Consider the following 72,089-nt stretch of genomic DNA (forward strand, 5'->3'; position numbering starts at 1 on the left):
GATTTGTCTGCCATCTCTAATGAGAATTTGGCAGCCTGTACCTTAAAGATTCCCAGTTTCTCCATTACAGAGAGAGGCATTAAGTTTATGCCTGACCCCAGGTCACACAGAGCCTTCTCAAAGGTCGTGGTGCCTATGGTACAGGGAATTAAGAATTTACCAGGATCCTGTTTCTTTTGAGGTAATGTCTGCCTAACCAAGTCATTCAGTTCATTGGTGAGCAAGGGGGGGTTCATCCACCCAAGTCTCATTACAAAATAACTTGGCATTCAACTTCATGATTGCTCCAAAGTACTTAGCAACTTGCTCTTCTGTAATATCTTCATCCTCTTCAGAGGAGGAATAGTCATCAGAGCTCATGAATGGCAGAAGTAGGTTCAATGGAATCTCTATGGTCTATAGATGAGCCTCAGATTCCTTAGGTTCCTCAAATGGGAACTCCTTTTTGTCCAGAGGACGTCCCATGAGGTCTTACTCACTGGGATTCACGTCCTTCTCCTCCTCTCTAGGTTCGGCCACACCAAGTAAGGTTATGGCCTTGCACTCTCTTTTTGGATTCTCTTCTGTATTGCTTGGGAGAGTAATAGGAGGAGTTTCAGTGACTCTTTTACTCAGCTGGCCCATTTGTGCCTCCAAATTTCTAATAGAGGACCTTGTTTCATTCATGAAACTTAGAGTGGCCTTAGATAGATCAGAGACTATATTTACTAAGCTAGATGGGTTCTGTTCAGGATTCTCTGTCTGTTGTTGAGAGGATGATGGAAAAAGCTTGCTATTACTAAACTTGTTTCTTCCACCATTATTAAAGCCTTGTTGAGGCTTTTGTTGATCCTTCCATGAGAAATTTGGATGATTTCTCCATGAGGGATTATAGGTGTTTCCATAGGCTTCACCCATGTAATTCACCTCTGCCATTGCAGGGTTTCAGGATCATAAGCTTCTTCTTCAGAAGATGCTTCTTTAGTACTGTTGGATGCATTTTGCAAACCATTCAGACTCTGAGAAATCATATTGACTTGTTGAGTCAATATTTTGTTCTGAGCCAGTATGGCATTCAGAGCATCAATTTCAAGAACTCCTTTCCTCTGAGGTGTCCCATTATTCACAGGATTCCTTTAAGAGGTGTACATGAACTGGTTATTTGCAACCATTTCAATGAGTTCATGAGCTTCTGTAGGTGTTTTCTTCAGGTGAATAGATCCACTTGCAGAATGGTCCAATGACATCTTCGATAATTCAGACAGACCATCATAGAATATATCCAGGATGGTCCATTCTGAGAGCATGTCAGAAGGACACTTTTTGGTCAGTTGCTTATATCTTTCCCAAGCTTCATAGAGGGATTCACCTTCTTTTTGTCTGAAGGTTTGAACATCCACTCTAAGCTTGCTCAGCTTTTGAGGAGGAAAGAACTTGGCTAAGAAAGCCGTGACTAGCTTATCCCAAGAGTTCAGGCTATCTTTAGGTTGAAAGTCCAACCATACTCTAGCTCTGTCTCTGATAGCAAAAGGGAAAAGTATAAGTTTATAGACCTCGGGATCAACTCCATTGGTCTTAACAGTATCACAGATCTGCAAGAATTCAGTTAAGAACTGAAAATGATCTTCTGATGGAAGTCCATTAAACTTGTAATTCTGTTGTATCAAAGAAACTAATTGAGCTTTTAGCTCAAAACTGTTTGCTCCAATGGCAGGGATTGAGATGCTTCTTCCAAGTAAGTTGGAGTTTGGTGCAGTAAAGTCACCAAGCATCTTCCTTGCACCTCCACCATTGTTATTGGGTTCGGCCATCTCTACTTCTTTTTCGAAAATTTTAGTAAAGTCCTCTTCAGAGTGTTGTGTTTTAGCTTCTCTTAGCTTCCTCTTCAGAGTCCTTTCAGATTCTGGATCAGCTTCAACAAGAATGTTCTTATCCTTGCTTCTGCTCATGTGAAAAAGAAGAGAACAGAAAAGAAGAGAAATCATCTATGTTACAGTATAAAGATTCCTTTATGTGAGTAGAAAAAGATAAAAATAGGAGAAGGAGAAGAGAAGATTTCGAACACAGAGAGGAAGAGAGGGTTCGAATTATGAGTAGAAGAGAAGTGTTAGTAAAGAATAAATAAATAGAAAGAGATGAGAGAGGAGGAGTTTTCGAAATTGTTTTTGAAAAATGGTTAGTGATTTTCGAAAATTAAGAGAAGAAATAAAATTAAAATTAAAATTTGAAACAATTAGTTAATTAAAAGAATTTTGAAAAAGAGGAAGGTGATTTTCAAAAATTAGAGAGAGAAAAGTAGTTAGGTGGTTTTGAAAAAGATAAGAAACAAACAAAAAGTCAATTAGTTAGTTGAAAAAGATTTGAAAATCAATTTTGAAAAGATAAGAAGTTAGAAAGGATTTTTGAAATCAAAATTAAAAGAAAGATATGATTGAAAAAGATATGATTGAAATTTATTTTGAAAAAGATTTGAAAAAGAAATTTAAAAAGATTTGATTTTGAAAATTGAAGTTGATGACTTGACTAACAAGAAACTAAAAGATATGATTCTAGAATTTAAAGATTGATTCTTTCTTAACAAGAAAGTAACAACTTGAAATTTTTGAATCAATCACATTAATTGTTAGTAAAGTTTTTGAAAATTTGAAATAAAATTAAGAAAAAGATTTTGAAATTTTTTTTTAAAAAAAATTTCGAAAATACTAAAATAATAAAAATAAAAAAGGAAAAAGATTTTATTTTTGAAAAAGATTTTGAAAAGATAAATTTTTGAAATTGAAATCTTGACTTGACTAACAAGAAATAACTTATTTTAAAAAAAATTTGACTAAGTCAACCCAAAGATTTCGAATTTTATGAGTGAAATAAGGAAAGGATATTTTTTTGATTTTTTGAATTTTTAATGATGAGAGAGAAAAACACAAATATGACCCAAAACATGAAAATTTTGGATCAAAACAAATGATGCATGCAAGAACACTATGAATGTCAAGATGAACACCAAGAACACTTTGAAGATCATGATGAACATCAAGACCTTATTTTTGAAAACTTTTCAAGCAAAGAAAACATGCAAGACACCAAACTTAGAAATTTTTAATATTTAGACACTAAGAATTCAAAAATGCATATGAAAAACAACAAAAGACACAAAACAAGAAAATATGAAGATCAAACAAAGAAAATTCTCAAGAACAACTTGAAGATCATGAAGAACACATGCATGAATTTTCGAAAATATTTTTGAAAAAAATAGAAATATACAATTGACACCAAACTTAAAACTTGACTTTAAACTCAAACAAGAAACACAAAAGATTTTTGATTTTATGATTTTATTATTTTTTTTGTAATTTTTTTCGAAAAATTTTTTTTTGGAAAAACAAAAAAGAAGAAAAATTTTGAAAGATTTTTGAAAACTTTTTGAAAATAAAATAAGAAGAAAATTACCTAATCTGAGCAACAAGATGAACCGTCAGTTGTCCAAACTCGAACAATCCCCGGCAACGGCGCCAAAAACTTGGTGCACGAAATTGTGATCTCAATGACGCCAACAACTTGGTACGCACAATTGTAACCTCAACTCTTTTTCACAACTTCGCACAACTAACTAGCAAGTGCACTGGGTCGTCTAAGTAATAGACCTTACGTGAGTAAGGGTCGATCCCACGGAGATTGTCGGCTTGAAGCAAGCTTTAGTCATCTTGTAAATCTCAGTCAGGTGGATTCAAATGGTTATGGAGTTTTAATAATTTAAAAGATAAATAAAACGTAAAATAAAGATAGAGATACTTATGTAATTCATTGGTGGGAATTTCAGATAAGTGTATGGTGATGCCTCATTCCTTTTGAATCTCTGCTTTCTTACTGCCTTCTTCCAATCCTTCATACTCCTTTCTATGGCAAGTTGTATGTTAGGTGTCACCGTTGTCAATGGCTACTTCCCATCCTCTCAGTGAAAATGGTCCTCTATGGTTTCTGTATGGCTAATCAACTGTCGGATTGTTCGTCTCGGATGAAAAATACCATGCACAGATATCGTATGGCTAATCAGCTGTTGGTTATCGATCGTGTAGGAATAGGATTTACTATCTTTTTGTGTCTATCACCACGCCCTACAGTCGCGAGTTTGAAGCTCGTCACATTCATCCCATCCCAGATCCTACTCGGAATATCACAGACAAGGTTTAGACTTTCCGGATCTCAGGAATGCTGCCAATTGATTCTAGCTTATACCACGAAGATTGATAAACCACTATTTTATGGTTTATCTTGTGCTTAATTGAGTGGATTTTATCAATCTTTCATACACTTATTCATACTAATTGCATGAGTTTACGTTTTCCTTCCTGATTTTGTGCTATGATTGAAAACATGCTTCTTTTGCTTTTATTTTCTTTTATTTAAATTTTCTCTTATTATCATTCGATGCCTTGATATGTGTGTTAAGTGATTCAGGGATTACAGGGAAAGAATGACTTAGAGGATGGAAAGGAAGCATGCAAAAGTGGAAGGAATACAAGAAGTTAAAGAAATTGCTAAGTTGTGTAGCCTGACCTCTTCGCACTCAAATAATCATAACTTGAGCTACAGAGATCCAAATGACACGGTTCTAGTTGCGTTGGAAAGCTAACGTCCGAGGCTTCGATTTGATATATAATTTGTCATAGTGGCCATACAGCTAGGCGATGCGAACGCGTGCTTCACGCGAACGCATCGCAGTGACGAAATTCAGCGAGGCAGATTTCGTAACTAGCGAATCTTGGGCTATTTTCGGCCCAGTTTCAAGCTCAGAAAACACGGATTAAAGGCTGCAAAGTGGAGGAATAAAGAGAGATGACTCATATTTCACTTTTCATAATTTAGATGTAGTTTTAGAGAGAGAGAGAGAGGCTCTCTCCTCTCTTTTAGGATTTAGGATTAGGATTCCTCTTAAAGGATTTAGGATTTCTTATTATTTCAACTTACAATTTCTTCTGAGTTCCAGGTTTAATGTTCTTTTTATTTATTCTCCCAATTTAATTTATGAACTTTTCCATGTTAGAATTGATATCTTCATTTAATATAATTTGAGGTATTTCAGAGTTATGATTGCTTTCTTTTATTTATGATATAAATAATTTAGATTTTTCCCTTTTGGCTTTGGTTGAGTCATTGGAGACACTTGAGTTATTAAACTCATTGTGATTGAAAATTGGAATTCTTCAAGAATTAATTCGAGTTCCAATAACTCTAGCCTTTCCCAAGGAAAGACTAGGACCTGAGGAATCAAAATTAATTCATCCACTTGACTTACCTTCATAGTTAGAGGTTGACTTAGTGGGACAAAAATCCAATTCTCATCACAATTGATAAGGATAACTGGGATAGGACTTCCAGTTCTCATACCTTGCCAAGAGCTTTACTAGTTATTATTTTAACGACTTGTTATTTTACATTACTTGTTCAACCTTTTTGAAAACCCCAAAATATACATTTGCATAACCAATAATAAGAACACCTCCCTGCAATTCCTTGAGAAGACGACCCGAGGTTTAAATACTTTGGTTATCAATTTCAAAGGGGTTTGTTACTTGTGACAACCAAAATTTTTGTAAGAAAGGAATTCTTGTCGGTCTAGAAGCTATACCTACAATGGGAGTTTATTTGTGAAAATTCTAGATCACGCGAGAGTTTCGTTCTTCAAAGACTCTAATCTCGGATTCAGATACCCCATTGTCAGAGGGGAGTCGATGTGAATCGTTGATTAGAAACCTAAGAGATATACATTCAAACTTGTTTTCATGTAGAACGAAAGTGGTTGTCATTCACGCGTTCATAAGTGAGAATGGTGATGGGTGTCACATAATCATCACATTCATCATGTTCTTGTGTGTGAATGAATATCTTAGAATATGAATAAGCATGAATTGAATAGAAGAACAAATAGTACTTTGCATTAATACTCGAGGAACAGCAGAGCTCCACACCTTAATCTATGGTGTGTAGAAACTCCACCGTTGAAAATACATAAGTAAAAATAGGGTAGGCATGGCCGTGAGGCCAGCCCCCAATGTCTAAGGACTAACAATGATCAAAGATGTTCCAAAAGGTCGTCCAAAGATCCATAATACAATAGTAAAAAGTTCTATTTATACTAAACTAGTTACTAGAGTTACAAAAATAAGTAAATGATGCAGAAATCCACTTCTGGGCCCACTTGGTGTGTGCTTGGGCTGAGTATTGAAGCTTTCATGCGTAGAGGTCTTCCTTGGAGTTAAACGCCAGTTTGTAACTTGTTTCTGGCATTTGACTCTAGCTTACAACTTGTTTCTGGCGTTTAACGCCAGAATAGGGCAGAAAGCTGGCGTTGAACGCCAGTTTGCGTCATCTAAACTCGGGTAAAGTATAAACTATTATATATTGCTGGAAAGCCTGGATGTCTACTTTCCAACGAAATTGAGAGTGTACCATTTGGACTTCTGTAGCTCCAAAAATTCTATTTCGAGTGCAGGGAGGTCAGAATCCAACAGCGTCTACAGTCCTTCTTCAGCCTCTGAATCAGATTTTTACATAGGTGCCTCAATTTCAGCCAGAAAATATCTGAAATCACAGAAAAACACACAAACTCATAGTAAAGTCCAGAAATATGAATTTTGCTTAAAAACTAATAAAAATATACTAAAAAGTGAATAAAACATACTAAAAACTATATAAAAATAATGCCAAAAAGCGTATAAATTATCCGCTCATCAGCCCTCCTGTGGCAAGAATTCATTTAGATTCTTTTAATCTTTACTCTTTTCTCTCTTGTGGCAGAGATTTCTTTAATATTCTTCTTTCCTCTTCTTTTCGTTATTCTTCTTTTCTTTAATCTTTTAATTTTTTTTTATCATAACTCAACTTCACATTCTTTCCTCGCCTTTCCCTAAGTGTCTTATGAAAAAGAATTATATAGTACTTTAATTAAGTCTGCGTTCTCTAAAACTTTTAAGATCACTCTGTTTACTCTTTTTTGACTTATAATAATATTAATAATATATCTACTAATTAATATTCGTAATAAAATATTAACAATAATATAAATATAATAATTTAAATGGTAAATAAATAATATTTATATTTTTCTTAAAAACTTAGCTTATAAAACCTTATTTTTAAACTTCTATTAATTACTTTTTAAATCACGAACTTTTTAATATTCTATTTTTAACCTTAATATATTATAAAATTATATTTGAACTCTCACTTATTTTGAAATTTATAAAAATAACCCTGAACTTTTATAAAATATACATTTTACCCCTAAACTTTACTTATTTCTCAAAATACCCAAAAATATATATAATTACAAATTGTACCTCGATTTTTATATACAAATACAATGTTACCCTTCAAAAATAAAGTTTAAATATTAATCTTCCTCTTATAACAAAACCAAAACCCTTAGCCCTTGCCTTTCAAAATATTACTTTTATTTTAGTCTATTTTTGAGTTTTTCGGTTGTCATTTTTTATATACAAATACAATGTTCCTCATGGCCAAACCAACAAATCACAAGCAACAACAATAATTCAACATAAACTCATTCAAACACAAACAATAATCAACCAAATTAATATTTACTTAGCAAATTCATATTTAATTATTATAAAATTACTAAACCCTACCTCTGTAGGAAATCAAAATACTCAAAGCTTTGAAGAAGCTTTTTGACCGAGGTGCTGAAGAAGAAAACGTTAGAAATCGTCTGTGCCTCCTAGAATTTCAATTGGCCGAACTTAAGGGAAAAAGGAGCTATGTTACCATCAACTTCTACCAAACAAAAATAACGTCAACTTGAAGAAAAAGTAGATACGAACACTTTTATCTGATTAGATTTTTTATTGGAGTTATGGATCTCAAGAAATCGAACGCCGAAAATTTATGTTTCCATGGAAATCCCTCATTTATGGCTTCCTCTTTTTTTCTTTCTTTCTTGGTTCTGTCATGCATGTGGAAATAATGATTAGTGATCCTAATTAAATGACATCGATGATGTGTCAAGAGGTGGGGTTTGGTGTCACAGTTTGGAGTTGCTGAGTCAGCGATTCAAGTGATAAATATCTTAAATAAATAATTATGAAAGCTGGATATATTAAAACACAAGTAATAATATATATGAGTTATTAATATAAATGACATTAGCAACATAACAATAAAAGATATACAGTGAAGCATTAGCAAAACTACGTTTACCGAGAAGTACTGATATTTACTCGTATCGGTAGATATCGAATTCGATAATAATATTATTAACTAAATTTTTTTTAAATTAAAAATATCAAACTTAAATTAAATTATATTTATATTTTTAAAATTATGGGTGTCATTACATCATTCAACAATGAAGTTATGTTAAAATACCTCAACAAAATGGTAGAGTAGAAAGAAGATATCAACATATTTTAAATGTTGCAAGAGCTCTCATGTTTCAATTTAATTTACCTCGTTCTTATGTTGTCAATCATGATGTTTACCTAATAAATCGGGTTCCATCATCTATTTTAGAATTTAAAACTCCTTTTAAAGTCTTGTATAATAAATTACTTGATTACAATAATGATTTAAAAGTCTTTGGATGCTTATGTTTTTGTTTCTACTCTTATCAACACCCGTTCAAAATTTGATCCACAAGTATACAAAGCAATTTTTTTTGTTACCTGTAAGACTTCGAATGTTTAGAAATTGAATTATGAGTTAATTGATATTTATAATATTTATATTTGATTTTATTTACAAAAAAATTATCATATAAAAAGATAATTAAACCCAAGTTATGAGGTTTTGAGTTTTAAATCAATTAGCACTCATATAATTTTTTTAGTAATTGGATATTTTTTATTTATAATTTAAAGTTTTAGCAATTAAAAAATAATAAGAATTTTATATGTTTTAATTTGAATATTTAGATTTTGAATTTTATTTTACGAATAATGGAAAATTTATTTAATTACCTCTAATTTTAAAATTTAAGTATTTATTTGAAAATAATTTGTAAGTCGACGAATAAGTAGTATTTTCATAGATAATTAATGTTGGATTAAAATTGGTTTTCAATTATTACATTACCTCTATTTTTATTAATATTTTTGAACTACCCAAAACCCTAATTCCCAAATCAACTCACACTAACCCTAAGGGTGGGTGTGGTTGGAGGAATTATAAATAATTCCTAGGAATTTTAAGATGAAAATATCATATTTCCATGTTTGGTTCAAAGTTTGAAAAGCTATTCCTAAGCAAGTTTGATTCCAGAGAATTAGAATACCATCATTTTAATTCCTACGTTCCCTTGGGTTTCTTTGATTCCCATGGGAATAGAATCTTTGTAACAAAATAATACTTGAACCACACACACCCTAATTTTATTACACTCACTCACCTCACTATCACTCACACTCAGCACTGCCACCCTTACCCCCTCACCGCTCTCACTAACGGACACACACACACACACACCGAAAGATAGCGAGCGAGCCAGAAGGAAAAAAGAGAGAAAGGAGAGGAAGAGGATGGTGCCGGCGAGGAGCCTTGCCGTTGCTGTCGATACTGACGAAGAGGAGAGAGAGAGAGACGTTGAGAGAGAGACGCCGTCGAGCCAAAATGCGCGAGAGAAGGAGCTGCCACTGCGAAAAACACAATGGAAGAGAGGACGCCTGGGCCATCACCAGAGGGAGCCGTTGAACCTTCCATCGCCATAGCTGCTGAGGAGATCGAGGAGAGAGAGATCGATGGACAGAGCTATCCCATGCCACTGAGCCGCCATCGAGCTGCGCGTTGCTGGGAAAGCTATTTCTTGCTTGCGCTGATGCTAGTGGTTGCCTCTACTTACGATATAAGCACTTTGTCAGAGCTCTGTCACCATTTTGCTCTTTGGAAGTCGTCATCAGAGTTGTCGCTGCTCCATCCTTTGGTTTTTTTTCGTATTATGATTTTTCTTGTGCCAAAATGATGGGTGGAAAACGATCCAACACAAAACTCACCGGCAAGTATACCGGGTCGCATCAAGTAGTAATAACTCACTTAGAGTGAGGTCGATCCCACATGGATTGATGGATCAAGCAACTTTAGTGGGTGATTAGTTTAGTCAAGCTAACATTGAGTGGATTGTGTGAAGAGTGACCGACAGAAAGTAAATTGCAAGAATTAAAGGTGCAGAAGCTAAATTGGAAGAGTAAATCAGATCATGAACAAAAATGTAAAATGCAGAACAATTGTAGAAGAGTTAAATTGCAAGAAATGTAAAATGGAAGCAATGAGAACAGAAAGCAATGGGAACCAAAGATCAAAATCAAGCTCAATGTAAATTAAATTGTAAACTTGCAGCAAAAGGAAATCGCAGAAGAGAACATTCAGAAACATCAAACTTCATAAACCAAATTGATAATTGCAGAAAAAGTAAAAGTGTTTCAAAGAGAATTCTCTATTCTACCCTACTCCTAATGCTCCCTAGTGGAGCCAGCCTCCTATGCTCTCTATTAGAGCCAACCTCCTTAGTGAAATGAAACCAATACCTTTATATAGGCTTTTACAAAATGAAAACGAAATTGAAAGCAAATTAAATTTCAAAATGAAAAATCCTAATCTAACTGATCCTTGTGCCTTTGAGTGATGTCAATTTGGCTTTGCTTGCTTTGGAGTGGAATTGGGTTGAAGATGGATTCGGATGGCCTTGGTCTTGAGAAGAAATCCGCTTGCAATTTGGACCTTGGGGTTTTACGTTTGTGTCAACGTTTGAGGCAAACGTTGACTCAAACGTCTTCGTGTGTGGCATTATGCAGAAGGCCATTTGCTGTCATCCACGTTTGAGTTCACGTTTGAGGTCAAACGTGAGCTCAAACGTGGCTCCTCCCAGGTAAGTTTTTGGCCAACGTTTGACCTCACGTTTGAGGCAAACGTTGGCTCAAACGTTGAGCCTCTAATGCAACAAACAGGGGTGCTCTTCCAAGGTATTTAGGCACCAACGTTTGACCTCACGTTTGAGGCAAACGTTGGTGCAAACGTTGCCTTCCCTTGAGTGGTGTTCAAGCACCAGCGTTTGACCTCACGTTTAAGGCAAACGCTGGCGCAAACGTCGGCCCTTCCCTGAGTGATCTTCCTTGCTTGTGAATGCCCATGAATGCTAATGCTCAGTCATTTATTCATTGGTCAATTAATAATCATGTATGCATTCATTAATTAATGCCAATGCATTACGTAGCATTCATTCTTCAATGATCAAATGCTTTATACATGCATTAAGTTTAATTAGCAATGCCAATTAATGAACGTAATGCCATGATTCTTGAATGCATGCATACATTATATTATTACATTTAATTAGTAATGCCAATTACTTAACATAGTATTCATTTAGTTTATTCATTTGGCATTATTAATTAAATGTTTCATGCAACATTTCATTCATTCGGCCATTTATACTTAAATGCATGCATAAGCATTAATGTATGTGTATGAGGCCAAGGTTTCATGGTCATGGGTCACGCTTTTAAAAGCGTGGCCTAAGACTTCAAAGTGTGCTCCAACTTTAAAGTGTGCCCAAAATTTCTCTTTTTTTTCTTTTTAGCTTAATTTGTGCTATTTTGCTTCTTTTTCTTCTTATTTCCTACAAAATTTACAAAATCAAAAGATCAAGGAAATACATAATTTAAGCATAAAAGAATGCAATATTTAAGCACAAATCATCAATTACTTGTATGAAAAAGCGTAGAAAAACATGACATGGTGACATGTCATCACAAAACTCTTACCATTGTTATTCTGTTATAAGTTGTTGAGGATTTTGAGATTCCAAATATCTTAAGGTTGAGCTACGATTCTTGCATGTTGTGTTTAATGGTTGTTGCTGCTGCAGGGATGGTCAGATTTGATGGTGCTGCTGTAAAATAAGAATAAAGGAGAGTTTGTCGCGTAGTAAAGTCTCGATCGGGGTAAGAATTTTTTTCTTAAACCATTTCAATATGAAAGTTATTTTTTGTGATTATATGTGTATTATGGATTGAACAGAGTTATTTTGGATGAATGTGATTGTTTTCCTGATTGATTTATTGATTGATTGAGAAGAATAGAAATATTGATTTTTAATTGATTATGTTTAGTTGGTTGTTATTTAAGTAGTTGCTTGATAACTTTGTATTAGTTGTTGAAATGAAATATGATGAGTAATTGATGAATAGAATTGGGTTTTGTGCTTGGTTTGGGGTTATTATGATGATGGTTGGATTGTGGCTGTTTTTTTTTTATTTTGAGTGCTTGCTATAAAATTTGATTATATTGATAAAATTACTTTGGTTACTAAATTGAATGGATTGAGAACCTTGTTGATTTGATCATTATTGAGAAAAAGATTACTGAATTGTTGTGATTGATGGAACACTTGAAGGGTGGTAACATCTGAGTTTTAGGAGAGGTGCTGCAAAAAATTTTATATGTTTGGACTAAATTGAATAATAAGAGAAATGAGGTTAGTTGTTGCTGCCCTAAAGTCTAGAGACTTTTCTATGGAATTTAATTTAATAAATCTTGATTTAAAGTAATTTAAGAGATTAATTTAAGAATAAATAATTATGATATTTCAGTTAAGATTGTAATTTGTAAACAAGATGATTTTTTGAGTCGTTTGAAAGAGGTTTAAACTTAAAATAGTTTTGAAGCTAAGTTAGTTTGGAGATTTTGGTTAAGTGAAAAATAAGTTTTATGAAAGAGAACTAGTTTTAAGTGAAGTTGCTTTGGATGTTTTGGAAAATGTTACAATATAGAAGATTTTGGTTAAATTCGACAGGCCATATCTTGGCCCTTGGATCTCAAAAATATGTGAAATTTAATTTGAATGAAACCTGGGTTTGTCTAGTTTATGACTTTGAAGAAGGAATGAAAAATAATTTTTATAGCAAAAGTTATGAAGGTTTGAAAACTGCGCTTTAAAACTGAAATTTCAGAATTTTGCAGCACACTAGAGTTTTTGTTGGTGTGTACATGCACACCTAAACAGGGACATTAGTGAAGCTTGTGCATATGCACACCAAGGAAAAATTACAAGCTATGTGTAGGCACAAGGTGATGAGTACTTACTCCTTGACAAATTAGCTTTGATCTATGTGTGCGAATAGAGGTGTGCATACGCACACGTCTTGTTTTCTTAAAAGAACTCTATTTTTGACTGTTTAACTTTTTCGCCAAACTTGTAACCCCCTGTAAAACACATCTAATGTCTAAGCTTTGAAATGAGTGTGGGTTCAATGAATTAAGTTTCTAAATAGTATGTGAACCTGATTGTGAATTTTAGATTAAATGAGAAACGAAGGTGATTCTTGGGATGATGTGAAGTAAATATATCTTGTTATTGAAAGTAAATGGGCCAAGTATGATTTTAAATTATGATATTTATAGATTGCTTGGCAAGGATTGTGGCATAGTCTTGCTTGCTCAGTGCGTTGTGGATTCGTAGGGATGGTGGTTTTATCCTGCCTATTGTGAGGACGGTGGTGTTATTCTATTCATGGTTTGAAGATGATTATCCTTGTGATAAATATGAATATAAAGACTTATGGGGTAGATTTTTATTATGATTATGTTTAAGCTTGACTATGCTTATAAGTGTGATTGATTGTGATTATTATTGAAATGTGATGTGAATTGGCAAGGATGGTGATTTATCCCGCTTGCGTATTGATTCAGTTTTATCCTGAGTAAGGACAGTGGTTAATTTCACTTGTTCGTGGTTTTCTCTCGGACGAAAGGTGAGTCGACACTTTCTGTAAGACCCACATTCTGAAAAATCTAAATATAAATAAGTTATAATTTATTTTATTAATTGGAGTTCTTTATTTTTAGAAATTATTTTTTTTAAAAGTAATGAAATTAATTTTATAACTATTTGAATTCAATTAAATTCAGATTCTTATATATATTTTTATTATGATGAAATATTTTATATAATTAAAAGTATAATTTTAGTAATTTATAAATAATAAAATTATATATATTTTAATTTAAGTAATTGATATTTTTAATTAAAAACAAAGTTTAGTTAATAACATTATTATCGAGCTAGATATCCACCGATATGAGTAAATATCGGTACTTTTCGGTGAACTTAGCTTTGCTAATGCTACACCGTATATCTTTTATTGTTATGTTGCTAATGTCATTTATATTAGTAACTCATATATATTATTACTTGTGTTTTAATATATCTAGTTTTCATAGTTATTTGTTTAAGATATTTGTAATTTGAATCACTGACACAACAGCCTTATTAAGTGACACCTAACCCACCTGCATGTCATTTAATCACCTTAATCATCATTAATTATTCTTTTTCCTTCATGCATGACCGAAAAATCCCTTGTGAAAAAGGAAGAGAGAAACTGTGAGAGAAAAAGAAAGAGAATTCCATGGCACGTAAACTTTCGACGTTCATTTTCTTGAGATTCGTAACTCGAATAAAAAATTTAATCCGATGAAAGTGTTCGTATCTTCCTAATCTTCATGTTGACGTCACTTTTGTTTGGGAGAAATTGATGGTGGAGCCGCTGTCCCTCCATGCAAAGTTCGGCCGAGGAAGCCCCGGAGGTAGAATAGTCGATTTTGACATTTTCTTCTTCAATTTTTTGTTCAAAAACCTTCTTGAAGCTTCGGTTGTTGTGATTTTATACGGAGATAGAGTTTGGTAATTTTATAATAATTGAATTTGAATTTGATAAGTGAATGTTCGTTTAATTGATTATTGATTGAACTTAACTGAATTTATGTTGAATTTTTTGTGATATATTGATATTTAGGATTAGTTTGGGGTTCGATCATTTTAAGTGCAGCCAAGAACTGAATTTTTTTTATAAATTCGGTACTGGAATGTTGTTGGTAATCTAGTGGAATTAGTGAGATTTGATGATGACATTGAGATTTAATAAGAAATGAATTGATGACATGCTTTGAGATATGGAAAGGGTTTGATTTTGGAAGTGGTTGAATTTTTAATTTGTTTGATTTTATAAATGTTTTATTATTAGAAATGGTTTTGATTTATTGGAAATGATTTGAAAGAGTTTGAGAAATGGTTTGGATGGGACTCGAAAAGAGTGGCAAAGTCTGTGTTTTAAGAGAGATGCTGCCAAACTTTTGTCATAAGATTTAAGACTTTGTTTGAAATGTTATTTAGAAAAATATTGGATTTGAGAAATTGTATTATTTTATTTTTGATTTATTAAGAAAATAATTATGTTTCAAGTTTAATTCATTTAAGAAAAGTACATGTTTTGAGTTTGATTTATTTAGAAAAGAATTATTTTACGACTTTAAATTATTTAAGAAAAGTATTAAGTTTTAAGGTTGATTTAGATTTGAAAGGGCTTATGTTTTGAATTTGATTTAATAATTTCATTCGGAGGAGTTTTAGTAAACTTTAAAAGTAATTGAATTTTAATTGAATGATTTTTTTGCGACGTCTTGGAAAAAGTTAAAGAATTAGATTTAAGGATAAAACTCGGATTGGTTTTGGTTTGAAATTGGTTCGAAACTTCTGAATTGTATGATTTGGTTTTGATTTGATTTAGAAACTTTATTTGATTGAATTCAATTTAAGAAAACAATGATCGTTAAGGATTTCTAATGAACTTAAGAGGATGAGATTGGTTGTCGCTCTCCTAAAGTCTAGAAGCCTTGTTGAGGTGTTTAACTAATAAATAGTTTTTCTTTGTCTTTTGAAAGAAGAATTGGTTTAAGTGAAATTGTTTTAAAGGTTTTGTAGAATGTCACAAAGAGGTGGTTTTGGTTTTAAAAGAAAAAGAGAAGATAAATCGGCACGTGTGATTATGAGAATGATTGAAAGGTCACGAGAGGGTGACGAAAAGTAAATAGTTATAGTGCCGAAGTGAAAATGTTAAGCCATGAGATTTGTATGTAAATGATTGTGTGGGAACGCCCGTAAATATGGAATGGCTTCCAGGAGAAAGGGTGATGTAAGAATTATTGTTGTCTAGAATTTCTCAATAGAAAAAGAGAACTTCGTTATAAGAATAGTTCCAAACTAACTAATAACTCTCAAATCAAAGTTTTAATTTGTTTATCATAAGTACAAACCCAACAAAATCGAGAGTATTTAAACCTCGGGTCATCTCTCAAGGAATTGCAATGAAGTGTTCAACTATTGGCTATGAAGGAACAAGGGGGTTTGATTTGGTGATTGACAAGAAAAGTAAATAACAAGAAAATAAATAAGTATGCAAGGAATTAAATGAAAGGTAACTAAAGTAACAAAAATAGAAATTAAATGGCAAAAAGAACTCTTGGCTAAGGCTTGTAAATTGAGATCACCATCCTTGTCTACAAACCATATATTGACAATTATGAGGGACCGACCCATCAAGTCTACTTCTATGCTTGAAGTAAGTCAAATAAGCTTGATCAACATCAACCCATAAGTCCCAACATAGCTACTAATTGACTTAGTAGTAGGCTAGTGTTAATGGGTATCAAATTGACCACTAAGGGTTCTCAAATCACCAATTCAATTAGACCCAATGACTCAAGGTCATCCAATTCCCTTAGCCTAGGTCAAGAGTATAGAAAACTACTCTATAACTAGGGAAAATATTTTATCAAACACCTAGAGTGAAATAAAAGTAAACATCACAAAATGTAAGAATTAATGAAACCCATAACTAACACAAATAAGAAACCAACAATAGCAATTAAGATAAACATAAAAAAGACATAGAAACATAAGATTGCATTGAAAGAAAATAAAAATCCAACAAGGGTTCATGAAAGTAAAAAATAGCAACATAAAGAAATCAACAAGAAAAACTAAGAAGATTAAGACAATAGAACAATAAAATATAAAGAGAGTTGAACTAAAAACAATAATTAAAACTTGGATCTAAGAAAATTTGACCTAAACTACCTTAAATTCTAGAGAGAAGGGAGAGCTTCTCTCTCTAGAATTCTAACCTAAAACATGATGAAAAACTAAAACTATGACTACTTCCTCCCCCTTCCCCCCTCCATTTCCTTGCAATCCTTGGGTTCAAAAGCATCAGAAATGAGTTGGATTCGGGCCTCCTTGAGCTCAGAAATCACCCCCAGCATAATGCCTTTAATGAGGTCATGTGCCGCTTGTCACACGTACGAATGGGTCACGCGTATGCGTCACTGGTAACTTTCTATTTCACGCGTGCGCGTGGGTGATGCGTGCGCGTAGCTGGCGAATCTCCTCCTCACGCGTATACGTGGATGACGCATGCGCCTGGCCTTGAGTCCTCTAAATGCTCATTTTCCATGAATTCTTCTTCTTGCATGCTTTTCTCTTCACTCCTTTGATCCATTCCTTGCCTTTTAACCCTAAAATCACCAACAAACACATCAAGACACCGAGTGGAATCAAAGTGGATTAAATTTAACCAATTTAACGCCTAAAAAGCATGTTTTTACTTTTAAGCACAAATTAGGAGAAATTCACAAAACTATGCTATTTCATTGAAGAAATGTGGGAAAATTGATAAAATCCCCTGAATTCAATACAAGATAAACCATAAAATTGAGGTTTATCAAAGGGTCACAAGCTTCAGTTGGAGAATCAGCACCTGTAAGTACTTGCAGAGGTCTTGTTCGACATGCTTCAGTTGGAGAATCAGCGCCTGCAAGAAGTATAAACTTGCAAAGGTTATGTCACTGGAATGCCTTATCCAAATTGCAAGTTGGATTGCGTTGGGTGCGAGTCAAAACCGACAAATGAGCTCATTACCTGCGCTAGGAATAGGCATGCATCATCCCTGTTTGTATATTTTGCATTTGGTTTGGTTTTGTGAATTGTTTTTGATTACTTGAGTGTGTTTGTATTTTTCATTGCTTGTTAATTTGAACTTCTATGACTAGTTATTATTCTGGGTGCTCGTGCTGGACTGTGAAATAAATTGAGCTATGATAATCCCAACTTAATGAATTATCCTGACTCTACTAAGAACTCTCCAATTCTTATCCCCTATTTCAATCCCTTTCAGCTACAAGTGCGAAGTTTTAGTGTGGAGCTACAGGAGCATAGAAGATTATGTTAATGAGTTAAGTTGTTAGATTTTGTTTTTCCCTCCTCATTTATTGTTTTTAGTTTTTAGAGGGGCAGAATTTGTTTTTGAAAATCGTGGAATAAATCTATGTATTAATGCTATTTGAATATATATACCTTTATGGTTTAGTGATTTAAAATAAAGGATTTTCATTTTCTTAATTAAGTTTTCAATTTGTATTCGCAAAGGCTCAATACTAAATAAATATAGTATAAAATTAAAGGAATAGAGGTAAGTAATTCCTAGGATTTTAGAATGATCATGAGATGCTAAAAGTTAGGGTGTTACACTTTCCGTTGAACTGAAACAGCATTCTCCATTGCCATGGCACGGTTTATACCTCCAGGAGAAGGTGAGATGGCACTCTCAGTTGAGATAATAGTACTATGATTTGATACCCCTTAGGATGCGTACCGAGAGACTGATCTGGGAGATGCTAGCTGGATTTTGTGTCGGGTTTGGCAGATAACAAACACTTGAGCTCATGACCCTAGGATAGGCATGCATCATACTGTATTTGTTTGAAATTACTTGGTTTTCCTAATTGACATACTGTTAACTGCTAATTGTATTACTTGTCATAATTATTCTCTATGTGTGAATGTTTGACGATCTGTGTGATTGTGACTCGTTGGTTCGGATTATGGTAGCTTGAGTGTTGGTTGATTATGTTTTAGGACGGAGGCCGAGATTGAAAAAATTATTGGTAAGTTTGGTTAGACCATTTTGGTATGTAGTGAAATGTTATGGGATATTATATTTGGTTGAAATTTTTATAAATAAAAATATGAATTTAGATTTTGTATAATTAATTGTTGATGTTCGAAAAGATTCATAAGACAAGCGATGATCATTGTAATTGAAACCCTTTCTTTTCCTTATATGTATCCTCTTTTGACAATTCTAAAACTCCTATGGTGAGACCATGTGGTTAGGTTCTCACCTCCTACAGCCTTATATTTTTTAGGAAATAGACGAGGAAGCTTATGAAAATTTTGCTAAGTTTTTAGCAATGCTATATCTGTTTTAGATATCTTAGTTATTCTTTTCTCTTGCCATTATTATTATATTTTTTTAAAGAGGTATATGAGTCGTGATTGTAATGATATGTATATATGTAATATTTGTAAATTACTTTTATGACGAATCTTTGTATTTATATATATACGTGTGAAGTGTTGTGATCGATTTGTATGTGCGTATGTATGTAAGTTTGTAAAAAGTAAAGAAAAAGTATTTCCGGTTTTTCAAAGAAAACTCTGTGTTTTTTAGCTAAAGGCTCCTACTATGTAAAGATATATGAAAGGTTGTCGTAATATCCTTAATATCAAAGTGGCGCAACAAGAAGCGTGACATTCTGGTAGTAAGGATGTTACACTACCCAAATAGTTTGAAAGGATATATTATCTATACTTTACTTGATAAAAAGACTTTGGTATCCAGGAGTGTTCTTTTTCATGAATTAACCCTCCCATTAGTTACAAAAAGCTCAAATCCTCTTCATCCTACCCCACTTATTTTTTACCCAAATTTTGACTCCTCACCTATTAGACAACACACACCACCCTATTCCCAAATTTTCATCCCAATGTCCTTTTTTCAGAAACCCGTAATTCAATTCATCCTTCATTAGCACCTTCAACTCCTTCTTGTAACATTGACCCCCACACCATAACAATCCAATCACATACATCTTTTCCTCCTAATCCCAAATCCACTATACTTACCCCCTCTAACCAAGGTATCCTCCCTTCCTCCCCTGATTTGCATATTTTTTCTCCTTCCCCTCCACTGCCACCTCGTCAGAGCCAACGAACAACTAAGCCACCCATTTACCTCTTCGATTACCTGTGCAACACTTCTCTTACTTCCCAAACCTCTCCATTTTAAATGCCAGGATATCAAATTTCTTCTAGTTTTTTGCTCTCTTTTTTGTCTCTTTCTCAAAGATTATATGTCTCATCCTTGCATTCTAAGCATGAACCAAAGATGTTTTGTGAAGCCAATGGAGTTTCTTATTAGCGTCTAGCCATGCTGAAGGAACTTGCCATGTTGAAGTCAAACTGGACCTGTCTTCTTGTAGATTGTCTATAGCAAGTGTGTAAGAACTGGAATAACCGTTTTAATAAAATAATAATTTTTTTAGCTACCCATAATAGGTTTGAAAATATGAAAATGTTATTTAAAATGAAAATGTGAAATTTGAATTCAATGAATTTTTCTGAGTGGGAAAATATATCTTTTGCAAAAAAATTTTATAAAAATGCATACCGGTGCTTAAGCCAACAGTACCGGCTCTAAACTGTCCGGTACCACATATTGAGAAAAAGAAGATTCTTGAAAAGTGAAATTATTATTTTAGAAAGACAAAAATAATTTAAAATTTAAAAACGGACACTAATCTTAAGGATTTTGGCCCAGAGTGGGCAAAACGGACCAAAAATACTAACGGATTAGACCGAATCCAAATTAGGCCCAAGCCCAACTTATAAACACACATTGAATGAGAATTTCAGCTCATTCACTCACCAAAGAGGGTGAGGGCACGCTGAAATGAGAAAGGGGGGACAGGGGAGGAGAGCTCCATGTCACTATTCATTTCCTCCTTCAAAATTCCATAACTTTTGATCCGGAGTTCTGATTGATGAGCCGTTTGCGGCCACGCAAAACTCTTGTTGAGCCCGTCGTTTTTAGCAAACTTTTGTTGGTAAGAGACTCTTTTACTAGCTCCAGTTTTTAGCCCTAGCCTGAAACTCAAAAATGGCTTTGGATTTTTGAGTTTCTTTGTGTTTTTGTTGTTTAGATGTAATCCAACTTGGGTGAGTAGGGGATTTTACTCCAAAACTCGTTAGACAAGGTAAGATATCACTAAATCCTTGTGTTTAGTTGTATGTCATAAACCCTAGCTTTGATTCTTGTTGTTTTTCATATTATAGAGTGTTCTTTGTGTTGTTTGGTCACTACAAGAAAATAAGTTTTTGCCACGCTTTTAAAGCGTGCCAAAAAGTGCAAAAAAGCGTGCCGATAGCTTTTCACCATGCTTTTTGAGCTACCGGCACGCTTTTGAAAGGGTCACATTTGCGACCGTACCGGTTGATCTATCGCCACGCTTTTCTCGATCTATCAGCACGCTTTACATTTTGCTACGCTTTTATCTATTGGCACGCTTAAAAGCGTGGCTATATGTATAACCTTGAAGCCATGCTTTTAAAGCGTGCCAAAAAATAGACATACAGCCACGCTTTTAAAGCGTGGCAAAAAATGGATATACAGCCATGCTTTTAAAGCGTACTAAAAAGTGAAAACCTGTCGTTACACTTCCAAAGCGTGGCATAATCCTTTTCAAATAAAAAAAAGAAAAAATAGAAAATAAAATGGAAATATTAATAAATTAATCTTTAAAATAAAATAAGATACTAAAAAATTAATCTTTCGTTGATTTATATGGATTATGTACATAATAAAATATGAATGTAACATTAAAAAAAAATAAATTCAACTTCCAAAATAAACATTTAAAAAAATTACAATTTTATATTAGAAAAAATCTAATCTAATTTACTTCTTCTGGAAACACTAGGCAATATTTCTAATTCACTTCTTCCTGTATATGTGGCCTTAATGGCTGCATTATTCCATAACTCCTCAATTAATGGCACATATTGGCATCAAGTTTGCCCAATACCATAGTCTTCAGCAACTAATCAGAGAATGCTTTCAGCCTTGTACCAATGGAATACGTCGTCTTCTCATTAGAGTTTGGTCCAGACCCTATTACAAGGCATAAGCAAAATCTTTTAATACAAATGGCAAGCTAAATGAATATGCATACCTCTTATTGTCTTATACAGTAATCACTATCCAAATAATAAGGGGGTTTTGTGTTAATTTTGGAAGGAATTATCAATCATGTAACACCTTAAACAAACATCTAAGCATGCTGCTAACAATTTAGATTTTAGACTCACAAGTACAAGGTGCACGGTTGATAGACGGTTGAATGCTAGGCCATGTATTTTTTGGTGCTGAGCCAAACTTTGGCAGGAGAGGTGTATAGAAAGGATAAAAATGGTCTCATACCTGTGTTACCAGGAGTAGAAGACCGCCCTTTCTTTAAACGCCCCAAACATTCGTCTTTAAAATGCTCGCGACCCTCCAGGAGTATGCCAAGACATCTGACAAGGGGACACTCTTGTACAGAATCTTGGCCTGTCATAATTATTTAAAATTCCATGAATTTTTTGACTTACAATGCATTCTTTGTCGCTACTGAATTAATTATTAAGGACTATATTAAGATTATAAAATAACAAATCACTTGCTTGAAAATGGCATTAGTTCAGATTAAATTATGAAATAACAAATCACTTGCTTGAAAACAGTACTGGTTCAGGATCCACTACAACCAACCTAATTAAATTTTGTTCTAGCCTAATAAATAAAATAAAAGAGTAAGAAGCAAAAATTGACAGAGCAGAATGAAATAAGAGACAAATAACCATAATTCTCTCACTTCTACTGTATTTGCTTTTGGAAGAAGCAAGTTCTTACATACTTTTTCAAAATAAATAAACAGAAAAAATAACTTATTTGTGTTTCTATCTTTCTTTAAAAAAGCACAAGCAAAACAAGTCAAATATTTTTTATTTAGAAAAAGGGGGACTTGTTTGGTAATGATTTGACATATTTACAAGCATGTTATAAATTAAAAAAATGATTAATAATAATGAATAAATTAATGAAAAATACACTATTTAAATGAAAATTTTGACCTTAATATATAAAATTAGGTGATAACTCAGGTGCAGTTAACTTCATGTGGAGTTGATAGTTGAAAATCGTTAAATAATTTGACAAATTTGACTAAATTGTCATCTAACGACTCTCAACTATCAACTTCACCTTCACATGAATTTAACTGCAAATAAGTTTCTGCCGTAATTAAGCATAGTCAGAAGAGAACTTACATGGAAACAACACGTGAGTTCTTGCATGTGATTCCTTCCAAGAACCACTACAAGAATCTGAACCAACCCAACTGGGAATATTGATTTGCAAAGAATCCTTTAGAGAATTTAAGGCCTCAACTGCAATGAAAATTTAAATTTGTTTCATTGATTCATTCATTGAAATAAATACCTTAGATCTTAATATATACAAAGATAATCAAACTTAAGAATAGTCTTGAATAATGTATATATGGATCAAGAGAACTTACCATCATCATTGGAAGCTGTTTGTGAAAGTGCTACAAACAAGAAGCAATTGAGCAAAAGCACCAAATGGTAACTTCAATTTGCTATCCATCTTCCATTGCAATTTGCAATAATCCACTCACCACCTCAACCAGTTATATAGCAAAGTTGATGATAAATATCAAATAATAAATTGGACTGGTTTTTTGTTCTTTTTTTAATTTTTCCTAGACAAAGTCAACATGAAAATTTGGTAAAGAAACCCATTTTCCTTCTAGACAAAAACTGATCTAAAATAGAAAATGCAAGTGGACAAAATGGAAAAAAAAATTACATTAAACATGAACGCAGATATGATGTTGGCAAGAGAATGAAAACCCCATTTCACCAATTATTTCAAATTGGCCTTCATCATTCTCGCTCTAGCTTCCATTCGGCGGTTTCCTATACAGCAGCTGGATGTGGACAACGCCTTTTTGCACAGCAATTTGTCTGAAGTTGTATATATGGAACTCCCTCCTGGTCCCTCCTCTGGCTGATCTAATTAGTGCTTCTGGCTTCTCAAGTCTCTGTATGGTTTACGACAATCAAGTCGTATATGGTATGAGAAGCTTTCTATTCTACTTATTTCTTGTAGCTATCAACAACCGTTTTTACTATAGTTTGTTCAATAATGTTAAGGGCAGTGAAGTTTGCATCTTGTTGATTTATGTTGACGATATTGTAATTACTGGTAGTTCAGTTTCTGAAATGGTAGCAATCAAGAAAATTCCGAATGATCATTGTAAAATTAAGGATTTGGGTATTTTGAAATATTTTTTGGATATTGAAGTGGCTCATTCCAGTTCAGGAATTTTCTTGTCACAACATAAATACTGTTTAGACATGTTATATGATTGTAGACTTTCGGGAGCCAAGCCTATTGGGATTCTTACGGATAGTACTACTAAGCTTTCACAAGATGATAGTTCCTTGTTGCAAGATCTTTTTATTTATTGACATTTGGTTGGGTGACTCATCTGTTTAACCACCGGCCAGATATTACTTACACTACCCAACAATAAGGCATCCCTCTATATTCTTCAATATCTCAAGAACAGCCCGGGGAGGGGACTTTTCTTTTTTAGGCGTTCAATAGTTCAGATTTCTGGTTTTAGCGATTTCGATTGTGCTGGGTGTCCGGATATGGTCGTTCTTTAATTCGCTACTGCTTTTTTTTTTCAGGGAGAGTCCCTTATTTCCTAGAAAACAAAGAAATAGACCACTGTTGTACGCTCATCAACTAAAGCATAGTAACATGCTCATGTTAATACCACTTGCGAACTCTTATGGATATTGAATTTGCTGGGTTTTGTTCATGTTTCTTATGATAGACCTCCTGTTTTGTTTTACGATCATTAGAGTGCTCTTCATAAAGATGTCAATCCAGTTTTTCACGAGCACACAAAATATTTGGAGATTGATTGTCATCTGGTGCGTCAAAAATCTCAGGCTAGGGTAATGAAGTTGTTGCCTATCCCTTCTTCTAGTCAACTTGCAGATATCTTTGCCAAGCCACTTCCAACTAAACCTTTTTACGCCAACTTATCCAAACTAGGGATTCTTAACGTATACCATCTTCCACCTTGCGAGGGCATATTAAACCAACCACCATCAACCCAACATAGCAATAACACACAAGAGAATCAGGCCCAAATACAAAATTCAGATTAAGTAACTTTTTTTCTCTGTTATTTTTCTTTTACTCATGCTTTTTCTCTTTTGTTCTAGAATGTGGTGACTCGCTTTTTTTGTTAGGATAAAATTATTTTAGTTTTTAGATTTGATAGTTGTTATATAGATTTGCCAAGTTGTATGTTTTTCTTCTTGTATATATACAACTTCTGTAATTATTGATCAATAATAAAATAGTAATACACATTTTATTCATTGCTAAGTTGTATGTTTTTCTACTTGTATATATATAACTTCTGTAATTATTGATCAATAATAAAATAGTAATACACATTCTATTCATCTTTATGCTTCTCTACCTAATTCTTGTCAATAATTATATGTCAAAAATGATAAGCATTAGTCCTATAAAGTTATAGAGAAGTTTAAATAATTATATTAGAATAGCAGGTGATAAAAGTGATAGCATACACATTGTAAGACCCCGAATTTTTAAAAATTAAATAAATTATTTATGATTTATGATATTTATTTAGGATTATATTTTCAGAGTTTTTTATATTAATTGGGTATTTTCTTATTTATGATTTAAAACTTTAGTAATTGAATAATAATAAAGATTTTATATGCTTGAATTTGAATAATTACATTTTGAACATTATTTTATGATTTAAAAGAAAATTGATTTGATTATCTCTCTAATTCTTGAATTAGAGCATTTATTTAAAAATAATTTGTAAGTGTATGAATAATAGTAGTTTGTTTAAAGATAATTTTGTTGGAATAAAATTAGTTTTCAATTATTATAGTATCCCTAATTTTTATTAGAATTACCAAACTACCCAAAAATCTCCAAATTTAAAATCCTAACCTTAACCCTAAATCTAATACACACACTCACTTTCACTTTTCTTCTTTGCTGCCACTCTCAAGCTACACGCACGGCTGATAAAGGAAAAGCAGAAAGAAAGAAAAGGGAAAAGAGAGAAGAGAACTACAGGCAGAGGAAGAAGGAAGGAGGGAGAGACACGCCCAGCCACTGTGCCACATTGCCACTGCCACGCCTTGTCGCCGTCCAGCCCGTTCCGGCGTTGAGCCAAGTTCCATTGCCATCCATGGAGCTACGAGGATGTGTTGCCGTCGTTGAAGAGAGAAGGTCGCGTGGAGAAGGGAGGAGTCACTGGGTGCCGCCGCGCCTAGCCTTCGTCGCCACTAGAGCTTCGTCGCTACTACCGTTGGTTCACCATGGTCATGGTGAGGAGCTTGGATAGGGGGAGAGAGAGAGAGAGAGAGAGAGAGAGAGAGAGAGAGAGAGAGAGAGAGAACAAGAGAGAACAAGTGCGTGGAAGAGGAAAAGCTGCGTCTCGTTGCTGTCGTCGTGTTCCGTCACCGGTGCAGATGTTCCTACCGTCGTCACTACCGTCTGGGTGATCACCAGCAATAGTCATTGCTACTGGAACTGGCCGGAGTCAACCATTGGAGCTATGATTGCTCAGTTCTTGGTTCTTTCTTGGTATAGTAAGTCATTTTGCTCCGAGAATTCCTCTTTGTCGCTATTATGTTATATGAGTTAATAGTCAAAATAGTCCCTGAAAGATACTCCAATCTCCATTTTAGTCCCTGAAAGATGAAATTAATCAAAAGCGTCCCCGAAAGATACCGACGTTGATGGCGTTCATCCTTCTGTCATATCAGTTGTTGAGGTGTGTAACGTTTGCTGAGTTGGAACATTAAGTTACAGTGTGGCACAGACCAAAACGGCGTAGCATCAATCTTCCACTCCTAAAACCATGAGACGACATCATTTGTGGTCCAGAGTGGGATCTTCAAATGTTTCTCCCCATCACCTCCTCTCATAACAACCCTCTTCAACTTTCGCTCCAAAATCCCTCGTCTCCTCTCTACTCTATGACTCTCTGCCCTCAGACACTTGCCTATGATCAGGACCTCCTTGTTTACTTGACGACCTTTGTGCGCATCGACATTCGTGGAAGAGTTGGCGCTACTAGAATGGAAAGTTGGAGGAGCTTGCAAAGAACTTACGCGGTTGGAGGAAGGAATAGTAACTGCCATAGGTAAAAATTTAATTTTTTTGTCAATTTTCGTTGATTTTACAGTGTTGGTGTGTGTCGCTTTATGTTGATGTAGTTCTGAGAACCATTTAGTTAGACTAGGGTTTGGAGTTGACGTTGCTAGACAAGATACGATATTAGGAAGAATATGTTTTCTGTGAAGTTGTTTGACGGGTTTCATGGTTATTATGCTGTGGGTTATTTTGGTTTTGGTCTTAGTCGAGGGTTTGTGATGATTATGAGCATGTTATTTGTTGTGTTTTTACATGCAGTTATTACTCTGAGTTTGTTTCATATTTTGTTGTTGATTATCGTTATTTGATTTTTGCTTTTGTAGATGGAGGGTCCTCCTATGGCATTTGTATTTCACTATGGTGGGAAGTTTAAGAAGGATGAGGGTGAAAATTTGTACTATGAGCCCGATCACACAGAGGTGTTAATAGGAGTTGACAGTGACACACTTGATGTGTTCTTTGTGAAGGGTTACTTTAAGGAATTGGGATATGCTGAGGCTAGGGAATGTTGGTGGAAATCTCCTAGAATTCCCCTTGAATTTGGGTTGAGGAGGCTGGCCACAGATGATGATTTGATTGCAATGGTCAAGAATTGTAGGAGGAACTTCAATTTAATCAACCAAGAAGAGGAGAAGAGACAAGGGTGAACAGCCAACTGGGTCAAGCACCAAGATGAAGAGGAAGTACAATCCAATCAGGTGCATGTGTTGTGGTGAAGTTGGACACAACAAGAGAGGTTGTGCAAAGAAGAAAAAAGTAGATGCTGAGGAACAAGGTAGGCAAATACAACTGCAGCTTGCACTTGTTAAAGAGCCTGCTCCCCCTACAGATGAAACAAACACCAACAATGATGTTCAATCCCTTTCTCTACCTCCTCCAGTAGTCCAGCCATAACCTAATGTGACAATCAGCCAACCAAAAGGCCCCCTACCAATACAAGATACCCAACCTCCTGTTGAAGACCTTCAAGTTAATTACTTATTGCTTTATCTTTAACACCACTTGTATTTATTTAGTTAAAAAATAATAGTTCTACAACTAGCCTATGCAGAATGCAAAGAGAGGAAGGCCACCTAAATTGCATGTCATTAAACGCAAGGCAAGATTGAATGCCTCCACCAAATCACCTGTGGCCATATCTGCTGAAACACTGAAAGGAACAAGTTTTGCAACTGCTAAGTAGATGCAAAGCTTCATGACATTTGTGCCAACTCCAGGCTTCAAGCATCCAAGAAAGAAAGATTAAGAACTAATTAGGAAATGTGTTTTGTATGTCGTTGTTATTAGCTTTTGGAAACAAGGTTGTGTAAACTGGTTGTGTTGTCAGGATATTTTAGTTAGACCTATTATGTTTTGTTTTCTTTAGGTGAACAATGCTATGGAACCTTTGTTTTGAATTGCTCTATTAAGTTGTGGATCCTTGATTACCCATGTGGTATATCTACTAAGACAATATAATATGATTATGATGTTTGTTATGGATTATAACAATGATTATGTCTATTCTGATGTATGCAGCTTTTTGGTGAATTTATATTTAGGTACAAACATCACCATATTGTATTTTCAATGAAACCTATCATGCTCAAAGGACAAGTTTATGTTGACTTAAACACAATTAAGCTAGAACACCTAATTTCATTCATAAGTCACATCATCATTACATATCAACTAATTCAATCTCAAAGCTCTAACAACACCCCTAAAAGCACAACAACATAACACTCCATCTGTAGCTATACTTAGAGATACATGTGATCAAAAGTGATGCACAAATGACAGTAGCCACAATCATTGCAACTGAGATTTACATTATTAGCATCTTTACTGCTCTAACTTCATCCTCCAAACTACTTAATCTCCATGACACATTCAATCTCCATTCATTATAGTCACCACCAACCTTTGCATCAGTTTCTGCCCCTGCTGCATACCCATTATCATCAACCCATTTAAAGAAGTTGCAGTGGCTTCCCTTCTGAATATTTTCAAAAAAAATATCAATTTCAAGTGCCCAACAAAATAGACATAGAAAATGGGAAACAAAATTAATTTATCCTAACTCACTAGGTATCTTGCACAAGTGTGGAACAACCTATCTGAATTCTCTCTTGTACCAGATTTTTTGATCATTGTCTTCAACACGCAAAAGCATGTCTGGTCCTCGATCTTCCTCTTCCATCGCATACAAGAGTTGGAACCATGTCTACCAAGAGACTGAGATGGCAAGCCACCACTGCAACTTCCATTTATCATGACAACGACTAAACAAACATTCAGGGTCAACTACTACGAGAATCACACACATTTATGCTTCGACTAGGGTTAGGTTAGGGCTGTAATATTAGGACTAATTTGAGCTAAATAAACAAATTTATCTGCTCAGCATTAACGTCAGCTATGCTGGATTGTGCCATGCTGAAACTTAACGTTCTAGCTCATCAAACGTTACACACCTCAGTAACTGAGATGACGAAAGGACAAACTCCATCAACGTCGGTATCTTTCGGGGACACTTTTGATTAATTTTATCTTTCAAGGACTAAAATGGAGATCGGGGTATCTTTCAAGGACGATTTTGACTATTAACTCTATGTTATATATTATTGAGGATTTTTCGATGTTAATGTTTTAGAGTTGAGTGACTGAGGTTGCATGCTGTGTTCGTTGCTGTCACAGCATTATGGTGGAGTTTCTATGGACGTTGCGGCTACCGATGTTGTGAACAAAGAGGATAAAATAGAGTTTGTTGTATAGTTGAGTCGCGATTGAGGTAGGAACTTTTTCTTAAAACTCATTTTATCTCCAAAAATTGTTGCAAGTCAATGTTAATGCAAAACATGTATTTTTGTGATTTCGTAAGTCTTACGGATTGAAATGAGTTGCCTTGAATGATTGAAATTGGATGCTTGATTGGTTTATTGATCGATTGACAATGTTTAGTTGGGTTTTGTACTTGGTTTGAAGTTGTTATGATGATGGTTGAATTGTGGTTGTTTCCGATTATTGAGTTGGCATTGTAGCGAATGAAAGCTTGATTTGAAAATCTGGTTTGTATGTCTTATTGAGGAATGGTTTGGTTTTGAATCCGTTGGAAAGGATTGAGAAATGATTTGATATTGGCATTGGTTTGATTTTAGAAATGATTTGAGATTTGGAAATGATTTACTATTGGCATTGGTTTGAATTTAGAAATGGTTGAGAAGAGTCTGAGAAATGGTTTGGTTGGGACGCGAGAAGGGTGAAAAAATCCGAGTTTTAGGAGAGATGCTACCAACATTTTTATGAGAATTTGGAAGTTTTATTTCGGTTAATTTGATTGAAGAATTTTTTGATTTGATTTTGATTTAACTAAAGAAAAGAGTATGATTTGGGTGTTTTAGTGAACTTTGAAGTGATTATTAAAGAATAAATGGTTATGTTTTGGAATTGCAAACACGATAATTTTTTAGTCCTTTAAAAGAGACATAAACTTAAACAGGTTTTGAAGTTAGTTTGGGACTTTTAGTTGAGCGAAAATGAGGATTTAACTTGCTTTTCAAAAGAATGACTTTGGTTTGGCTAATCACAAAAAGGATTATGTTTTCGGGTATTCGATTGAATGGAAATGAGTTTTACTAATTTGATATGAATTGAAGAGTTATGATTTAAGGTTTTTAATCAATTTAAAAAAATGAGATTGGTTGTCACTCTTCTAAAGTTTAGAAACTGTCCTAGAATTTAACTTAATAAATCTTGATTTAAGGTAATTTGATCTAATATTATAACTTATTTTGGTTTGGGTTGATTTAAGAAAATCATTATGTTTTGGGTCCTTGGGGGAAAAGCTTTGAAAGTTTTTAGTGGTTTTCGAAAGCAATTGAATTCAAATGTTGAAACTTAAGATGGGTTATTAAAGTTAATTTGAGACTTTCGATTTGGTTAATTTGAGAAACGGGTTCATGATTTACTTATTTAGTTTTGAGTAACAATGAAAAGAGATTCATTTGTTTAGTTAAAAATTCAAAAAGTTAATTAATAATTAATCTAAGGGTTTTGAGAATAGGCAAGTTGAGATTGAGGATTCTCTCTCTTGCTGCGGTAGACAAGTTAAGGTTGAGGATTTCCTCTTTTGTTGCAGTGAACAAGCTTGAGGTTGAGGATTTTCTCTCTTATCGCATCCCGGAGTTGGATAGAAGGTTGAGAATTTTCTTCGATTCAATTCTGTATTAGTAATTCGATTTTTGGTTATGATTAAGATTATATTTGATTGAAATATGATTATAAAGAATTGTGGACCTGATTATGATCTAGGTAATGTTTGATTATGTTTGATGGAACTGTGATTTGGATTGATGTGGTGAGGATGGTGGCTTTGTCCCGCTCACGAATAAGCAAGTTGAGATTGAGGATTCTCTCTCTTGCTACGATAGACAAGTTGAAGTTGAGGATTCCCTCTCTTGTTGCAGTGGGCAAGCAGGGTTGAGGATTTTCTCTCTTGTTACATCGAGGAATTGAATGGAGAAGGTTGAGGATTTCCTTTTATTCAATTTCTGGTTGTGGTATGAATGAGTTAGGTTGATGATTCTCTATCGTTACATCACAGTCTCTCTTTGATTGGAAGGTTGAGGATTCCCTTCGTGCTGAGAGACGATATCCGGGTTAGCTACCGGATGTGTCTGGTTTTTAGCAATATAACCGACACGTGAGCTCACGGCCAGTAGGACATACATGCATCATACTGCATTTGTTTGCTATTGTTTGGGCGTGCTTAAGTGTTTTGATTTTTCTATTTGATGAATTCTGTCTAACTGTTAATTGTGGTACTTGCTATAACTCTTCTCTGATTATGTTTACCTTGTATTGTTTGTGTGTGTGATTGATTCTGTTTTGAGACCAAGTGGTGATTTGTTTATATGTTGGGTTGGAGGTCATGACTTGATTTTGTATTGGATTGGAGACCGTACTTGATTATGTTGAGATATTTTTAGAGTTTTCAAATTCTTATAGTTAAAGAAGAGAACTTTGAATTTTGGATAATTAATTGTTGTGGTTTTGAAAAAGTTCATAAGACAAACAATGACTTTGCTTTTGAAATTCATTCTTCTTTTTATTAGTATCCTCTTATGACAATTCTTAAATCCCCTACTGAAAAATCTGCAAGGACGATATTTTCAACCCCCTACAAACTTCTCTTTTTAAGACAGACGAGGAAGCTATGTGAAGTTTTGCTGATTTCATTGTGCTGTTTTGTTTGGATATATTGGTCATAATTTCTCCCCTTTCCTTTATCATGATATTTTTGTAAGAGGGATAATATTTGTATGAATTCTATGTATATAATATTTGTAAATTACTTGTGTAAAAAATTTTGTATATATGTATATTCATATTTGTCTAAAGTAAAAGAGAGCTTTCGGTTTTTAAAAGAAAATAGCAATACAATTTCAAGTTAAAGGCATCTATTTTATTGTTAACTATATTGAAATCATCATAATATCTTCGCTATCAAAACGATGCAGTCGAAAGTGTGACATTCTTATAGTAAAGATGTTACACATATGGCGCAAAATTCCAAGGGATTGGAATGAATGGAATTCTCTTCCATTCTTTGAAATTGATTTTTCTTCAACATTGCTTGAGGATAACGGTGTTCTCTCACTAAATGTACATCAATTAATAAGGTTTTGCATACAAAATACAAAAGAGAATGATAAGTCAAAAATTGAAGTTCAGGTTGTGTCTTGTGGGAGGAAGCAAAAAGATCACATGGCCCTACATTTCTACAATTTGAGTTTAGTAATGTCGATCTTTGGAGGAGCATATGTATATGCCTCGTAGTTGATTTGTTGGCCCAATGTACTCAATTTTGTGAAAGTGGTAATCAGATCAACCTGAAAAATTACAGGAAAAAAATTAAGTAGCAGGTAATTTTTCAAATTAAACAGCACCTTAGAAAGAATCCAAAAGATAAAAAGAAGTCAGGAATGCGTATTGAACTGTTGATTATAATTTGGTCACCATACCAATAATGATTGTCACAACTCATAAAGGCTAATACTTCAATTAGGGATGGCAATATTCCTCATTGCGTCAAGTTCTCCGCGGGAAAGCCCTGAATGGGGCCTCCAAGATGGTGATTAATATCCGGGGAGGGGAGGGAAGGGGGCAAAGTATCTTGAGGCAAGTTTGGTAATCCGAGCAGGGATTTCCACCCCGCTCTCCAAGATTTTCGAAATATATAAAATATCAAATCTGTTAAACATCTAAGTATTATTGCCATCCAAATCCAACCAATTAGATTTAACACCAACAAAAATTACTATCACTAAAAAGAGCGTGATTATACGCTCACACGTCATTCTTCCAACCAAGTCATTTACGTTCGTGTGCGAGGTTTTACGTTATCACCGTCTTCTTCTTTTTTCCGAACCTCCTCCTTCTCCTCCTCCTTCTTCGCATGTTTTTTCCTTATCGTCATTCTTTTGCTACTACTGTTGTTGCTATGGTTTTTTCTTTTCCTCCTCTCTTTGGTAATTTTGTAGCATTATGTGTTTTTTTTCTTTGTTTTATTTTTTTATTGGTTTTATTCCTCCCAAGAGAGTGAAGTAACAAGAATTATAACAAAATAAAATAAGAAGATGAAAAAGGAAAAAATAAAAAAGAAGAAACAATAGAAGGTGAGGAAGAAGAGTTTTGAATTGTGCAGAACAACGAGTCGAAATGCATATTAATTCACTTAGAAATGAACCGAAATTATATAATGATTGTGACACAAACTCAGTTCGAAAACATAATGATCAGAAGTGTACCTTATTGACATCCAGAATGAACCGAAAACTAAATTTCGAATGAACCGAAATTACTTAATGATGACAATACACAAACAAATTCGTTTCAAAACAAGCACAGAACAAGTGCACCTTATTTAAATCTAGAATGAAACGAAATTACTTAATGGTTGCGTTCGAAAACAAGCACACAAACAAAATTGAATGATCAGAAGTGCACCTTATTTACATCCAGAATGACACGAAAATTAAATTTTAAATGAACCAAAAATTACTTAATTATGACAATACATAAACAAACTCGTTTTAAAACAAGCACAGACCAAGTGCACCTTATTTAAATCCAGAATGAAACGAAATTAGTTAATGGTTGCATTCGAAAACAAGCACACAAACAAAATTAAATTATTAGAAGTGTACCTTATTTACATCCAAAATGAAGCAAAAATTAAATTTCGAATGAACCAAAATTACATAATGATGATGATCACAAACAAACTCGTTTCAAAACAAGTATAGACTAAGTCAATTTTGAACAAAAACACATCTAAATCAATTTTGGATTAAACAATATCATCAATATGACAAAAAATTCGATGATAACGATAACAATAATGATAATAACGACGATAATGAAAGAGAAAAATAATGAAAAAAAAGAAGACGACGACGACGATGTAGCATTAGGGGTGAAGAACGTGTGTGCGTGAATTTGAAGAAGCAGCAACAGCACAAGGGGAGAAGAAAGCATGAAAAAGAAGCGTGTAAATCAAAAAGGCTTGGTTTGGGTGAGCTTGTAAGAAAATATTTTTTTTCTGAGTTATTTTTTTTTAAAAGATGTTATGAAAAAGTAAAAGTAATTTTATGTTTAGGTATCTCATGCAAAAAGATTTTTTATGTATCAATTATGTTTGGCTATAACAATATAAAAGTATTTTTTTGTTTATTTATTACATGAAAAAAATCTTTTTTTAAAAGAAAAATATCTTTTAAAAAAAGATGTAAATTACATCTTCTCAAAAAAGATATTTTTTATTTTTCTAGTGCTTTTACTTTTAATACTAAAAATTTGTCAAACACATTAAAAAATAAAAAAAAAAACTTTTTTATTAAAAAAATAATCTTTTTTTTAAAATAATAACGCCCAAACATATACTTAGTTAAATCACTTGGATGTAGAAATTTATTGATAAAATATCTAACTTGTCCTTAAAGAATAATTCTTAATTTAGATATTTTGTATAAATATAAATCTAATTAAATTGAATGTTGCATCAGTATATTGTATTTTAAGAGTAATAATATTTTAGAAAAAATAAAAAATTAGCCTAAACAATTTAAAATTATTTTATTTAGTATTCATTAATTATCGTTAGAATAATTATGTAATTTTAGATATGACTTTATATATATTTAAAATTATAGATGTTATGATATATAAGATAATTTTACTGGAATTTTGTAAGGACGGTGGGGAGACGGGAAATGGAACCGCCGGGATTTTATTTTGGGGGCGCGGGGGAGGAGGAATTCGGAATTCGGGGAAGGCACCCCATCCCCCTGACATCCCTAACTTCGATAGGATAATTGAGACAATTCAGGTTATCTCTGTTGCATGTCTGCTGCTTTTATGACACATAAATATACTTACCTCATAATCAGTCTGCGAGACTGTTTCGCGGCTCCGTTGGTATTTATCAACCCATGGAGCAACGTCTTTATCGGAGGCCAATTTGGCCTCTGTCGCAGCCTGATCAGGGCCTAAGAATGCAGACAGAACAGCCAGCTGACCAAACAAGAAGAAATAGGTTAGTAACATCAACTTCCTTCATTATTTTTCATTTTTATCATAGTAAACTTTCATAATCTTCACATTCAAGTCCGATGAGTTAGGGGATATGATACAGAAGACCCCTTACTTTATAAGTATATAATAAATCTCCTATGAGTTATATGTTATATAACACTAGATACACCTATATTTTATAATTTAAGTATGAGAAATCAAAGGGTATTGCCTGTGTATCATTTCTATCCATGCATCCCATCTATGGCATGTTTTCTTCAATATTTCAGTAATCAAATATGTGAAATACCTGGCGAGGACCAAGGCCTACAGCAGAAAACTTGTCTTTCATTTCCTGAACACTTGCTTTCTCCCATAAGGGAACTCTCCCCTCTGGATCCGGCTCTTGAGCATCTTCCCTACCAAATTGCTTGTCGAACAGTCCCCACTGGGATCAAAAAAATAAAAAATATGCATTATTTGATCAAAGTATGAACATGTAATAGAACTCTATTAAAGTAAACAGAAGCAACAAAACAGCCAACAGAACAAGAGCACTGAGAGTGCTCACCACAGCCTAGATCCCAATCCTTTCTTGAAACTGAAAAAATGACAAGAGTGTATTCCTATAACGGTAACTCAATTCTTGTTATTTACAGCTGCAACCCCCCTATTTAATTGGCCTTCCTAGACTTTCAAAAGTGCAAAAGCATAATAGGCCAAACTGAGAGTATTTAACAGCAAGGCTCACAGAGCAAGAGGATGGGATAGTTGCAAACACGAGCCCAAAGACTAGTTCTTTCTTTACTTAATTTCATGCATATATAGGAGACAAGTTGGAGTAAAATGCACTCATAGTTACACCTCAATCCCTTCAATTCCTCTAAAATCAGATTCTCAAACATACTCTTAGCAATGTGTGATGAAGATATTGATGGACATCAAAATGAATATTTGTAATATCTCAAAAGCCATACCTGCCCATTTGATCCATATGCAGTGTACAGTAAATTCCCTTTCTCCTCATTTCCACCACATTTTCGAATCGCAGCAGCTATAAATGTAGACTTAACAGCACTTTGTGCTACAAAAGAAAAATAGTGACATTGAGTTGGGGGAATTCGAACATATCTCAGCAAGCTCTATGCAACTTAATTTCGAATGAATTTATAGGAATGATCAATAGGTATAAGTGTAACATGTATGGTATATAACTATTAACTGTTACGGTTCAACTTTGTGGTATAAGAAAGTATAACCTGCATAGTGGATTAGATCTGCATATGATATGGGTCCAGCTTTTGAATATGAATCTATCTCCTTTTTTGCTTCCTCTATTAAACTCAAGGCACCAGATAGTCTCGTATTTTCAGGTCTACTTATTTCTGAGCTTCAGGAAGATGAGAAAAAGGATAGAAAATTATAGTTATCAAATGGAAGTGTCAAAATGATTTCATTTCTGAAGATTGAAGAACCAACTACATAACCAGAAAATCTAAGATATAGTAAACATAAAGAAATAAGAAGGAATAACTTTTTGAGCTTTAAGAGTTGTTATTACCTTGTCACATTAGAGATAGAGAGAGGAGGGCCTAAAAATGTAGAAATTTTTTATGTAGAACTAACCCCATTTCAATGTACCTTATTTATCTGATACCTTTTTGTAGAGAATATGAAGTATCTACTTTGGTAATATTTAACATCACTGTGCTTAAAGAACTAAGCTTCATCAGTTATAGGGAACAGTTCCATGAATGCTAATTCCAAAGAAAAAGAATTACCTGAATCGTATAGAGCCATTCGGGCCACCCGATTTCGTTGCCTACAAACTTAAGCAGACACCAATCAGCACTTATCGTAATGGTAGACAAACTATCTCTATATGTGAGTGATTGTGTATACGATTTATTCTTTTGTTTTTTTTCTTTCACCTTATCATAGGTCACAGCATCATTTAAAGCCAGTGTTAGCAAGGATGGAACTAGATCAGGATTTCCCTGAAAAATAACCAAATGTCGAATTAAGTTGAATCCACCACGGAATTCTATTTTCTAGTTAAACTATAAACTCCTAAGGAGTATGACATTTGTAAATTCTAAATGAAGACAGGTTTTACAGTTATAAGATGTAAGTAAGCACAACTTAATATACCTTTATGGCTGTAAAAAGCGTTCCCTTAATCTTCGCTGCAAGAATAGAATGTTAGAAACTAAACAAGGGAAAACCAGTTGGCCTTTGACAGATTAACAATGGCATGAAAATGTAGACCTGGAGGACCTTACACTGGAATTCAGAACGCTGTCTGCGCTGTATCAAATCAGCGGCATTAGCAGTTCCAACAAGGGATCCAGAGCTTCCTATCAATTCCTACAACAGATACAACTCATTATCACATTAATCTAACGCAGTAAGTGTATATGTTAGTTAATATTAGAGTAAATATTTATATTCATCACTCGTAGTCGTACACAATGTCAATATATATGCAGAGCCATTTGATTCCATGTGGGTACAAGATGCTGTTTATACAGGTGTTAGGACTAATTTGATAGGGAAAAGAGAAAAAAAAATGAAAACAAAACAAAACAAAACAAAAATGAAAGAAAAGAAAAATGCAAAAAAAAAAAAAAAAAAAAGAAATAATGGACTAATTTAACTTCTCTGAATTTTTGTATGAATAGAACTTACCAAGCCAATAGTCATCCCAAGGGATTTAAGAATGTCTCTTCTTTTCAAACTGAAATGTCCTTCGTCAATAACATGATAACTGGCTTTGATTTTATTATAACCACAAATTGTTACCTAATATGAGCACATTGAACAACGGCTATGATGATAAGTAAGAGCTAATAAAATAAATATGTTGTGTCACAAACAATGCAACAACATCACAGCATTGTTCAAATTGGCAAACAAGAATTGCAGGCACACTGTGTAGAATGTAGAAAAAAAATAAAAGAATGAAGTATATTGAAGAGCAAAACTTACTAAACGAGGGTGGTGTCTGATGGTGGTGGTGGTGGTAGGTGATGAATCATGAGCAAGTGGAAGAAGAGAAGGAAGAGTTGAAAGGAAAGAGACACCCATTCTTGCAACTAAGTTTCAATTAACGAGAGAGAGAGAGAGAGAGAGAGAGAGAGAGTTATGTGGAGTGTGCCGAATGCCAAGTCATCGGATAATTGCATTATCCAGAGAAATCTTTTGCTATTTGCCTATTGGGTTCTCTTAATCTGACCCAATCCTAATCCTTCACCGTTCTATCCGACCCGCTTATCACATTTTTTTTTTCATTTTGGTCGATGCTTCTCTCAATTTTTTTATTTTGTCTTTAACGCCTTCTTTAAGACCAAAACAAATGACCCAACCAACTACCACTTTTTCTTAGTCTTACAAACAAGAACTTTTACGTAAAAAATACAAAATAAAATAAAATAAAACTACCATTTTTTCACTTCTTCGAGCCATAACATTATGTAAAATTAGAAGTGCACATGACTCGGTTTATCCGACGATCCGGTTCGGATCCGAATACTTTAGGACTAATTTAGTTGAATTTTATCGTATTTAGAATTGGATAGGGGTATCAAAAATAAACCTTGTCATTATTTAAGGTTGGATTCGGGTCAAGATAAACCTAGATTCACCCGACCTATGTGTACTCTAGAAAGACTAAAAAAGGTATATATATTTTAAATTAATTCTAATATTATGTTATATTAATTATAAGCTTATTGTTTTGCTTTTAATCACATTTGTTGAATTAGGAAATAGATCAAAGAAACATGAAATTAGAATTTATGGACAAATTCAAATTCAAGTATGGTTATCAACTTCTTTGTAACAAGTATTTTTTTTCCTCTTTATAATTGAGTGCATAATAATTTTTTGACATCAAATTTATCAAGACTCGGACTTCACCAGGTTTTAGTATGGCCCGAAAGTAGTGTGATTTCACCAGTCTAAAAACCGGATAAGGGTCTCAAAAATAGCTTCTCCTCTTTTCGATCCCGATGCACCGTATGATTTTTCACTGTCGTGGTTACATCCTAATTCTATCCACCATCATTTTGATCACATGTTTGGAGGTCCCGTTCCAACACATCAGGATAGTCAGGTAGTGCTTGAGCCTGACTCTGTCCTCGATGACTACATCCCTGAGCCTCCTCGAGTAGGATTGGATATGTTGATAGAGTCGCATTCTGCTTGCTCCTCTGACCCTTTCACCATAGAGCCTATCGGAACTTTCGCCACGGCGTTTGGTCTGCCCTCAACAGTTGAGCAGATTTCTCCTAGTAGTATAGTTTTTGCAGGCGACAGTGGTGATGGTAGTCCCAGAGTACACCAAAGGTCATCGTTATTTCTGACGACGAGGACATTGAGGAGATTGAGATTGTGGATCTAACTTCTGAGGACGATGATGATCCCGAGATGGATACAGAGATCGTGGACTTCTAACAGCGATTAGGTAGCGACATCAGCATCTTCTTTTGGCAGCGCTCCGGTTTAGTGTTTCTTTTGTTTTAGACTCTCATTTTTGTTTTTCAAGAGATCATGTTAGAAGACTAGACTAGTCTGGACGTCAGATTAGGGGCTTCCTATATGGGCCAGATCCCAGAGATGTTTTGAGTTGTATATACGTACATGTTGAATTTGGAAAACTAACCCAAGTGATGAACAAACATTTATTATTACCAATTGTTTCTTTAATGTATTTGGTTTAGTGTGCAAGCAAATAAATAAAATACTTGGCCCAAAAATGAAAATCATCAAGACCACAATCTTTGGTCCAATTAGAACCAAGCCAAGCTCTATCACATGTCCATAAACCGAATATGAGGAAATAAGATAATGAGTCCAAAATCTTTCAAGCCTCATACGGTTACCTACTCCCACTTTTAGATACTTGAACCCCAAATTTATTCCAATTAATTTTCTTGAAACTTTCTCCGATAGCCAAAAGTATTCTCTTCTCTCTCCTCTCTCTTTTCACTTCTGTCACGTCACTTAGCAAGAAAGAAAGAAAGAAAAGAAAAGTGCAGAAGCTATGGAGTATTGTAGGACAAAAAGCATGTTGCCAAAACAAAGCAAGAAGAATGAACTACAATCGAGTAATGAGTTACATTCGGTCAAAGCTCATCAAAAAGCATCTTTCCTCATTTGTGCTACACCAAGAAACCTAGAAGAAATCAACAAAGTCTCAAGCACAAATCAAGCAACAATGGAGAAATCAAAGTCAAAGCTGAAAAACAGAAGATCAACGCTCAAAAACAAAACTTGGAGCCAAAGCAAAGCTCCAGGGTCAAGATTGAAGAAACTTGAAGAAAAAGGATGAGAGAGAATGGGTGAGTTGCATGCAACAGATTTGGTTTTTCTCTCACCTCTATGATGAAGCCGCTACAAGACTCTAATGATAGAGAAGAAGATAGCGTTAGGGTTGAACGTGATTCAACCTTAGAAGCTTCAGTCTTCTATAATAAGGGTGAACGACCAAGAGTTGAAGGCAAAGAGAGTAAGTAAAAGGCACAGAATTCAATTCTCATAGCTACCCAAGTTGATTGAGTTCTTCTCCTTCATGTTGTTCATTTAGTATTTTTCTTTTTCTCAGTTTAGTTTGTCTGAGTCTCATTGAAAAAGGCAAACACAGTAAGGTTTGTAAGAAAAAGCCAATGAGAGATAAAAGGCAGTGAGATAAACTATGAGAAAAAGTCATAAGATGTCTCAGAGGTTCTTTGTACATCTTTCTGTGTGGTAACATGATCCTGTAGGGATTCCCTGGCAAGTTGAGTTAGCACTTTGCTGTTGAAAGCTAGATTGAGATCTAGTCAAGTTTAGATTGGGTAGATCCTAGAGAAAACATTGGTTATGTAATGTGTTGAAAAGTTAGTGAAATTTCATCATAATTGTAATGGAGACTGGATGTAGGCTACATTGTACTAAGTAGCTGAACCAGAATATATCTGGGTGTTACTCCTTCTTCTTTACTCAACTTCTATTTCTGTTAACCAGGAGATAAAATAAAAATGTCTCTCAACGCGTTACGAGACAAAAGTAAAAATATCTCCTAAGTTTCTTTGGTAAAGCAAAATGTAATATTCAGCAGAAAAGAAGTTAAGATTCAACCCCCCTTCTCTTAGCCACTGATAACCATCAGTATATAACCGTAAAGGAGGAAGGTTTTTCATAAAAGTCAAATTCTGTTAACCTGATTACAGGCTTGATATTATTAATAACAGTGTCAGTGTAGTTTCAAGTTGGTAACACTCGATGTTTCGGTATGAGCATGCCATACTGGAAATTGGGTCGTAACACAGACCATCGACAGAGGAGGAAAACTTCAGCAAAGAAGTAGCAACTCAAATTCAATGAGAAGTTAGGTCATTAGAGAGAAGTGCTGGAGAGATATAAGAAGCAAAGAGAACAATAACGACTAGCACAACGAACGACAGCGACTGCGGCTAGCACAGCAAGCGACGATGACAAGAAAGGGATTTGAGAAAAATAGTTGGGATCTTAGAGATTGAGAAGGCAACCACCAAGCATGGAGAAATCAGGGATTGCATGATCACATGATACTCATCCACCACTTACGGGATGGATCGAGTGACCCAAATACTGACTCAGTCTCGGTCGAGTTATTTAGCTAAATCAATTTTTTTGGTCTATGGCTTTGATTGGCCACTTTTAACTGGATCAGAAATTAAGAAATATTATTTGACTCTAACTCAAACGGGGTCATGTGCATTCCTAATGATGATAATAAAAGAAAAAAAATTAAAAAAAAAGAATCAGACAAAATAAGAAAAAAAATTATTTAATCGCTTAATATTTTTAGAGATAAAATTGTACCACTTTCTACTAATATCAATATTCATAGGGCTTCATTTAAATTGTCCAACTGTATAATAGACCGTCAAACTATTTAGTGTCATTAAACTAACTAGACAAATAAAATCTACACATGTAAATATTATTTTAGATTTACATTTTAGACTTTCCCTAAATTACTGGATTCTCTCCGCATATCGTCTATTTAGATGGTAAGTCTTATCCATATTCAGAATATATTTTGTTGTATATTTTATTAAGGCACTTGTACTTTGATAAATGATTATAGGGGATTATTAACATCATACACTAGTACACAACTGTTGCTGTAATGCCAAAGCTATACTTGTACCTGACTATCTATGTTTCATATTTAATCAAAATTTGTTATTGTTAGAGACAATTTTATCCTTAAAAAAGGTGGAACTCCCTGTTAATACACCTAGCATGCCTTGTTATCTTCTTATTTTTTATTAAAACATGATTTTTTATTGCATTGTCCCTATAATTTTACTGAATTTCAATTAAATTCTTATATATATATTTTAACTGTATCCCTATACCATATTAAATTTTATAACTAAATTCTTATCGTGACAAAAACAGTAAAATTAACAGAATATTTTAATATTCAAGAAAGTGTTAGGTATATTCATTTTGTTTAACGGAATATTTCGTTAATTCCAACATTTTTGTCACGACAGAAATTTAATTACAAAATCTAATATAATATAAAGACTTAATAAAAAAAAATATAAAGACCTAACTAAAAATTCAATAAAATTATAAAAACTCAGAATAATTAAACCTTAAAACATTCCCTAAGTCATCAATTACTTGTTTTTTAATTCCACTACACTTTCTACCCTATAAAAATTAGTATGGAGCACCACCACTCATTGCTGGTAAGGATGGAAGTAGAACAATAGCCACATGCCAGGATTAAGAGTTAAAACAAATAGATATTATACATTTTCTTGTCTCCAAAGAAATGATAAATGAAAGAGAAAAAAAAAAAAAGAAAGAAACTCTAGCACTAAGCCCTTCTCAAAAAAGAACTACAACTCTAAAGAACAAAAGAAACAGCTTGTTCTTTCGTTTAACAATTTCTGATCTCTAGTGTGATGAAAGAATCAGAGCCATCTCTGAAAACTCTACCTCAAAATAAATAACAAATCTATTCATCCCAAAGCCACATCCCAGTGTCATCTCATCCCAATCCATAGTTTTGCACGTTAAAAACAAAATATGGATTATTCTATTTTCGGCCTTCCGGTTTTGTTCCTCTCCTTTATTTTCTTTTCAAATTAAGAATGTGACAGGGATACGTATATATACACTCTGCCGCTGCTCCTTCAACACCTTCCAGCTATACACAAGATGTTGTTGTGGTCACACTTTGGCAAAAGGATTATTTCCTGGAAGAAAGATTCAGCGGTATCTCATCTATCTAACAACGTGAGAGGCAGTGTTTGGATGCAGCGGCCCGGTTCGGCATAAACAATCAGGTAATGAATTAGAGTAAAATGCTTCTTCTGACCGAAACCTATCCATGCCCTTTGTACCAGATATTGGCCCTTTCCTCTTCCTTGGGGATCCAAGCCTGTGCAAAACACACAAAATAACAGATGAAAACCTCAAATAAATAGTAAGCCTTGTGATCAGAACATCACCAAACTTGGTAGATAAGAAAACATTATTCTTGTCAAAAGTTGAAAGGAGGAAGATAATGCTAAAACCTTCGTGTTATGGAAGACAACTTCTTTTGTTAGACTAGTAAGGGTAAAGGTAATTTACACCGATCTCCCTTGAGATTCAGCAATATTACACACAACACCACTTCTTTTCATATAACATTGACCTCCCCGTCTTCTCCAAAATACAAGGGTCAAGGGGAAACAAAATAATCAACTATCAGAGTAAAAGACCCGTTAAAGATAAATTTCTGCATATTTAACACAAAAGATTACTTAATATGTGCAATAAACGCTTTCCAGTCACATACCGCCTTCTGTGGAGATCAATTATCTTGTTTGACAAACTTTTCCCCTCGGTCATTGTTCCCTGAGCCAGTTTATCAAAAAGACGAACAAGGGCTTTCCTAATTGAACAAATAGAGAACATTAAGAACATTGGAGAATTCATTGGAAAAATTTATAAATATAAACAAATATAAGTTGACCTGCTGCATAAGAAAGCACCAGCCATACCTGTCTGGTAATATTGATCTTCCACGTCCAAGAAATCGACGATGACCTTCAACAGCCTTTGCCATGTTTCCATAATAAGATGGTATAAACACATCACTTTCGATAGATACAATATAGTCAAGAGCAGCCATTTGAGATGCATGATTAGAAAAGGGTTCCAGCTCCTCAATGGATGCCAACTTTTCCTGAAAACAGTCAAAGCTTTGTTAATCAGAATGATCCAATGCTTCTGACTGGGTTGCTACTACCACAGAACGTTCAGGAGCATAGGCAAACCAATGTTTTTCGGGAGCATAGGCAAACCAATCTTTTTCTTTCCTTTTTCTTTTGGCTAGTTGAGTAGTTGAACATTAATATAATATGCACTGTCTTTTAACTGATTGTTCTTGTGTGCATATAAGGAAGATTAGCCACCCAAGATGACGAAGAAAAATAACATTTATTATTGTCTTTAATAATGGAGGTTTCAGTTGACAGCAATTTCTGCCATAACAGAAAAGGCATGACAATTTAGCCTTTATAATTCATTTTGATCCAGTGCTCCTTACAGTAGCATTATCAACTGTGTTGTAGACTACCGTAGAAATTGTTTCCTCAACAATTTAGACTTTTCATTCCTGGTATCGTGTAGTGACAGATCTTACCCCAGATCAAATAGAGAACTTCTATTGAATCAACACGACAATTATGTTATTTAATTGAAATATGAGCTTAACAAAGCACAAAATGTCAAACAAAAATTCTCCCTATTGTTTAGGGAAGGTTTTTTATAGATACATTTCAACCTTTAGACACTGATAATAACATTGGGAGAACCACCTCACAAAAGCTAGTTATTTGAATGGAGAGCCCAGGGCATTATCAACCCCTCATCAAAATCCCATACCTTCAAGGTAAGCCTCAAGTCTGCAATTGGATCCCAAGACATTGTTTCCTTTATTTTAAAGAAGAAAAACTGTAATGGGTTACAATGAACAAGGCATTACAAAAGCATAAAGCCTCAATTTATTACTCTATCTTTTGTTTTTATTTTTATGGACTCGATTTATTGCTCTATCAAATTCACTATCAATTTACATGTTAAAAGTTTCCAGTCAGTCTTGATAAGGTGCCAAAAATAGTTATTTCTTCAGCAGACTTAGTTCACTAATTTTTTTTCTTGTAACATATCAAACTTAGAGAGAGAGAGAGAGAGAAAGAGAGAGAGAGAGAGTACTGAACACCACCAACTTTCGTAACACATGATTGCAATGCTTTACCTTGCTCATTAGCAATGGATAGCGGGAACGCAGTTCAGCCATATGGGACTCACCCCCGTATATCCCTCCAGATGCAATATATATCGGTGTCTTTGATGGGTATCCGAGAGCAGTAAGAAAAATTCCAACTTCCTTTGGAGTTAAGGGGCAAAATCCTTTCAACCTTTGTTCTACGGGATCAATTTCCTTTATTTTCCAATATGAAGTGTTCTCTCTACAAGTTTTACAAGCAATAATTATTGTCCAATGTGTACATGAAGAGAGCATAGATTCAATCGATCATTTGATAGCAACCATGTTCATATACCTGATTATCCGTAGCTCTTCAGCCTCATCTTGAGATAAATCATGTGTGCATCCACTAAATGCAAGCATATCCTTCTCATAACGTAAATGCAGTGCAACATAAGGACCAAATAACCTCATCCTTTCCACCAACAACTACAAGAAGCCAAGAATTACAGCAAAAACAAATAAATCAATAAAATGCACCAGTCATGTACTAAGTATAAGATACACAAGAAAAAGGCCAATAATGGGTAAATCTTATATACTTTTCCCATTTGTTCAATGCGAGGTGAAAATCGGAGAGCTTCATAACAAGCACGGCAGCGAAGCTTCTGAATGTCTGCAGGTAGGTTGTTGTTTGCTAAACGTGAATCAGATTTTGCTGCTCTAATAACCTTCAAATGTTATCAACAATCAATAATATAAGATTATTGCACAATATATAAATTAAATAAAAAAAATGGAAGAGTGACACCATAGTTTAACAGTATATGATAACAGATTTTCAACATACATACTTGGTATTCTTCCCACAAGGTAGCAATCTCATTCTCATAATAATCCATACCAGACCAGCTTATGAAGTACTTCACAATTCTGGTTTCATTAACCAGTTCTTGGGGAAGCTTCTTAATTATCTTCACATCATTAGCTAGAGAACGTATAAAATGCTCTTCATCAAAAACATCAGAGAAATTGCTGAAAAAACAAAAAGAACAAAGAAAAATAAGTTCCTAAAATTGAATTCACATAACATCCGACACAGAAAAGAAGCTATGACAGAAAAGATACAAACCAAAGACAGGATACAAAATTACCTAGTGTCTTGCCAAAATGATCTTTTATCAAGTTCAGGAACTACAAGAGTGGCATTTATTATACGAGCTACAGCTACCATATCACATATCTGAAAGCAAAAAGTACAAATTTGCAGCTTCTAATAATACATAGGAATAAGAAATCCTCAAATCCATCAGCATAGCAACTTCACATTAATACTAGTAAAATGAGCATTAGCATAATTCAGAGTGTGTGTACGCAAGAGAGAGAGAGAGATCAGACCCCAGCACGCATTTGATTGAGACCACCATTTGTATGAACTAGAAGGTATCCTCTTGACTCAGCAGGAGCTGGATAAATAGTTCTAACTTTAAGCAAGTATCAAATAATTCAAACTCAGAAACTTGCAACAAAAGTTTTAGTTTCTTACCTGTATAATTAGGTGTAGGCTTTGTACAGGGCAGATACCCACGATTGGATGGAGGCTTCCACAACTTCTCATAATCCGAAACCCCTCTTGAAACGTTCGACTGTTAAATCTAGAATGAGTGAAAATATGAAAGGTGCTGGGTGCATAACTGCTGCTAAATTTTAATAAAATTTTAACACATACAACTGCCAACAGACATGACACATCTTTATCTCAAAAAATGAACCAAAACTAAACCGAAAAAACTAGCTCAAAATGAGAATACTACACATCTAGATGAGATTCACAACCATTAGAAAATCAATATAGACAACAAAGAAAAAATAATATCAGCAAAGACGAAAGAATTACCCAGCCTGGTTGATGGGGGACATAGAGGAACATATTAATTAATGAAAGAAACCTACATGTTTAAAATAAGGCTGATCTTAAAACATTAATAATAATCTAATAAATTAATGAATAAAACTGCATACATGCCATTTGGTTGTTACAAAGATATAATTTTTATTAGATGCATTAGATTCTGTTCCTCTATCAAATTCTCAGTCAGCAAATCCAAACAGATCAGATCACAAAATCAGTTACTACTACTATCCAGTGTTCACAATGAAAAACCAAACCTTTGGAGGAGGAAACAGAACTTTTGATAAATGAGGCGGAGCCAGCTCTCTTGTCCACCTTTGCAGATCTCGAGTCTGTCAAAATTTGAACCAAATAGTTAACAAAAAAAAAATGTTTCAATTAAGAATATCAAATTCAAAACACATAAGTCAACACTTTCCCAAAATAAATTCCATAATATTTATTATTTCTTTTCAGAAATGCATAATCCAAAGTGAATACAAACCCCTCTTCCCCAATATATTTCCGGTGATAGCAATCTTCTTCAAGTCAACAAAACCCTAAGAAAACCACATATTCCTAGAGGGTTTATTGTGCAAGACTAGAACCTGGTAGATTAAATCGTGCAATTTTCCAGAAAAGCGAAGAACCTGAGATAACAATCTTAAAAATAGGCACAAAATCCAAACTTCCCTTGAAGAGAATGAATAATAAGCAGAGAGTGAGTAAAAATAGATACCGTTGTGATCTTGTCATTGAACTTCTGATCATTGGAAGAAGGAACGACGTGCTGGACATGAACAGAGACAACAGCCATGAACGCTATTGAGCATATTGCTGCAGTTAGAAGCTTCCTCAGTTGCACCACCGAAACACACTTTCGCTTCTGCATTCCCCAGACTACCCTCTCAAAGTTATGGACTTTCCCTTTTTTTTTTACTTGTTCCTGTTTTGGTTTTCCTTATCTACACTCAATTGAGAAGAACAAAAGAAAAAAGTGACGCAAAAACAACCGAAGGGAAATTGAATGAAAATAAATTAAAATAATTGTGCTGCTTTGCTTATTCCTCGGAGTAATAATAATGTTAATTCTAGTGTGCGAATGAAACGCTTTGTTATGTCACATGATCAGGTTGCAAAAGGAACAGGGGACAAGAAAGAAAAAGGCGGTGTTTTGGGATTCTTGGGGTTTGCTCAGTGGTTTCTGATGCGGAATGTACTCAATGTAGTGCAGCTAAGTCCACTCAGTGTTATTGTTGGGCTTTCGAGATGCTATCATATCACCCGTTCCATCCCATTCGATTTATAACGCTACATCTACTACTACTACTATTACGGTTGTTTTTTTATTTTTTTTTTATTTTTCATAGTATCCTCGAATCCAACAGATCAATGACTAATTTATCGCGGTACTGAACTCCATTTAATGATTTTTACTGGCCAATGGGTTGCTGCATACACAAGGCGGAATTCGAACTCGCGACACTTGCTTAAGTGGACTAATGAGCTAACCACTAGATTAATGCAACTTGGTTACTACTACGATTGTTATTGGTTCGGTTTGGTTTGATTTTGGACCAAAAACCAACTGAATTGATCTATTCGGTTCTCACACAACATCAACTAATTGATTTGCTATTTTTGTAACAACCAAATAAAACTGAACCGAATCAAACCGAGAATAATTTCATTCAACTATTTTTTTAGGTTTTTAAGTTCTAATTAACAAAATATTAATCATAGTAAAATGAGATTTAAAATAGTCAACAAACTGAAATAACAAGAGTACATCACAGGCAAATTTTATACTGTTGAATTTGAGAAAACAAAAATAATAATTTGATTATGACTAAACATTATAATAATAGATCAAAGGCCCAATTATGTGTGTAATTTGTTTGGTCATTGTGCAAAAATTTATATTGCTAAAAAACAAGCCAATTAGAGTAACCAGGCCCAATAATGGAACAGGCCCAAGACCAAAAGCATTCAGTTCATCCTTTGGTAGCCCAGAAAAATTGTTGCTGATCAAGAAAGAAAGCAACACTCTCCTCAGACCAAAAGCCAAAGCAATCAAACTCACCTTCTCTCTTCTCTCTTCTCTCTTCTTAACCCACGTGATTAGTTTGAAAAGCAAGAAAGAAAATGAAGCTTAGATTATGGTTCAAATCAAAAGGCAAAAGGTGATTTTCAAATCCAAGAAACAAAGAAGAAAGAAGAAGGAAAGTCAAAGGCTAGGGCACAAAAGTAAAAATCAAATCAAAGGTGAATTAGAAAATCATTTCCATCTTTGTGCTTCTAATTGTAGCTTGTTGAGGATGCCTTCCTCCTGCATGCACTGTTTAGGAAAAGTTAAAGAAAATGGAGGTTGCGAAGCTCTGCTACAAATCAAGGGTCAAGAACAAAACTTGAAGCCAAAGAATTGATGAATGGCTAGATCCTTGAAGCAAAATTAAAAAGGAAAAAAGAGAAGCAGTTAGATAAGAATGCAAGTAAACTTTAATCACTACTGCCGTCCCATCTCTTCTCTTCGCTACTACTCTGTTATTTGGGGAAGAAGAACAAGTCAAAGGCGCTCGAACCAAGTTCAAGTTTTGGAAGCTTTACTCCTCTTTAAAAGGGGTAAACGGCCAGAAATTGAATTAAAGAGTGAGCACACAGTTTGGGTTCTCATAACTTTCAAGCTATTCCTTCTTCTCTTTCATGATATCACATTAAATTATCTATTCTTCAGTATTTATCTTTCTTTATTTCTTTTCAATAGAAAAAAGGCATTAAGTGAGGTATTAGTAAAGTCATTGAGAGAATTATGTCAAACTCTTTTGTTTGTATTTCTGTTTTGTATTCATGATCCTAGATTTCCTTGCTACATTAGCTAAGCAGTTAGTAGTTGTAAGTCTAGGGGAGAATATAGCCAATTCAAGCTTGGGTAGAAATTTGGTTTGTCACAGATAGGATTGGGTAGAATCTTTAAAAAATGAGTGATTTTAATCTGTGAGAAAAATAGTAAAAATTCTACTACTGTTGTAGTGAAGACTGGATGTAAGACACATTGCACATGGTGGTTGAACCAGGATACATGGTTGTGTAGATTCTCTCTTCTCTACTCTTCTTCTATTTTCTTTTGATATGAGATAGAGGTAAATACCAAATTGGTACCCGAAAGATTATGCCACTGACAAAATGGTACCTGATTGTTGTTATTGACAAAATAGACCCTAAAAGATTTTAAAATTTGATAAAATCACCTAGCCGTGAAAGGATGACGTCACAGTGAACGGAAAACACTGATGTGGCTGTCGAAAGTGAGCTCCGATGGTGACAGAGAGCTTCGGCGATGTGCTGTCATTGCGGAGGGGACGCGAAAGAGATGTAACGGTATGTTGAAGAAGAACAATCTATGAACACAAGAATGCAGCAAGGTACTGCCATGGCGGAAGGAGACGCAGCGGCGTGCCATGGTGGTCTGGCAGAAGGGGACGCGAAATGGGATGTGGTATGCGAAATTGTGATTCACACTTTTCACAACTCCGCATAGCTGATCAGCAAGTGCAATAGGTCGTCCAAGTAATAAACCTTACGCGAGTAAGGGTCGATCCCACGGAAATTGCCTGCTTGAAGCAAGCTATGGTCATCTTGTAAATCTCAGTCGGGTGGATTCAAATGGTTATGAGTTTTTAATAATTAGAAGATAAATAAAACATAAAATAAGATAGAAATACTTATGTAATTCATTGGTGGAAATTTCAGATAAGCGTTTGGAGATGCTTTGTTACTCCTGAACCTCTGCTTTCCCATTGTTTTCATCCAATTATGTGTGTTCCCTTCCATGGCAAGCTGTAGGATCCTCTCAATGAAAATGGTCCTCTACGGTTTCTGTACGGCTAATCAACTGTCGGATTTCTCGTCTCGGATGAAAAATACCAGGTACAGCTACCGCATGGCTAATCATCTGTCGGTTCTCACTAGCGTCGGAATAATATCCATTGATCCTTTTGCACACTGTCACTGCGCCCAACATTCGCGAGTTTGAAGCTCTTCACAGTCATCCCTTCCCAGATTCTACTCGGAATACCATAGACAAGGTTTAGACTTTTCAGATCTCAGGAATGTTGTCTATTGTTCTAGCCTATACCACGAAGATCCTAATCTCAGATTCAGATGCTCTGTTGTCAGGAGAGATGATGTGAATTATTGATTAGAGACCCAAGAGAATATACTCTGGCTGTCATCCAATGACTATGTTGAACATCATGTAGACTGCTTTATGGTTGTCAGGCACGCAGATCTTGGCTAAGCGAATACTGAAGATAGAGGGTAATTGTCACGGGTCACACCTTTAGTCTGACTTAACTGAATTAAGTACAAGAGTATATCTTGGAGAAGAAGTAGGCATGAATTGAATGAAAAACCATAGTACTTGCATTAATTCATGAGGAACAGCAGAGCTCCTCACCTTAATCTATGAGGTGTAGAAACTCCACCGTTAAAAATACATAAGAACAAAAGGTCTAGACATGGCCGAATAGCCAGCCTCCAAAAAGGGTTCGAAGAACTCCCAAAAGGTCAAAGACCTGATCAAAGGATCGAAAAGTCGTCCAAAGATAAAATACAATAGTCAAAAGTGCTATTTATACTAAACTAGTAAACTAGGTTTACAGAAAATGAGTAACTAAGTGCAGATAGTGCAGAAATCCACTTACGAGACCCACTTGGTGTGTGCTTGGGCTGAGCATTGAGGCTTTCACATGCATAGGCTCTTCTTGGAGTTAAACGCCAGCTTGGGTGCCAGTTTGGGCATTTAACTCCAGCTTTGGTGCCAGTTCTGGCGTTTTACGCTAGAAAATGATCTCTGGTGGGCGTTTGGATGCCAGTTTGGGCCATCAAATCTCTGGCAAATTATGGACTATTATACATTGCTGAAAAGTCCAAGATGTCTAATTTCCAACGCAATTGAGATCGCACCAATTGGGCTTATGTAGCTCTAGAAAATCCACTTCGAGTGCAGGAGGGTCAGAATCCAACAGCATCTGCAGTCCTTTCTCAGCCTCGGAATCAGATTTTTGCTCAGGTCCCTCAATTTCAGCCAGAAAATACTTGAAATCACAAAAAAATACACAAACTCATAGTAAAGTCCAGAAATGTGATTTTTCCATAAAAACTAATAAAAACATACTAAAAAGTAACTAAAACATACTAAAAACTACCTAAAAACAATGCAAAAAAGCGTATAAATTATCCGCTCATCACAACACCAAACTTAAATTGTTTCTTGTTTCCAAGCAACCAAAAACAAAATAGGATAAAAATAAGAGAATATACAATAAATTTCAAAACATCAATGTAGCTTAGTTCTAATTAGATGAGCGGGACTAGTAGCTTTTTGCTTCTGAACAGTTTTGGCATCTCACTTTATCCTTTGAAGTTCAGAATGACTGGCATCCATAGGAAATCAGAATTCAGATGTGTTATTGATTCTCCTAGTTTATTATGTTGATTCTTGAACACAGCTACTTATTAGTCTTGGCCGTGACCCTAAGCATCTTGTTTTCCAGTATTACCACCGGATACATAAATGCCACAGACACCTAACTGGGTAAACATTTTCAGATTGTGACTCAACTTTGCTAGAGTCCCCAGTTAGAGGTGTCCAGAGTTCTTAAGCACACTCTTTTTGCTTTGGATCATGACTTTAACCACTCAGTCTCAAGCTTTTCACTTGAACCTTCATGACACAATCACATAGTTAGGGACAACTTGATTTAGCCGCTTAGGCTAGGATTTTATTCTTTTGGGCCCTCCTATCCATTGATGCTCAAAGCCTTGGATCTTATTTACCCTTGCCTTTTGGTTTAAAGGGCTATTGGCTTTTTTTGCTTGCTTTTTCTTTTTCTTTCTTTTTTTCGCAATTTTTTTTCCGCAAGCTTTTTCTTTTTCACTGCTTTTTCTTTCTTCAAGAATCAACTTTATGATTTTTCAGATTATCAATAACATTTCTCTTTTTTCATTATTCTTTCAAGAGCCAATAATTTTAACATTCATAAACTTCACTATAAAAAATATGCACTATTTAAGCATTCATTCAGAAAATAAAAAGTATTGCCACCACATCAAAATAATTAAACTAATTTCAAGATAAAATTCAAAATTCATGCACTTCTTGTTCTTTTGCAATTAGAAACATTTTTCATTTAAGAAAGGTGAAGGATTCAGGGACATTCATAGCTTCAAGGCAAAAACACTAGACACTAATGATCATGTAATAAAGACACAAACATAGACAAAACATAAAGTATAAGAAACGAAAAATAAAAAAATAAGAACAAGAAAATTGAAGAACGGGTCCAACTTAGTGACGGCGGCTAGTTCTTCCTCTTGAAGATCCTATGGAGTGCTTGAGCTCCTCAATGTCTCTTCCTTGCCTTTGTTGTTCTTCCCTCATGGCTCTTTGGTCCAATCTAATTTCATGGAGGATAATGGAATGCTCTTGGTGCTCCATCCTTAGTTGCTCCATGTTGGAACTCAAATCTCCTAAAAAGGTGTTGAGTTGCTCCCAATAGTTGTGTGGAGGAAAATACATCCCTTGAGGCATCTCAGAGATTTCTTTATAAGAGACTTCCTCATGCGCTTGTTGAGGTCCATGAGTCGGCTCTCTTGTTTACTCCATCCTCTTTCTAGTGATGGGCTTTTGAGATGAACCTTTCCATCTTCCATGACTTGGGGGTGGAAGTAACTGCCTTCCCTTTCCTCTTTCTAGAGGTTTCTCCGGCCTTTGGTGCCATTAATAGTTATAGAAAAATAAAAAGCAATGCTTTTTTTCCACACTAAACTTAAAAGGTTTGCTCGTTCTCGAGCAAAGAAGAAAGAAAGGAGGAGAAGAAGAAGAAATGGAGGAGATGGAGGTGTAAGAGTGGTTCGACCAAGGGGGTTTTAGGTGGTTATGATTTTGAATGGTGAGGTAGGTGGGGTTTATTTTGGAAAAAAGTGGACGGATGTGAGTGGTGAAGAGGTTATGGGAAAGGGTAGGATTTGATAGGTGAATTGTGTTTGGGGAAGGATGTTATGGAAATGTTTGAAGAGGAGTGAGAATGAGTTGGGGTAGGTAGGGATCCTATGGGGTCCACAGATCTTAAGGTGTCAAGGGTTTCTAATCCCTGCACATTTCTGGCATTTAAACACCCTCTGTGTGGCATTTCTGGCATTGAACGCTAGGCTGCTGCCCATTTCTGGTGTTAAATGCCAATTTGGCTGCCAGTTCTGGCGTTTAACGCCCAGAAGCTACCAGACTGGGCGTTAAACACCCATTATGCTACCCTTACTGGCGTTTAACGCTAGCCAGATGCCAGACACCCTTTCCTGGAGTTAAACGCCAGTCTGTGTGCCATTTCTGGCATTTAACGCCCAGAATGGTGCTAGACTGGGCGTTAAACGCCCACTTTGCTAGCCTTACTGGCGTTTAAACGCCCACTTTGCTAGCCTTACTCGCGTTTAAATGCCAGTAAGCTCGCCTTCCAGGGTGTGCTATTTTTTACTGTTTTTGATTCTTGCTTTAATTCTGCAGCTATTTTTTGTGACTCCAGATGATCATCAACCTAAAGAAGACATAGACTAACAATGGAAAATAAAATGAAAGAGTAATTAATATAGATAAATAAAATTGGGTTGCCTCCCAACAAGCGCTTCTTTAATGTCAATAGCTTGACAGGAAGCTCTTACAGAGCTTCACATGTGCTCAGAGCATGATTGTGGCCTCCCAACACCAAACTTAGAAGTTGAGTGTGGGGACTCTGTCTGACTTTGTATTGAGAGAAGCTTTTCATGCTTCTTCTACATGTTTTTAGAAGAAGATCCTTGAGTCTTAAACACAAAGTAGTCCTCAATCAATTGAAGGACTAACTCCCCTCTGTCTACATCAATCACAGCCCCTTGCTGTGGCTAGGAAGGGTATTCCAAGGATGATGGATTCATCCTCATCCTTCCCAATGTGTAGGATTATGAAGTCAGCAGGGACGTAAAGGCCTTCAACCTTTACTAAGACATCCTCTACAAGTCCATAAGCCTATTTCATTGATTTGTCTACCATCTCTAGTGAGATTCTTACAGCTTGTACCTCAAAGACACCTAGTTTCTCCATTACAGATAGTGAAATGAGGTTGATACCTGACCCCAGGTCACACAAAGCCTTTTCAAAGTTTATGGTGCCTATGGTGGAAAGTATTAAGAACTTTTCGGGATCCGGTTTCTTTTGAGGCAATGTCTGCTAAATCCATGTATTCAGTTCATTGATGAGCAATGGAGGTTCATCCTTACAAGTCTCATTACCAACTAACTTGGCATTCAGCTTCATGATTGCTCCTAGATACTGAGCAACTTGCTCTTCAACAGTGTCTTCGTCCTCTTCAGAGGAAGAATACTCATCAGAGCTCATGAATGGCAACAGTAAGTTCAGCGAAATTTCTATGGTCTCTGTATGAGCCTCAGATTCCTTTGGTTCCTCAATAGGGAACTCCTTATTGGTCAGTGGACGTCCCTTGAGGTCTTCCTCACTGGGAATCACTGCCTTTTCACTCTCTCCAGGTTCGGCTATTTGGGTTATAGTTATGGCCTTGCACTCTCTTTTGGGATTCTCTTCTGTAATGCTTGGGAGAGCACTAGGAGGAGTTTTAGTAACTCTTTTACTCAGCTGACCCACTTGTGCCTCTAAATTTCTTATGAAGGACCTTGTTTCATTCATGAAACTGATAGTGGTCTTAGATAGATTAGAGACTACGTTTTCTAAGTCAAAGAAGCTCTGTTCAGAATTCTCTGTTTGTTGCTGACAAGATGATGGGAAAGGATTGCTACTGCCAAACTTATTTCTCCCACCATTATTGTTGTTGAAGCCTTGTTAAGGCTTCTGTTGATCCTTCTATGAGAAATTTGGATGATTCATCCACGAAAGATTATAGGTGTTTCCATAGGATTCTCTCATGTAATTTACCTCTTCCATTGCAGGATTCTCAGGGTCATAAGCTTCTCCATCAGACGAGGCTTCTTTAGCACTACCAGATGCAACTTGCAATCCAGTCAGATTCTGAGAAATCATATTGACTTGCTGAGTCAATATTTTGTTCTAAGCCTATATGGCATTCAAAGAATCAATCTCAAGAACTCCTCTCTTCTGAGTCGTCCCATTGTTAACAGGATTTATTTTAGAAGTGTACATGAATTGGTTATTTGCAACCATCTCAATGAGTTCCTGGGCTTCTGCAGGTATTTTCAGATGAAGGGATCCATCAGCAGAATGGTCCAATAACATCTTGGACATTTCAGACAGACCATCATAGAATATACATATGATACTCCATTCTGGAAACATGTCAGAAGGACACCTTTTGGTTAATTGCTTGTATCTTTCCCAAGCTTCATAGAGGGATTCACCTTCCTTCTGTCTGAAGGTTTGGACGTCCACTCTGAGCTTGGTCATCTTTTGAGGTAGAAAGAATTTGGTCAAGAACGCATTGACCACCTTGTCCCAAGAGTTCAGGCTTTCTCTAGATTGTGAGTCCAACCATGTTCTAGCTCTATCTCTCACAGCAAAGGGGAAAAGCATAAGTCTATAGACCTCGGGATCAACCCCATTGGTCTTAACAGTATCACAAATCTGCAATAATTCAGCTAAGAACTGATAATGATCTTCCGATGGAAGTCCATGAAACTTACAATTCTGCTGCATTAGAGAAACTAATTGAGGCTTAAGCTCAAAGTTGTTTGCTCCAATAGGAGAAATTGAGATGCTTCTTCCATAGAAATTGGAAGTTGGTGCAGCATAGTCACCAAGCATCTTCCTTGCATCTCTGGCATTATTGTTGGGTTCGGCTGCCATGTCTGCTTCTGTTTTGAAATTCTCTGTAAGGTCCTCTCCGGAGTGTTGTGCTTTAACTTCTCTTAGCTTCTTCTTCAAAGTCCTTTTAGGTTCAGGATCAGCATCAACAAGAATGTTTTTATCCCTGTTTCTGCTCATATGAAAAAGAAGAGAACAAATAGAGTAGTGGAATCCTCTATGTCACGGTATAGAGATTCCTTGAGGTGTCAGCATGAAAGAAGAATAGAAGAATGAGGTAGAGAGAGAATAAGAAGAATTCGAACACAGAGGGAGAGAGAGGGTTCGAATTTTTAGATAAGTGGAAGAGAATTGTTAGCAATTAAATGAAATAAATAGAAAGAGAGGAGAGAGAGAGAGAGAGAGAGAGAGAGAAAGTTTTCGAAAATTTGGAAAAGGAATAAAATAAAATTAGAATTGAAAACAATTAGTTAATAAAGAAGATTTTTGAAAAAAAATGGTTAGTGATTTTCGAAAATTGGAAGTGGAAAAGTGGTTAGGTGGTTTTGAAAAAGATTAGAAATAGTAATTAGTTGAAAAAGATTTGAAAATAATTTTGAAAAGATAAGAAGTTAGAGAAAAGATTTTGAAATCAAAGTTTAAAAAGATATGATTGAAAAAAGATTTGATTGAAAAAGATTTGATTTTAAAAAGATATGATTAAAAAGATATGATTGAAAAAGATTTGATTTTTAAAATTGATGACTTGACTAACAAGAAATTAAAAGATATGATTCTAAAATTCAAAGGTTGAACCTTTCCTAACAAGAAAGTAACAAACTTTCAATTTTTTGAATCAAAACATTAATTGTTAGTAAGGATTTTTGAAAATATGAGATAAGATTAAGAAAAAGATTTTTGAAAAATTAGTTTGAAAATTTTCAAAAGTATCAAAAGAAAAATGAAAAATGAAAGTTTAAAATATATTTGATGCAAAAAGTTATGAACTAAAACATGAAAAATTAAAAAAAATCGATTTGGAAACAAAATTACTTCCCTTATGTCATCCTGGCGTTAAACGCCTAGGATGCTATCCATTCTGGCGGTTAACGCCCAGAATGCTACCTCTTTGGGCGTTTAACGCCCAATCAGGTACCCTGGCTGGCGTTAAACGCCTGAAATCCTTCTTTGCTGGGCGTTTTTCTAAACGCCCAGAATGCTGCCTGTTCTGGCGTTAAACGCCCAGAACGCTGCTCATTCTGGCGTTTAACGCCCATAATTATACCATTACTAGCGTTAAACGCCCAGAATGATAGCCATTCTAGTGTTTAATGCCCAAAGTGCCTCTTTACTGGCATTTTATTGCCAGTGAGCTCTTTTTTTCTGTGATTCTTCTACCTTATGTTCTGAATCTTCATTTCTTTGTATTATTTACTTGAAAATATATATTTTTTATTTTTGAATTTTTAATGAAGAGAGATAAAAATAACAAAATGAAATAAAACATAAAAATGCAAGATCAAAACAAGTAATGCATGCAAGGACACTTTGAATATCAAGATGAACACCAAGAACACTTTGAAGATCATGATGAACATCAATGACATATTTTTGAAAATTGTTAAGAAAAGAAAGACATGTAAGACACTAAAATTAGAAATTTTGAATGTTTAAACACTATGATTTTGAAAATGCATATGAAAAACAACATAAAACACAAAACAGGAAAATCATAAGATCAGACAAAGGAAATCATCAAGAACAACTTGAAGATCACAGAAGAACACAATGCATATTTTTTTTAAAATAAAGATAAAAATTACCCAATCTAAGCAACAAGATGAACTGTCAGTTGTTCAAACTCGAACAATCCCCGGCAACGGCACCAAAAACTTGGTATGATAAATTGTGATTCAGACTTTTCACAACTCCACATAGCTGACCAGCAAGTGCACTGAGTCATCCAAGTAATAAACCTTACACGAGTAAGGGTCAATCCCACAGAGATTGCCGGCTTGAAGCAAGGTATGGTCATCTTGTAAATCTCAGTCGGGCGGATTCAAATGGTTATGAGCTTTTAATAATTAGAAGATAAATAAAACATAAAATAAGATAGAGATACTTATGTAATTCATTAGTGGGAATTTCAGATAAGCGTTTAGAGATGCTTTGTTACTCCTAAACCTCTGCTTTCCCATTGTCTTCATCCAATCAAGCGTGCTCCCTTCCATGGCAAGCTGTAGGATCCTCTCAGTGAAAATGGTCCTCTACGGTTTTTGTACAGCTAATCAACTGTCGGATTTCTCGTCTTGGATAAATAATACCGGGTACAGCTACCGCATGGCTAATCATCTGTCGATTCTCACTAACGTCAGAATAAGATCCATTGATCCTTTTTCACACTGTCATTGCACCCAACATTCGCGAGTTTGAAGCTCTTCACAGTCATCCCTTCCCAGATCCTACTCAGAATACCACAGACAAGGTTTAGACTTTCCGGATCTCAGGAATGCTGTCTGTTGTTCTAGCCTATACCACGAAGATCCTAATCTCAAATTTAGATGCTCTGTTGTCAGGAGATACGATGTGAATCGTTGATTAGAGACCCAAGAGAATATACTCCGGCTGTCATCCAATGACTACGTTGAACATCATGTAGACCGCTTTGTGGTTGTCAGGCACGTGGATCTTGGCTAAGCGAGTACTGAAGATAGAGGGTGATTGTCACGGGTCACCCTTTCAGTCTGACATAACTGAATTAAGTACAAGACTATATCTTGGAGAAGAAGTAGGCGTGAATTGAATAAAAAACCATAGTACTTGCATTAATTCATGAGGAACAGCAGAGCTCCTCACCTTAATCTATGAGGTGTAGAAACTCCACCATTGAAAATACATAAGAACTCCAAAAAGGGTTCGAAGAACTCCCAAAAGGTCAAAGAACTGATCAAAGGATCGAAAAGTCATCCAAAGATAAAATACAATAGTCAAAAGTGCTATTTATACTAAACTAGTAAACTAGTTTTACAGAAAATGAGTAACTAAGTGCAGATAGTGCAGAAATCCACTTTCGGGACCCACTTGGTGTGTGCTTGGGCTGAGCATTAAGGCTTTCACATGCATAGGCTCTTCTTGGAGTTAAACGCCAGCTTGGGTGCCAGTTCGGGCGTTTAACTCCAGCTTTGGTGCCAGTTTTGGCATTTTACGCTAGAAAAGGGTCTCTGGTGGGCATTTGGACGCCAGTTTGGGCCATCAAATCTCGGACAAAGTATGAACTATTATACATTGCTGGAAAGCCCAAGATGTCTACGTTCCAACGCAATTGAGATCGCGCCAATTGGGCTTCTGTAGCTCCAGAAAATCTACTTCAAGTGCAGGAGGGTCAGAATCCAATAGCATCTGCTGTCCTTTCTCAGCCTCTGAATCAGATTTTTGCTCAGGTCCCTCAATTTCAGCCAGAAAATACCTAAAATCACAGAAAAACATACAAACTCATAGTAATATCCAGAAATATGATTTTTGCATAAAAACTAATAAAAATATACTAAAAAGTAACTAAAACATACTAAATACTTAAAAATAATGCCAAAAAGCGTATAAATTATCCGCTTATCAGGATGCAATGGCATGTTGAAGAAGAAGAAGCAGCAAACACGAAGAAGAAAAAGGTCGTCGGAAATGTCTCCGAAGTTCTCTGCCACCATCGGAGCAATCTTTCGACAGCCAGATCAGCGTTTTTGTTCATTGTGATGTCATCTTTTCACTGTTTGGTGATTTTATCAAATTTTAAAATCTTTCAGGGACTATTTTGACAATAACAAAAGTCAAGTACCGTTTTATCAGCACCAGTATCTTTCGAGTACTGACTTGGTATTTACCTCATATGAGATAAAATTAAAGTGTCTCCTGAATTTTCTATTCTTCAAAAGTCACAACAATCCAAAAGTAAAAATTTTCTCTATTCTTCATCGTATCCCAAAGAGACAAAATAAAATTGTCTCTTGAAATATTAGCTTGACATATTCAACAGCTAAAAAGTTCTACATCTAGTTTGAAGCTCAAGTGAACAAGTTAAAAAAATGGAGGCAATAGATTCAACCCCCTTATCTAGGCCACTAACAAACCTTCAATTGTATCAGAGCTTGGTTTCAAAGAAATCAAGCTCCATAGCTTGGAGAAAAGATCTAAATGGCCAACAACATGGGTTCGAATGCCATGGTTTACATACTCACTGAGATCAGTCCAACAACAGACCTCCCTTCTTCAACGGCAAGAAATTCAACTACTGGAAGGAAAGAATGCAGATATTTGTTCAATAAATTGACTGCAATATCTGGAAGATCATCATAAACGGTCCACAAGTTCTAGCTAAAACAAGTGTACAAAGCGTTGTGATTGCAAAAGAAGAAATAGAATGGAATGATAAAGGAAAGAAAAAGGTGGAGCTTACTACACAAAAAATGCTGAGAATCATCAGATTTACCATCAGATTTAGCATTACATATTAGCATTGACTTTACTGATAGATTTACCGAAGGTTTTGATATGGCATTCATTTGGTCAAATCGTTACCGATAGATTCCTATTTCCGACGCTAAATTCGCCGGTAATACCTGGGGGAAAAAGAGGGAGATAGGTGCAAAATTTAGCGTGGGATTTACTGTCAGAAAAATCCGCCGGTAACCCCAGTTTAGTGAAATATATCGTGTTGGTGACCCGTAACAGGTTACCGTCGGATTTATCTACTGGTAAATCCGATGGTAATGAGCCATAAAATTCAAAGCACGAACCTTCTCCCCCTTCAATTCAAAACTACTCTCTCTCTCTAACCTCTTTTGTCTATTTCTCTCTCCAGCCGCCTCTGAACCCCGCCGCACAATCATCCCCACCGCCGCTGGCCCCTACTGTCGTCACCTCTTTCCTCTCCTTGCACTAACCGTTCTCCGTAATGTATCCATTTTAGTCCACATTGCAAACCCTCGCCTCCATTGCAGCCGCCGTTTTTCTCACTGCCAATGAGCACTGTTCATCACATCAGTAGCTTCTTTCCCTGGTCCAGCACGCTTTGTCATCCGCCACTAAGTCCAACTTCGTCATCGGCTGCCAGGTCCAGGTTAGTTAATTTTTCTTACTTTTTTAACTTGTTTTTCATAAAAAAAATGTGATTTGGTTAATTTAATTTGTAATGTGCTCAGAATGATTTAGCTAAAAACAATTAGTTAATTTTATATGTATTTATGAGCTCTGATCTCTTTTGATGCATGTAATGTAATTGACTAATTGCATGGTTATCAATTTATAATAAGACTTGAATTTATCAATTTGTTAAATGGAAAACTTGCTAATTAGTCCTACTTTATGTAATTTCATATCTTGAATCTTACAATTTAGTTGATTTGTTATCATACTCATCTAATAGTGAATAAGTGTATGTGAGCAAAACTTAGTGTGTATATATATAATACTGTACAAAATATTTACTATTAATTATTATTTTATTGGGGTTTGGTCAATCAATCGATAATGGGTTGCACTAATTTGATTTGGATTTTAGTAGCTATAATATGTTGAGATTTTAATTGAAATAAAATCTGACTAATTAATAACTAAACCAAACTAGAAAAGAAAGTAGAAAGCGAAAAGTTGGTGCTTAGATGGTACTAGTATTATTGTATTAAGTAATTGCCCTTAGAGTGGTTGTGTTATATGGATACTTAGAGTGTTAACAATTTCTTGATTTCCTTTTTTTGTGGTTGTATTATATGGATAGTTAGAATGTGAAATACTATAGACCCATATTTTACTTATTAACAGAGATATAATTTATGTAGAATTCAGATTTTATACAATATTAACATAAAGTTACTTGACATATATATGTATAACATTTCTCATGTTGATTTCTGATATGATACTCTAATAAGGTGACGACTTCACTTTAGCATGATGCGAATAAAAATGTTTGTCATTGGATCAATATCAATAAATTAAAAGTTTTGCATATTGTTTTTGCCTTGGATTTATGCATGTCACATCTTATTACTTTGAATTTGGATCGTGAAGGCTCTTTGTTTAGTTAAGTTTAATTCTTATGAAATTACTTGAGTGTTGATTGATGCTGTGGATTGAGATTAGTTGAATTTGTGGGTACTATAAAGGTAGATATATTTCCAATTTTAGGGGAGGTTATGTCAAAAAATTTTCAGAGAGTTCTATTGAATGATTCGTGTAGTATATTTGCTTATTAGTGTTAATAATATATTCTCTTTGCAGACATGTTGATAGGTAGCATCGAATGGGTCTCGTGGTCATGGTAGAGGGAGGGTTTACACTGAATTTTCAAGGATTGTTCAGTCATCACCCTCTACCTTGACTACCCCGTCGACCCCTGTGACGTTGTAGGCGGATCCACCAGACCAACAGTTCATCATGGTCCCAAACCCGAACTACGTGCCTCCTTCTACTACTCTCCCTCCCCACAGATCCAGGCGACAAAGCCTGCGGTAGGTGATTCCTTCAGTTCCCCTAATAGGATACCCCTCCACCATCGTCCGTCATCCAGCTGACGATTTGGCCCGATGGCATGCATGTATGAGTAAATACTATTTTTTAATCCTAATTTTGTTAATCTTAAGTTTATGTGTTTCTATGTGTTTGTTAGTCTTAGGTTTTACTCCAATAGGTTTGCACCACATAATAATGACTGCATACAGGAGATCCACTACAAGACACACAGAAAATTGTGACGGTATTTTTGGGGATTTGGGGTGGGTTTTAACCGCTGCAAAATGGCATACCAACTGTTTGGTAACCGTTGCGATTTAGGACGTGGAGATATGATTTTACGGCGGTTCTAATGAACCGTTGGCACAACTGCAACAAAATAGGATTAGATTATTTATAACGGTTTAGAACCACCGCAATTTGGCTAACAGGTTTTTTAAAAATTTGTAGTGGTTTGTAAACCGTTGGAATTTTGAAAGCAATTTTAAAAAAATGTATATTGCAGAGGTTTATAACCCCCACAATTTTCACAATTATATTAAAAAAAAATTGGGTTTATGAAGCTACTCAATTATATTGCTTCCACATCTAGAAGAACACAACAATAAGAACAAGCTAAAAATGGTTAAAATGCACAAGTAAAGAAATAACAAATCAATTGTAACCTTTCATCAGGCACTTCTTGATCTTTCATTTCCTGTCACGATTATGATCAAATCTGACTTCATGATTTCCTTGTAAAATTTGTTATTAAAATAAATGAAAATATTTAATAAAGATTTTTACAGCAGACATATTTTACATATAAACAAACAAAAAATAAGAACAACCTAAAAATGGTTATAATATCACAAAATTAAAGTAATAACAAATCAAGAGAACAATATCTCCAAAACAAAATGCCAAAAGCAAAATTCACATTTTGATAGTAGTCTTCCCTAGTAGATAGGCAGCAGGGATTGAGTGCAAAAAATGGGGCCTAACGAGATATTCCATATTGATATTGATCTGCCAAAGAAAAGGAGAAGATGAAAAATGGCAAACTGGTCTTAGAATGAAATTAAATAGGTAAAAGAAAAAATTTACTTATCTTTGATTCTAAATTGTACAAAGAAGTGTGTAAAGCTCACTAAACACTATTGCAAGACCAAAACAAAAGTCATTCAAGCTTTAGGAAAAATTATAAATATGATTACAAATATATGTAAAAATATCAGATTACATATTGATATGGAGACATATTAACCATGATTAGTTAGGAGTATAAATGAAACACAAAAAAAAATATTGTATTGCTCATGCACCAAATTCAGTAGTAGTGGAGCACATAATTATTAAAGCTAGAATACCAACATTTCTAGTAAAAAAATAGAATACAAAATACAATGCTGCCTTTTGAAAATGTAATTTACTCTATTCATATTCATTAAAGCTATGAACACTAATTAAAAGCTAAAGATTGAAGGTAGAAGTTGAATGTATAATAAAGTCATGTAATGAAGATATTATTTAATAACACACAATAATGACTAATACTATAACATTGATCATTATTTCATTAGAATCCTAAATGAAAATGCCTCATGAATAATAATGGAAGGAAACCAAACATAATAAAGGAATACCAAGAAAGTGCAAAAGATTTGTATCAAATTTAAAATTGTTACAAATTATAGTTTTTTCATAACAATATTTAGTTATTGTTACAAAATAAGAATATTTTGTAACAACGTGATTTCTTTTACTACAAATTATGTTGGCTTTCGTCTCAAATTATTTAAAGATTATATTGTTGCAAAAATTTAAAATATTTTGTAATAAAAAATTAATTTGTCACAAAATACAATATTTTTGTAACAAGTTATTTATTTGTCACAAAATTCAAATATTTTTTGTAACTAATAAAAAAATTTGTTTCAACATATTAAATGTAAGACTTCGAATTTTTGAAAATTAACATAATGAGTTATTTATGATTTATTATATTTATTTAAGATTTTATATTAAAAATTTTATTTTATTAAAAAATATTTAAGTCAAATTAATGATACTTTGAGTTTAAAATTATTTTAAAAATTAAATAATAAGTCATTTATGATGTCTCTTTGTTGTTCTAGCATGAAGGTACGGAGAGCTTCATCAAATGAAGGAGATGGTGGAAGAGAGGGTTTATTATTTGAGGAAAAGGTGTCATAGTTGGAAGGTGGTTCATATTTGTGCAAGTCTTGAGGTGGTTCTTGGGAGTATTGGTGTTGAAATGGGGGTGGCTCTAGGTATGGTTCATATGGTGGTTGGTATGGTGGATATGTGTTAGAATCATATGGTGGTGAATGGTGGTATGAGACTTGTGAATAGGGTTGTTGGGGGCTATGTTGAGGGAAAGGGTCATATGCATATGGTGAGTGTGGTTGACAACCACAATGAGGGTCACCACATCCATTAGGTTGATATGCATTTGGAGTTGGATTGTACCCATAAGAAACCGGAGGAGGTTGTTGCCATTGATGCCAAGGCATCTTAGGCTAGTTTTACAAGCCTTTTTTTATTTGTTTTCATTAGTTTCATGCACTTTCTTAAGCAATAAGTAAGTAGTTGGATGAGAATTTTTTGCATATCTTGATTCAATCAAACATGGTTAAATTGATGCATTTTCATGAGATTTATGCAAGATTTGCTTGATGATATGAATGATGCAAAATCTTGTGATATTAGCAAGGCTTTGATGCATGTATTTGGTTGATGATAGGTGAAGAGAAGCAAGGAAGAAGCAGAGGAAGCAACATTCGAAATGGCTAAAATGCAACGTTCTGCAATTATGGTGCCAACGTTGGAAGGAGCGTTGGTGAACCAACGTTACCTCCAACGCTTGCGACAAAAATTTTAAAGTTAGAGCTGGGAAAATTGCCTTGTGTCCGTACGCACAGTGTTGTGTGCGTACACACAAGAAGAAAAATTACAAGTGGGCGCATGCACAAGGCAGTGTGCGTACGCACAAGTATGCAAGGTTCGAGGTAACATTGGTGAACCAACGTTGAGTCCAACGTCTGCGATGAATCTCCCAATTTGAGTTAGAAAATTTGCTTTGTGTGCATACGCACGGCGTTGTGTGCGTACGCACAAGAAGAAAAATTACAAGTGTGCACATGCACAAGCCAGTGTGCGTACGCACAAGTGTGCAACGTTGGAGATAACATTGGTGAACCAACGTTGAGGCAAACGTTAGTAGCAACGCTCAATCCTTTTTCAAGTAACGTTTGACTCAACGTTTTCCTGTAAACGTTGATCACCAATGTTACTACCAGCAACAATACAAATTGGGCACCCATGCAAAGTTTGAACGTTAGTTTGCCAACGTCCTCATCAATGTCACTCAAAGCCACTCTTAACTTGCTTCAAAAAAGGCCAAGGCCCACATCCAAGACTTAAAGACCGAATGAAAAAAGTGTATAAATAGTAGAGAGTTTGAGTTAGAAAGGGATCGGGAACTTGAGGATCCAAGATTGTAAACACTTTCTGTAAATTCAGTTTACTTTTGCAATGCACTTTTCAATTTCAATTTCCATTCCCAGAGCTATGAATAACTAAACCCCTCTTCGTTGGGTTAGGGAGCTCTGTTGTAATTCAATGGATTAATTATAGTTTTTATTCTTCTTTTTCTTTCCATTCTCTTGATTTTCTTGAAAGCTTTCGATCTTTATCCAATTGAGCAATTGTCTTGAAAGAGAAATTGCTCATACTTGGATTTTCTCTGAACCTTGAAAGAGGAATGAGGAAATCATGCTAGAAATGCTTTCTCATGTTGGACTGGGTTGGGGGTTGGATGGATACAGTGACATATAATTCTACCAATACTGTGATCTAGAAAAACATGTGGTATAATCAGTGATCGCACTTCATCTCTTCCCATGAGCAATTAGATCAAGGAATTGGGCAATTGTTCAAGCTTAGAGAGATTGAATTGCCAAGACATTGGGATTCAATCACCTAAGATTGCCAAGAGATCAATGAATGCATGGATTGAGGAAGAGATGAGAATGAACTTGATCCAGAGAATGCAACATCTCCTAAGCCCAATGAGCTTCCCCATTCTGATATTTTCCATTCTTTAATTTCTACAGTTCACATTCATGTTAATCAACCCTATTCCCATTTAAGTTTCTGCAATTTAATTCTACTCTTTATATTCTGCAATTTAATTTCAGTTATTTACATTTGTTGCTATTTACATTTCCCGCCATTTAATTTTCTGCAATTCTCAATCCAATTTTGCTTAGTTCAACTAGAACACTCCTCTAATTAAAGTTGCTCAACCAATCAATCCCTGTGGGATTCGACCTCACTCTATTGTGAGTTTTTACTTGACGACAATTCGGTATACTTGCCGAGGGAAATTTGTAGTGATACAGATTTTTGTGCATCAAGTTTATGGCGCTGTTGTCGGGGATTGATTTTGCATTGACAATGATTAAATTGGAGGATTACTAGATTGAACACTTTTCTTTTCTTTTGTTAATTAGTTTTTGTTTCAGTTTGTTTACTACTATTATCTGTAATTTAAGTTGTTTTCCTTGTTTATTTACTTTCTAGCACACTAATCCACTAATTGTTTGATCAATTGCACTAACCACTCTAACCATAACTCTAAAAAAAATGACTTCTCCATTTGCTATTTGCTTGTCGTTTGCTGAGTGTATGACAGGTAGAAGAGAAGGAGCCTCAACTTCTTTTGATAGTGAACCTGAGAGGACCTTCATTAGACTAAGGAGGGAAGCAAGAGGTAAAGGCATAGCTGGTGAAAAAGAGTTGGAAGAAGATTTAGACGTTGCTCTGGAGGAAGAAGTTCACAACCATGTTGGAAAGGGTGCTGGTAATCATGCTGGGCAGGAGAGAAGAGTATTAGGCTCCTATATTAATCCCAATCCTGGGAACTGTGGGAGCAGCATCCTAAAATCAACCAATCATGCCAACAATTTTGAGCTAAAACCATAACTCATCACCCTTGTTTAAAATAATTACTCATTTGGAGGAAGTGCCTAAGAAGATCCCAACCAACATCTGACCACATTCTTGAGAATATGTGATACTGTGAAGTCCAATGGTGTTCATCCTGACAGCTATAAATTGCTTCTGTTTCCCTTTTTTCTCAGGGATAAAGCATCAAAGTGGCTAGAGTCCTTTCCTAAGGAGAGTTTGACAACATGGAAAGATGTGGTGAATAAATTCCTGGCAAGATTTTACCCTCCCCAAAGAGTTAACAGATTGAGGGTTGAGGTGCAAACATTTAGACAACAAGATGGTGAAACTCTCTATGAAGCATGGGAGAGATATAAAGAGTTGACAAGATGGTGCCATCCACACATGTTCAATGAATGGGTACAACTGCACACTATGAAGGATTGTCACAAGAATTAAAGAAGGCCTTAGATCACTCTTCAGGAGGGTCTCTCAATAAGAGAAAGACAATTGAAGAGGCCATAGATGTCATAGAAACTATGGCCAACAATGAATACTTCTATGCCTCTGATAGAAACCTAAACAAAGGAGTGATGGAGCTGAGTCACATGGATGCATTGCTAGCTCAAAACAAGCTGATTACCAAGTAATTGGAAGATCTCACCAAGCAGATGAAGAGAAATCAAGTTGCAGCAGTCAACACTCAACCACCAGCTCAAGAAGAGTTGAATGCAGAGGAAGGAGGTGATTGAGAGCAAGCCAATTATGTTGGAAACTCATCAAGACAACCCTATGATCCACACTCAAAAACCTATGATCCTGGTTGGAAGAACCACCCAAACTTTAGGTGAAAAAACCAGCAAAACCAGACCCAAGATCATAGACCTCACAACTCCAACCATTACAACAACTCCACCTACCAATAAACCAACCAAAGAACATACCAACCCCCACACAACAACTCTTACCAACCTCCATATCAAGCACCAAATAGCCACCATCAACCTCCAATTTCCAACTTACCATCACCATCTGAGGATAGACTATGCCGGATTGAGGCTATGCTTGGAGAACTTTGCAGGGAGTCTAAAGACATGCAAGCTTTTAAGGAGGGGGTGAGATCTAATATGCGAAACCAGGATGCTGCCATTCAGAAACTTGAAGTACAGATTGGATACCTATCCAAGCAAGTCCCTAACCACAATCTCTGCAGTGCCACCAGGGCAAACCCAAAGGAGGAATGCAAGGCCATCACACTCAGGAGTGGGAAGGAAGTGAAGGAAACCTCAGAAGAAACACAAGAGAAGAAGGCAGATGAAAGCTCAAAAGATAAAGAGGAAGCATAAATACCTGCCCCCAACCCAACTCAAGAAAAAGAAGTTTTGAGACCATATGTTCCAAAAGCTCCTTACCCTCAACGATTAAAGAAGAATGAAAAGGGCAACCAATTTTCCAGATTCTTAGAGGTTTTCAAGAGACTGTAGATCAATATTCCCTTTGCTGAAGCACTAGAGCAAATGCCACTCTATGCTAAGTTTTTGAAGGAGTTAATGACTAAGAAGAGAAGTTGGAGAAATGATGAATCTGTGGTGTTAACCGAGGAATATAGTGCCATCATCCAACACAAACTACCTCAGAAACTGAAGGACCCTAGGAGCTTCCAAATTCCTTGTATCATAGGAGAAATCACAGTGGAAAAAGCCTTATGTGATTTGGGAGCCAGCATAAATTTGATGTCCTTAGCAATGATGAAGAGAATGAAGATTGAGGAAGCCAAACCAACAAGAATGGCACTTCAATTAGTAGATCAATCATTCAAATTCCCCTATGAAGTAGTAGAAGACTTGTTGGTGAAGGTGGGATACTTCATCTTCCTAGCTGACTTTGTGGTGTTAGATATGGAAGAAGAAGCCAAAGCTTCAATCATCTTGGGAAGGCCATTTCTAGCAACAGCCAGAGCTATCATCAATGTCCAAAAGGGTGAACTTACCATTAGGCTACATGATGAAAAAATGGTATTCAATGTGTTCAAGGCCATGAGTTACCCATAGGAATCACTTGTAGAATGCATGAGGTTAGATGCAGTGGAAATCTTAGTGCAAGAAACCTTTGAAGAAGAAGAACTTGAGGAGGTGTCAGAAGAATATCCCACATCAAACAGTGAGGCTGCAGCAGTTCAATCAACTGAGGTACTCATCCCAAGCACATTGGAGAAAAAGAAAGAAGAGAAAGAAGCACCCAAATTCAAACTGAAAGCATTGCCTCCCACCCTCAAGTATGCATACTTGGGAAGTGATGAAAGTTACCCAGTGATCATCAATTCTGCTCTTAGTCAAGAACAAAAGAAAGAGTTAATCAAGGTGCTGCAAAAGCACCAAGATGTCATTGGATGGACCCTTGCTGATTTAAAAGGGATAAGTTCCTCCACATGCATGCATAAGATTCTGTTGGAAGGTGATGCCAAACCCTCCATTCAACCCCAAAGAAGGTTGAATCTAGTCATGAAAGAAGTGGTACAAAAGGAGGTCATGAAGCTATGGATGGCAGGGGTGATCTACCCAATTTCGGATAGCCCATGGGTGAGCCCCGTCCAAGTGGTTTCCAAGAAAGGAGGCATCACTGTAGTGCCTAATGAAAGGAATGAACTCATCCCTAGAAGAACTATCATAGGATGGAGAATGTGTATTGATTATAGAAAACATAATGAGGCCACAAGAAAAGACCACTTTCCACTTTCCTTCATGGACCAAATGCTGGAAAGACTTGCAGGGCATGCATACTACTGATTCTTTGATGGCTACTCAGGCTACAACCAGATAGTAGTTGACCCAAGAGATCAAGAGAAAACCTCTTTCACTTGCCCATATGGGGTTTTTGCTTATAGACGCATGCCCTTTGGATTGTGCAATGCACCTGCCACCTTCCAAAGATGCATGTTGTCTATCTTTTTAGACATGATTGAAAAGTTCATTGAAGTTTTTATGGATGACTTTTCAGTATTTAGGGACTCCTTCCCAAATTGCTTGCATCACCTTGCCTTGGTGCTAAGGAGATGCCAAGAAACTAACCTAGTTTTAAATTGGGAGAAATGCCATTTTATGGTAATAGAAGGGATAGTCC

At 35.2% G+C, this 72,089-nt stretch overlaps 3 protein-coding genes, 1 long non-coding RNA gene and 2 other non-coding genes across 7 annotated transcripts; 3 read left to right on the forward strand and 3 right to left on the reverse strand.

Annotated features, from left to right (window-relative positions):
* Nucleotides 1-32,558: 32,558 nt before the first annotated feature.
* On the reverse strand, nt 32,559-38,728 carry LOC107459152 (thylakoid lumenal 29 kDa protein, chloroplastic). 2 transcript variants are annotated; one of them, XM_016077364.3, is made up of 11 exons: nt 38,562-38,723; nt 38,262-38,375; nt 37,856-37,940; nt 37,725-37,759; nt 37,505-37,570; nt 37,355-37,395; nt 36,833-36,963; nt 36,551-36,657; nt 35,884-36,021; nt 35,439-35,573; nt 32,559-32,890 (listed from the first exon to the last, which is right to left on the reverse strand). In XM_016077364.3, the coding sequence occupies exons 1-11, from the start codon at nt 38,658-38,660 to the stop codon at nt 32,780-32,782; spliced, it is 1,062 nt and encodes a 353-aa protein (XP_015932850.1). In that variant the 5' UTR covers nt 38,661-38,723; the 3' UTR covers nt 32,559-32,779. The 2 variants fall into 2 exon arrangements, with proteins under 2 accessions (XP_015932850.1, XP_020983648.1); XM_021127989.2 differs by lacking the exon at nt 38,262-38,375 and having other exon boundaries at nt 38,562-38,728.
* LOC110274156 (uncharacterized) lies at nt 35,483-49,112 on the forward strand. Its single transcript, XR_008001530.1, has 2 exons — nt 35,483-35,595; nt 48,843-49,112. It is a non-coding gene; the product is annotated as an uncharacterized LOC110274156 (long non-coding RNA).
* LOC107459151 (O-fucosyltransferase 7) lies at nt 43,341-48,615 on the reverse strand. The gene is made up of 12 exons (XM_016077363.3): nt 48,450-48,615; nt 47,989-48,063; nt 47,366-47,465; nt 47,218-47,285; nt 46,974-47,062; nt 46,674-46,854; nt 46,422-46,550; nt 46,175-46,308; nt 45,868-46,081; nt 44,609-44,793; nt 44,404-44,499; nt 43,341-44,001 (listed from the first exon to the last, which is right to left on the reverse strand). The coding sequence occupies exons 1-12, from the start codon at nt 48,600-48,602 to the stop codon at nt 43,845-43,847; spliced, it is 1,581 nt and encodes a 526-aa protein (XP_015932849.1). The 5' UTR covers nt 48,603-48,615; the 3' UTR covers nt 43,341-43,844.
* Nucleotides 49,113-57,066: 7,954 nt separating the features above from the next.
* Nucleotides 57,067-57,170, forward strand: LOC127740737 (small nucleolar RNA R71). The gene has a single exon (XR_008001596.1). It is a non-coding gene; the product is annotated as a small nucleolar RNA R71 (small nucleolar RNA).
* Nucleotides 57,171-69,272: 12,102 nt separating this feature from the next.
* LOC127740987 (small nucleolar RNA R71) lies at nt 69,273-69,376 on the reverse strand. Its single transcript, XR_008001842.1, has one exon. It is a non-coding gene; the product is annotated as a small nucleolar RNA R71 (small nucleolar RNA).
* A 1,110-nt stretch (nt 69,377-70,486) lies between these two features.
* LOC107459143 (uncharacterized) lies at nt 70,487-71,020 on the forward strand. The gene has a single exon (XM_016077355.1). The coding sequence runs from the start codon at nt 70,487-70,489 to the stop codon at nt 71,018-71,020; it is 534 nt and encodes a 177-aa protein (XP_015932841.1).
* Nucleotides 71,021-72,089: the final 1,069 nt, after the last annotated feature.

This window comes from Arachis duranensis, chromosome 7 (genome assembly GCF_000817695.3).
Source record: "Arachis duranensis cultivar V14167 chromosome 7, aradu.V14167.gnm2.J7QH, whole genome shotgun sequence".
Classification (NCBI taxonomy): domain Eukaryota; kingdom Viridiplantae; phylum Streptophyta; class Magnoliopsida; order Fabales; family Fabaceae; genus Arachis; species Arachis duranensis.

Coding starts and splice junctions, on each gene's coding strand:
- LOC107459152 (XM_016077364.3), bottom strand. CDS start 38,660: ATGGGTGTCTCTTTCCTTTCAACTCTTCCTTCTCTTCTTCCACTTGCT. Junction 38,376..38,561: donor TCAGACACCACCCTCGTTTA/GTAAGTTTTGCT, acceptor TGCTCATATTAG/GTAACAATTTGTGGTTATAA. Junction 35,574..35,883: donor TAGGCCTTGGTCCTCGCCAG/GTATTTCACATA, acceptor TTGTTTGGTCAG/CTGGCTGTTCTGTCTGCATT.
- LOC107459151 (XM_016077363.3), bottom strand. CDS start 48,602: ATGCAGAAGCGAAAGTGTGTTTCGGTGGTGCAACTGAGGAAGCTTCTA. Junction 47,466..47,988: donor TTCTGTTTCCTCCTCCAAAG/GTTTGGTTTTTC, acceptor TAGATTTAACAG/TCGAACGTTTCAAGAGGGGT. Junction 44,500..44,608: donor AGATCAATATTACCAGACAG/GTATGGCTGGTG, acceptor TTGTTCAATTAG/GAAAGCCCTTGTTCGTCTTT.
- LOC107459143 (XM_016077355.1), top strand. CDS start 70,487: ATGCCACTCTATGCTAAGTTTTTGAAGGAGTTAATGACTAAGAAGAGA.